Raw genomic sequence first — 68,373 nt, 5'->3', positions numbered from 1 at the left:
CAGAGGATGGTAACCAGGGACTGTCTTTTGGAATTTGCAGGAGAGCATTAAATTAAAGAGCAGTAGAGAGTGATTGCTCTCGCTCTCCTCAAAAGGCAGTCCCTGGGAAACCACAGAGAGGGCCAACATCATGCAAAAATAAAGAAAAACTGAAATTTGTGTTCAAGTGTCTTATTTTGTTTTGTCATTGAAAAACTCACGGTTTCTATACTACCCACCCGAGTACACCTTTTCACTGATACAAGGGGGGGGGGGGTAATTAATTATTATAAGCACTAGCTGATGCATTCACCCCCCCTCCCCCAGGAAAATGTTTTTGAGCAGGCACCCTTTGGAGCACTGGCTGGTGCATGCTCCCTATTCCGAAGACCATTGCGGAAACTCAAGGGGCAGTTCACTTGATCATCAGAATGGGGTCACTCCTGCTCAAGTATGAACCCCGCCCCCTTCCCCCAGCTTAAGTTTTGTCTTTGAGCAGGCACCCTTTGGAGCACTGGCTGGCGCATGCTCCCTATTCCGAAGACCATTGCGGAAACTCAAGGGGCAGTTCACTTGATCATCAGAATGGGGTCACTCCTGCTCAAGTATGAACCCCATTGCCCCCTTCCCCCAGCTTAAGTTTTGTCTTTGAGCAGGCACCCTTTGGAGCACTGGCTGGCGCATGCTCCCTATTCCGAAAACAATAGCGGAAACTCAAGGGGCAGTTCACTTGATCATCAGAATGGGGTCACTCCTGCTCAAGTATGAACCCCATTGCCCCCTTCCCCCAGCTTAAGTTTTGTCTTTGAGCAGGCACCCTTTGGAGCACTGGCTGGCGCATGCTCCCTATTCCGAAGACCATTGCGGAAACTCGAGGGCCAGTTCACTTGATCATCAGAATGGGGTCACTCCTGCTCAAGTATGAACCCCATTGCCCCCTTCCCCCAGCTTAAGTTTTGTCTTTGAGCAGGCACCCTTTGGAGCACTGGCTGGCGCATGCTCCCTATTCCGAAGACCATTGCGGAAACTCGAGGGCCAGTTCACTTGATCATCAGAATGGGGTCACTCCTGCTCAAGTATGAACCCCCCCGCCCCTTCCCCCAGCTTAAGTTTTGTCTTTGAGCAGGCACCCTTTGGAGCACTGGCTGGCGCATGCTCCCTATTCCGAAGATCATTGCGGAAACTCGAGGGCCAGTTCACTTGATCATCAGAATGGGGTCACTCCTGCTCAAGTTACCCCCCCCCCCCATGACGTAGCGTCATAGGACTACGTCCCCCCATCAATTTGAACATTTAGAAAATCAAATAGGAAAATGGCCAAAAAACGGCCTGTGTCCCCCCCCCCCCCGGCCATCATACCCGATGTGCCCCGTGCCCACCCCAGTCATTCAGCATCTATCATAGCAAAAATCTGCTAGCGCTATGCATGATGGGATAGGAATAGGAAAGGTCCAAATTTGCTTCTTCCCCCGACTCATAGTCGGCACAGAATGAGAATCTATCCCAGCATTCACAGCATGAGCCCATTCAATTAGTATACGCAAACCATGCCGGGTTAAACATGTTCACTCACTGGCAAAAGTCGCCGAATTCGTACTACACAAAGTCCCCAGTTCACTCACTTTTTGCGCAAGGCATCAATCAAATCTCATCAAACCAAACATTTTTATGTACAAAAACATACCTTTATTCACCGCGTGCTCCATTTAACTTACCGCTCAATTCCGTTATTGAAGCAGCGCCCGCAGGCGATGCTTCCCTATTTAATTTCACTGAAATGGCTTGCATACGATTAGGTGATATTCCTCAACTTTCGTTGATACACCATTCAAAATACATTACGATAATCGAGCTCAAATGAGCCTAGAATATTACAGGTTAGGCGCATGCACATGCTGTATTTTGTTATGAGTTTGATTTGCATGGCAGTACATGACTGAGAAAGAGAATAAGCATAGTTTGTCTTTTTAACAGTCTGTGCAAGGGTTGGACGGTTTGTAGTATGTATTGACAGTGTAAGTAGAGGTTAACTAAGGTGAGACCACCTGTATGATGATTTTCCAACTGTAGGATAGTCATGGTAGCCGCTACGCTACGATACGATGCGCACTACGCCAATGCGCGCATAAACGGCGCAGAGCCACGCGACTTGCGAGCCAGAGACCTGTGGACATGATAATACGGAAAGAAAGAAAAATAAATGACAAAAAGGTAGGCCTACATGGACGGGTCACGGGATTATGATAACGCTTGCACGTCCGCAGACACGCTAAGAGAGGACGTAATAAATACGGGGAAAAGATATATAAACAACATGAAGCGGTACTATAATGAAAAATACAATTAAAATGAGGACAAAAAAGGTACCAGTAATTATAGGCCAACGGGTTAAAGTGAAACGGGAACAAAACAACAACAAAAAAGAAGGAAAGAAACTAATCAGGAAATATAAGAAAAAAAGAAGCTAAAATAATGAGAACAGGTGGGAACGGGGTTAAATAAATAAATAACATGGAAACGGAAAATCACAAGCAGAAGAAACTAATAAAGAAAATGTAAGAAGAGACAGATTTATATAAACTAGCGGGATACCCGCGCTTCGCGCGGGTCCCCGCTAGATGAGTAAACGGGAGCGTTCACTATAACAGGAAGAATTACAGAACAGGTAGAATCATTGAAAAGGTACATTTTATTTAGCTAAATCTGTCTCTTCTTACATTTTCTTTATTAGTTTCTTCTGCTTAGCTTGTGATTTCCCGTTTCCATGTTATTTATTTATTTAACCCCGTTCCCATTATTTTCTAAATCTGTTCTTTCTTACATTTCCCTTTTAGCTTTTTTTTTATTTCCCGTTTTCATGTTTTTTATTTAATTCTGTTCTTATTATTTTAGCTTATTTTTTTCTTACATTTCCTGATTAGTTCCTTTCCTTCTTTGTTTCGTTCCCGTTTCATTTAGTTACTTTAACCCGTTGGCCTATTACCCGCTACATGAAGTTAACACATAAACACAAAGAATAATCATATGACAGTATTAAGATTCTAAACATCGGACATGTTGAGTTCCAAAATTGTTTAAAAAGTAATAAAATACAACAGTAAAACATCTACCCCCCCCCTCTTACAAAAAAATTCATCACAGATTCCAAAATTTAAAAGATTTCCTTTGACGCTGCTTAACCCATTTAAAGGGTTTTTTTATTTAGATATTTGGAGAGTAATTTCCGAAAAAAATTAGATCGAAATCGTCACTTTCAAACCCACTAGAAAGTCGCCAAAATTTGCCGCGACCACGTGCGAATCATCTGACCTCTTCCGGGTTATGATCAAGTTTAACCTTTTGACTTGGCCTTGTAAGCTTTGGAACTGTTTCTAACTCGATCTAATTCCCCAAAAATATTTTCAAAAACATCGCCGTAAAATTTACTACCGGTAATGAATTTCCAAAATGGCGCCGGGTGCGCGATTTCCCCTATGCTGAGAGAGGCTGAATATTGCGCATGCTCAGGTAAGGAATGCTCACATACCTAGCTTAGCCCCCACGGCGGTAAATCATACATACACTATTTAAGCTTACCTCACGTGTGTTAATGGGTGTTAGGTTTTTGTCAAATATACTGATTTATATACCTCATATATAGATTCCTGTCATCTGATTGGTTGAAAGTGCAGTCATTGAATTAACTGCATGTGCACACAGATGAATTTTGCATTGTGGTGTTGAGTTGTGAAGCATCACAGTGATTGAGTGGAATGTTGCCTCGGAGCTGAGGGGGCTTGCTGAATTATGTGAGGTTTTGTTTTTACTTAATTAAAGTCTTGCATGATTTAGTGAGTGCTACATGGTTCTGGGATTGGGTGTTTTTGCTTGATTATTGTGGATTTTCTATACTTACATGGCATTGTATAGGTGTTCATCTGTGCGTACATGTACTAGCTTTACTGGTGGAACCAGTTTCATTTACATTTCTATGTATTTATTTAAATAGCATTAATTCGCATTTTGGTTTTAAGTAAGATTTTGATGGTAATTTTGATGGTTAGTTATCTTGTTGAATTTAGTAGACTTAGTTTGATTCACTGTGAAAGTCAATGGTAGCACTCTACGACTACGTTTTGAGTCGGTCATGTGCGGCGCCTCCTGTGTCTTTGTGCAATTGTGGGATGTCCGATGGCTTTCGCAGTGAGTCACACACAGGTTTATTTTGTAATGGTAACATTTGGATTTTGCTGTACCAAGTTTTTGTAATGTAATAAATATATTTTTATCATTGTACTCTTGCAATCTATTTATATGTAAATGCAATTTTATCAATTTTTTTGTATCTACATTTTATGCTTATTTGATTTGAATTTGTGAACATGTATTTTAATGAGCAGTATGCAGACTCCCGAGTGTTGGACATACGGTATTGTATGTGGCATGTCTGTGTTGCTCGGTCTGTTGCCCCTCTATTCCCGGTGATGTTTGGGGTCTAGCGGGTGTTTGGTGGCGTAAGGTCGATGATATGTTACGTATAATATCTGGTAGAAATATATTGTCGATTTTACGTTATCCGGCGTTCGTTGGAGCTTGAACGTTGCTGGAGGTGGAGTGGCGATGGATTGAGTGACATGGATGTGTTGCGTACGGTATTGTGCGTCTAATAAAAAGTCTGCATGCTGCTATATGCAAGCAATTTACACAAGTGCAATTTATATAGATTTTCTTGGTATTTTAAGTGCTTTGTAATTTAAGATTAAGGCAATTTTATATTTTTCAATATTTGTATATTTTTATAACTTTGTAACTCTGTTGTATTTTAACATGTAAAGAGGGCCCCAGTGGAAAGCAGTGCTTTGTTCACTGATCTGGGCTACCCTCTATAAAGATGCCGTTAATAAAAAAATTAATAATAAAATAAAAATGCCCGCAAAATGCACTATGGACCGGTCCATGGAAATGAACTATGGACCGGTCACGTGCGTTACGATCAAACTGCGCGTTTTTCCCAGCGTAAAATGATATTACGCACGCGTTAATGTTTTCACGCGTTATAATTACGCAGAAATCGCAGATTGTAATCTGTGTGCCGTTCACATTGAAACTATTAATTTCTCTTCCCAAAATCGATGCTTTTAACCAAACAGATGACAAGAATCTTAAGATGTGGTATATAAAACAAATATTGACTGCTTTTTATTAGGGGCATGGTTAAAATTATAGGCCCAAGGTGATCTCAAAACCATGACTATAGTCATGGTTTTGAGATCACCTTGGGCCTATAATTTTAACCATGCCCCTCATAGCAGTCAATATTTGTATAATATTTAAGGAAGAGTCACAATATCACTAAAATAAATTCATCAGGTTTGTTGATAACATAAACATTATAATTAATATAACAGATTTCATTGGAACAAAACCAAAAATTGAACTCACTATAGGTTTCGCCTATCACGGTAGGCATCATCAGAATGATCGTTGTCGATCCTTTTAATTGTACGGAAAGCATATGGCTCAGTGAAGTTGTTGGTTTACAGGAAGCTAGGTCACCCACTGACCAACTTCGAGTCTAGGTCACCACCCCATTCACCATAAACTTGGTGTAGTCCGTACTCTACTCGATAGAATGAATAGTATTGTTACTGAAGAGGAGGATAGGAAGCAGGAAGAAGAAAGGATCAAACAAGCGCTGGGCGCTGTGGTTACCCGGTTGGACGTTCAAACAAGTCAAAGAAAAATGGTAAAAAACAGAGCAAGCCTAAAAAAAAAAAAAACAGCGCAGTGATTTATACATGTAGTGCGCTACGCACAGGCACAACGCCTAGGCGTTGATCCACAAGCCTCAGCACACTTTACAGGTTGTCGCTGACCACTACGGCCCCACATCATTCCACAAACCATTAAGGGTAGACGAGGTATTGTTGGTCGAAGCAACCTAAAAATCGATTTTCATTATCTATATCAATATATTATTGAAAATTAACGCCTTGATGTTTTGCAGTAGTTCATTCTACAAATCATATACTTTGCAAACTTGCTTAATTTATTGTTGTTAATGAGTTATGTACGTTTTACAAAAGTGTTGTTGTTTCAGCCCTCTTTACAACGTAACTCAAGAACCGCAGCACCTATAAAAGTGTATCTGTGTTATTTTAATTCTTCTACACGCTCGCTATGAATTGAGCAATGCAGGTTCTGCCAAAGCTCACTACCATTCGTAAGATGCTGTGAACTACCAAATCACAACAGTTTAAAATAATTAATAACCTTAAACAACAAATCAGGGACGTTGCTGCTTCAAGAGCGCTTCTAGACATTCCACAAATATCCATCGCAACCAGGATCAGCTCCCGAGTTTCGTACGGGTTACAACGAGACAAATTAGCAGTGAGTTCCTTGTCCAGGCGCATTTCAAGCTAACTCAATTTTTCCACGTGAGCGTACTAGGCACCGCCAGGGTTCGAACCCGCAACCTCTCGCATATCAATCAAACGCCTTATCGATTGAGCTAACTTGACTGCTAACACCAAGAAAGACAGTAAAAATCAGACCAAGGGACTTGTTGTGATCCTGTACGTGAGGGACTCGCAGAGAAAGCCAACAGAATCTTCCGGAATAGCTACGGCTATGAAACCAAACACCACCCTCCGCAAAATGCTTGTCCATCCTAAAGATAAAATCGATCCTCTCAGCACCACCGATTGTGTAGGCCTATACGAGATACCATGCGTGAACTGTAAACATTCCTATGTCGGTGAAACGGGCCGCAAATTTGAAACATGACTTAATGAACACCAAAAAGAAACTGCCAGGGTGTCCAAGACCAAAACAAACTACACTCATCAAACCCGCAAACAATCAGTGAGTGAACAGATAGGTTTTTGTACAAAATTGCACTATGCTCAGTGAGGGTTGGAATTTTTTATGTTTTTATGATTTTTGTTTATTTATATGTATTTTATTACCAGTATGTGTTTATAATTCAGTCAACCATGTGCAATGTCCTTCAGTTACTTTAATAGCTAATCCACAAAAGGCATTGTGTATTTGTATTTTCAAAACACATAATTTCAAATGAAAAGTGGTATACTATAGCTAACAGTCAAAGAATTGTATTGAAAACAATGTTGCCTTAGGGAACAACCCAAACGTTTGATGAAGTCATAAACGGAAGTTCTTTCATTAGGGAGGGAGGGTCAAAAAGTCCAATTACGTTTGTAAAAAAAGTAGTTAAACCATCGGTCAAAGTTGATCTTTTTTTAAGGATTTAATGTATAATTTCTTCAGTATTATTTTCTGAAGAACGATATTGACATTTTACAGTGGTTGCTTTAAAATGATTTAGTGCAGTACTCGCAGCCTGCAAGTTGTAAGTTCATCTTTTAAGGGGTACTACACCCCTGGCCAATTTGTGCCTATTTTTGGATTTTCTCAAAATTATAGCACATTAGTGACAAGTTAGATATGTATAGGGGCAAGGACTACAACTACTGTACTGAAAATTCAGCAACTCAAAGCAAGTAGTTATTGATTTATTGATCAAATATTGGTTTTCCCTCATTTTTGACTGTAACTCCACAACTGTTGTCTATGCTGAAATAAAATTTCCAGTGCAGTAGTTGTAGTCCTTGCCCCTATAATATACATATCTTACTTGTCCCCAATGCACTATAATTTTTGAGAAAAATGCAAAAATAGGCACAAAATTTCGTCGCTCCTCTCCTGAACTGACTGACGGTGCATTATTGATGCTGGTGCATCTGCTGAAAAAGGAAACCGAGACGATGTCAGCGCCCTGAACCAAAAAGAAAACATTAACTTGCGATTGCAATTTGCAACGGTTAAAGAAAAGATCATGTCAGATTCTCTCAACATTTTTAGAGAAGAGGTAAACAACCATTTGAAAGTAAGTATTTTGTATGTTAAACGTGTCACATCGAATTTGATATTTTGATTGAAACCGAGAGCAACTTAACCCCCACGGTGGTAAATCATGCATAAACTATTTAAGCTTACCTCACGTGTGTTAATGGGTGTTAGGTTTTTGTCAAATATACTGATATATTTAGGGAAGAGTCACAATATCACTAAAATAAATTCATCAGGTTTGTTGATAACATAAACATTATAATTATGTGATTATAACAGATTTCATTGGAACAAAACCAAAAATTGAACTCACTATAGGTTTTCGCCTATCACGGTAGGCATCATCAGAATGATCGTTGTCGATCCTTACTTTAATTGTACGGAAAGCATATGGCTCAGTGAAGTTGTTGGTTTACAGGAAGCTAGGTCACCCACTGACCAACTTCGAGTCTCGGTCACCACCCCATTCACCATAAACTTGGTGTAGTCCGTACTCTACTAGATAGAATGAATAGTATTGTTACTGAAGAGGAGGATAGGAAGCAGGAAGAAGAAAGGATCAAACAAGCGCCTGGGCGCTGTGGTTACCCGGGTTGGACGTTCAAACAAGTCAAAGAAAAAATGGTAAAAAAACAGAGCAAGCCTAAAAAAAAAAAAAAAAAAAAAAAAAAAGCGCAGTGATTTATAGTGCGCTACGCACAGGCACAACGCCTAGGCGTTGATCCACAAGCCTCAGCACACTTTACAGGTTGTCGCTGACCACTACGGCCCCACATCATTCCACAAACCATTAAACAACAAATCAGGGACTTTGCTGCTTCAAGAGCGCTTCTAGACATTCCACAAATATCCATCGCAAACCAGGATCAGCTCCCGAGTTTAAATGCGGGTTACAACGAGACAAATTAGCAGTGAGTTCCTTGTCCAGGGGAATTTCAAGCTAACTCAATTTTTCCACGTGAGCGTACTAGGCACCGCCAGGGTTCGAACCCGCAACCTCTCGCATATCAATCGAACGCCTTATCGATTGAGCTAACTTGACTGCTAACACCAAGAAAGACAGTAAAAATCAGACCAAGGGACTTGTTGTGATCCTGTACGTAGAGGGACTCGCAGAGAAAGCCAACAGAATCTTCCGGAACAGCTACGGCTATGAAACCAAACACCACCCTCCGCAAAATGCTTGTCCATCCTAAAGATAAAATCGATCCTCTCAGCACAACCGATTGTGTAGGCCTATACGAGATACCATGCGTGAACTGTAAACATTCCTATGTCGGTGAAACGGGCCGCAAATTTGAAACATGACTTAATGAACACCAAAAAGAAACTGCCAGGGTGTCCAAGACCAAAACAAACTACACTCATCAAACCCGCAAACAATCAGTGAGTGAACAGATAGGTTTTTTGTACAAAATTGCACTATGCTCAGTGAGGGTTGGAATTTTTTATGTTTTTTATGATTTTTGTTTATTTATATGTATTTTATTACCAGTATGTGTTTATAATTCAGTCAACCATGTGCAATGTCCTTCAGTTACTTTAATAGCTAATCCACAAAAGGCATTGTGTATTTGTATTTTCAAAACACATAATTTCAAATGAAAAGTGGTATACTATAGCTAACAGTCAAAGAATTGTATTGAAAACAATGTTGCCATAGGGAACAACCAAAACGTATGATGAAGTAATAAACGGAAGTTCTTTCATTAGGGAGGGAGGGTCAAAAAGTCCAATTACGTTTGTAAAAAAGTAGTTAAACCATCGGTCAAAGTTGATCTTTTTTTAAGGATTTAATAATATAATTTCTTCAGTATTATTTTCTGAAGAACGATATTGACATTTTACAGTGGTTGCTTTAAAATGATTTAGTGCAGTACTCGCAGCCTGCAAGTTGTAAGTTCATCTTTTAAGGGGGTACTACACCCCTGGCCAATTTTGTGCCTATTTTTGGATTTTTCTCAAAAATTATAGCACATTGGTGACAAGTTAGATATGTATAGGGGCAAGGACTACAACTACTGTACTGAAAATTCAGCAACTCAAAGCAAGTAGTTATTGATTTATTGATCAAATATTGGTTTTCCCTCATTTTTGACTGTAAAGCGCTCCACAGACTCCAGTATTATGCGTACAATATTGTATGCAACATATCTCGTTATTTAATCTATTGCCATTCTATTTCCAGTAATGTTTAAGTTCTAACGAATGTTTGATGACGAAAAATCGATAATATGTTACATGTAATATCTAGTAGAAATATATTATCGATTTTACGTCATCAAACATTCGTTAGAACTTAAACATTACTGGAAATAGAATGGCAATAGATTAAACAACGTAGATATGTTGCATACAATATTGTACGTACAATAAAAAGTCTGAATACTGCTTTTCTCCACAACTGTTGTCTATGCTGAAATAAAATTTCCAGTGCAGTAGTTGTAGTCCTTGCCCCTATAATATACATATCTTACTTGTCCCCAATGCACTATAATTTTTGAGAAAAATGCAAAAATAGGCACAAAATTTGGCAGGGGTGTAGTACCCCCTTATAGCAACTGTACCACACTTTGGTTCTTTTTTATTTGAAAATCCAGCAAGTCCTATTTTTGTTCTGTGCCAAAAAAGTATGAAGAAAAATATTTAAAATAAAATAGAATATTTGTTTCTTCCATCACTGTGATCGGTATCCTAGCATTGTCGCACCCCTCCACAACCCCATCCATCACAGCGACAGCTCTGTATTGAATACGGGTTGGAATTTTCAATATTTGACACTTTAGAGGGGAGGGGATTAGCCTTGTAACAAAAGGACTTTCGTTTATCGGACTTCGTCATACTTTTGGGTTGTTCCCTTGTAAAATTTCGCAGAATTTATATAAAATAATTATAAATGTGCAATAATAATAATAATGCAGCACTGAATTTGTTTTTATCTTTCTTTTTTCCTCTAAAGAAATGTCATCTTTCAACTTCAAAATCTTCCTCCAAATCATTGGAAGAATTGCTGACAATCCTGAGTCGTCCACCAGCCTATACAGTGCTAAGAGTGAATACTCTTTACTATGACAGACAAGAGGTGAAGCAACAACTACAGCAAGTTCTTTCAAAGGTATGAATGTATACATGCTGAAATGGTTGGTATCATAAACTGGCAATTTGTCTTGCAAAACTTGACACATTTTAAATTAACAATAGAAAACCTAAAAATTAGCAGACTGTGCAGTACTATCGAAGCTTTGATCATTAAAGCAGTATGCAGACTCCGAGTATTAGACGTACAATATTGTATGTAACATATCTACGTTATTTAATCTATTGCCATTCTATTTCCAGTAATGTTTAAGTTCTAACGAATGTTTGATGGCGTAAAATCGATAATATGTTACATATACGGTAATATCTGGTAGAAATATATTATCGATTTTACGTCATCAAACATTTGTTAGAACTTAAACATTACTGGAAATAGAATGGCAATAAATTAAATAACGTAGATATGTTACATACAATATTGTATGTCCAATAAAAAGTCTGCATACTGCTTTAAGGTGCTTCAACTCATTGATTGGCTTGGCAAAGTGGTCCATGTTTTGTGACATTCTTGATTGATGAATTATTTGATTGGTTGATTGATTGAGTTCGATCAATCAATATTTATGACTTTATTTGTTATCAATTTGTTTTACTCTTAAAAAAATTTTCTACATGAATTATGATTCTTCTAATCAAGTGAAAGCAACCTTTTTTTTAATTTAAATTTACAGCAATATGAAAACAGGAAACATTCAGTACCAACTGTAGAGGAACATAATGAATTATCTGACACACTCATTATACCAAGCCAGAATGTAGATAGTAATGATGTGATCCCTGTATCTAGTGAGGTGATAGTTGATTCACTGTGTGCAGTAGCAGTCCTTAGGGGAGCTGATATATTTGCACCAGGAGTTATGGGTGCACCAGCAGGTGAGTGCCTTTGTTTCTTTCAGTCATTAAGATATTTATTTGATTCATATTTTGGATCATCATCAGCAGCAGCAGCAGCATTTAGCAATATGAAATTTCAAAGGTGATGACAAAAGGAGTAATGGGGTGGGTATTCATAGATACCTGTTTCTGCCATTTGTAACAAAAAGTGAAAATTTGAATTGTTTTGTGATATATTAGAAAACTGAGATAAAATTTTAGTGCTAATAGGTCTAATACACAATACAGTCAATAGCATGCCAAACACCACAGTATATTCCTGCAAGAGCAACAAGTTCAATGATGTAATTCAACCAATCCGCCAACCACTATCTGGGCAACTTTGTTGACTCCGAAAAAATCAGTTCAGCTTGTTGAAGCATAGAGGCCATGTATTGCATGGATAAAAAAATTAACCATATCCCCATACAAACAGCGTTCGAAATAGGGCCGGTCAGCCGGCCATTGGCCTGTAACTTTTTGGCCTGGCCGGTAACTTTTCTGCCTGGCATCTAGTTGCCGGCACGGCTGGCCGGTAACTTTTTAAGAGTAAGCCCGGCTGCGGCTGGCCTGTAAATTTTTGAGGCATATTTCGAACACTGCATACAAGCAATAGTTTGGGTTGAACAAGTAATACTTTATTTGTGTGTACATCCAGAAGGGGACTGACTCACCTTGTCTCTATGACTGACAGATCCTCTATCCTATCATGAAAGATGACAAGCAAATTAAGATCCCTAACCTCCATTTAAAACGGTCACCATTTCTTCTCACTCAGTCATGCAGGTTGGTGACACTGTAGCCGTGTATGGGGACTTATGTGGTCAGTGTAGAAGAGGATATACACAAGCATTTACAGGAGAGAAGATGTTTCTTGGCAATGGGAAGGCACTCATGAGCAGGTCACAGCTGTTTGTAGAGACAGAAAAACCAAGGTTAGTGAGTAGCTTAAATCAAGTCTCAATTCCTTTGTGTGTATAATGATTCTCAAATGCGCATCTGGCGAGATTCAGGTAAGTATCCGGGGGTTCTCAGTACAAATGACCATACGGGGACGTGCCGCAAATATGGGTAGCATTTTCAGCCTTTTGGTATATCAATGACCCCTTTTTCAAAGCCTATTTTGGTATATTAATGGGTTCTTTTTTTCAAAATTTTCTCAATTTTTGCGGAGAATAGCCCAATTTTTCCTTAATCTAGCCAAAATTTTCAAAATTTTCCCAAAATTTTCCCAAAATTTGTAAAAACTAAGACAATTTGGGTTAAATTTGGCCGAAAATTTTGACTTTTGGTATATAAATGGGTCAAAATTTCTTGAAAAATTGGTATATTTATGGATCCACTTTCAAATTCTCAGCGGCCCGGCCCGACCAAAACCAAACTTGAGGTCCCCCCCCCCCCCGGGGTAAGTATACACTGAACAATTATCATAATTCATGCCTGCAGATGCAGAATGGGCATGATTTTAGAAGAATCATTTTAAGAGTTGGTGGTGTAGTGAGGAAAATTGTAAAGGTGTCACACTAATCCACTTGCAGATAGAGCCACTTGGATAGATGGGCACAAAGCACATTTAAATGCCTTAAAAACGTTTCTTTTCTTTTGGTCTGAAACTGCCCCAAAAGGAGGAGGCACATCACAAATTGTGGTCAATTTTGCCCTGGTATTTCAGGCCCAGCAAGTAGGCAACAAGACACAGATATACTCTGTGAAAGACTGGGTAAGCATGGTATGAAAGAAGTATGACACAAGTGGAATACAAAATACAAGCCGTGGCCTGTGTAAAAATAGGCCCCTCTACCTGTACCTATTACTCTCAGCCAGCCTTCCAAATCTTGCTGTTTCATAGATCTCTTATTTTCTTTGAATTTAACAGTACTGTAGGCAAGCAAATTACCAACCTCATACATTTTTTTTTAAATTGTTGTCAATGCTAATTCTAATCCTACCCCAACTAATCTGTATGTATCTATCCATGTGATTTCTTTCAGTGGTGTAGCTATCAAGATGACAGAGCCCATATTTGATTGCCCGTCTCTTAACTCAGTACTGACAGACAGAATCTTTCTGCAGAATCTACCTTCAATAGTTGCTGGTCATGTGGTCAGCCCTCAGCCTGGTGATATGGTGCTTGATATGTGTGCTGCTCCAGGTATGCGACTTTCTTTGCTAATAGTTCTCAACAAGGTCCTTCACACTTGATGATGTGTGCACCATGTTAATCACATGAAAAGAACTCGGTCATGCCAGGGTCAGGTGATGCTACTTGGCTGAATATATCATGATGTGGATAAATCATCAATCAGGATCCCACTCCTGTATACACATATGCAACATCGTCAAAAAGTGTGGAGGAACTTTCCAAAGGATGTAGTTATGTATTTTTTATCAGTCTTTTTCGGTTTGTGCGCTTATTACTTGTTTGTGATATTTACATACATTTGCTGTTTCATCCGTTTTCGAGTTTCATTTGGTTTCACTTCTTTGCTTTTTGTTTTGTTTTTTGCATTGTAGTTTTGTGTCTTGATGGAACATGCTCATACATGGGTTTGAAAAGCTTACTGTAGCATCCTGACCATGAGATAGTAAAAGAACAGGATAAAAAATTAAGAACATAATTTTGTACCCCAAAGTTAAGAACCCCAATCTGCTAATCCAATCCTAGGCTTTATAACGACTTCATTGGGTTTGTCCTTTGCTTACTTATTTCACTGCTGACTTTTACTGGTAATTCAGTATTATAGTGTTGTTAATGTCAGCAGTTCCTCCACCAAAAGGACACTTTTTTTTTTTATATTTTATGATTATGAAGGCACAGAGGACGTACTTCTTGGATTCAAAAGTACATAAATAGGATTTTTGATTTATAAACCAATGGTGTATTTTGGAAGTAAAAACCTTCAGAATAAAAAATCTTTAAATTTTGTAAATTTTGTAAGGCATCATCTTTTTTCCATAATTTTGCCTCAAAGTAGGTGTGTTTAGACGGTAGCCTACTTTTGAAAGTACTTACTTTCGACCCAGCAATTAAATAACTCTACTTGCAAGTATGTCCACACAGGACGTACTTGTAAGCCATCTCACAAATAAGCATGTGATCTTCATTGGTAAATTATGCACAATCAAAATAGGATTGGATCATCCAGTCCACATAAAGGTCATGCTTACTTGCATGGTTACATGGCCCTAGAATTTTGAAAGTAGCAAGTTACATGTGTTAGACATCTTGCATGTAAAATCGTCGAAAGTAACTTGCAAGTGCTTTTAGACGGACACTTCTGTTAAGTTTACTTTCGAATGTAGTTACTGTTGACAGTAAATTGACTTTCTTTGCGACCGTCTGAACAAGCCTACTATGAAGCATTTGCCACACCCATTTGTTACCAAAGATTTCTTTATATTTACAGGTGGTAAGACTACCCATCTAGCTACCTTAATGCAGAACACTGGTGTCCTTGTAGCATTAGACAAATCAGCTGGCAAAATTAAAAGAATACAAGAGAATGCAGCTAAACTCAAACTAGATATGGTGAAAAGTTATGCCTATGATTCAACAAAATCATGTAAGCCTCATGCACAACTTGTAGAAGGTAGGTAGGCCTATATTGTGTGTATGACTTCTCTATAGTCTATCTACCTCCAGTCACCGGCACTAGCTTTGACATTCAGCGTGTGCTGTGTTGGCTTAGCATGGTTTCTTATGCAGCATGTTGATCAGGGGCAATTAGTGGGTTTTTAGCGGGTTCGTAAAATATGTACACGCACCAAGTAACGCTAAGCTAACTCAGAACACGCTGAACTATAAAGCTATGCTACTGGGTATAAATAGCATGTGATGATATTATCAACTGTGGCTAATATATCGGTTATTGAATTTGAAGTTATAGGCAAAAACAATGAGCAATAAACAAAAGACATTTTGTACAAAAAGTGAAAAGTGGGGACAAAATAGTGCCCATGAAATGTTTGGTTTCTAACTAAAAACAAAAGCAAACAGGTAATTGAGACCTGTGATCACAAAAAAAACCAAAGTTGCCAGGGAAGAAAAGGATATTATATAGTCCATTGAACTTGTCATAAAGCAATAGAAAACACACAAATTCTTCTATAAAATATTGACTTTTGAACACCAAGTGAAGGGAGGTAGCAATTCTGGCAAGTAATATCATAAAAAAGCTTATGATCCAGAGATTATCTATAGTTTGGACGTAACACATAACTAAAGATTGGTATCTTTCCTCTCATTTTGTGGAAACAGGTCTCAAACGTTAAATTAAATGTTTAATTTGCATTGCAGGAACATGGAACCCACCTTACCCACCAGGTACATTTGATAGGATTTTATTAGATGCACCATGTAGTGGATTAGGTCAAAGACCACAGATCAAGAATAACATCACACTCAAAGATTTACAGTCTTATCCACCGTATCAACGCAAACTCTTTGCGACAGTAAGTGCCGACTACTTCCCAAGATTAAGGAACATTTCTTTATATTCAGAATAAAGAACAAAGAGATTAAGTTAGGAGAGTTTGAACTCCATTATTGGTGCTCATGCTATGTGGGTTTTTTTTAGCAAAGGCCCAAAATTATTTATAACATTAATTGACAGATACCACTAACAATTACACACTTAAAATTGCAGTTTGGTTCAAAAACTAATTTTTCTCACCATATGAGGCATTTTGTGGTGGAATGCAACCTCTCCTTGAATAACCTCTTTGGTAAAGACAAAAATGCTCTTTGCATTATACATTACTCACTCACTCAGGTACCATCCTCATCCTGGGGTGAGCTGCAGCCATTTGCATCAGTGTTGTAATGAGCCTCCATTTGCATCTGTGTTGTGCAGACAGATGAGTTGCAGTGTAAGTGGCCATTCCCGTCCAGTATCTCGTGTTTGATTCCCATGATGTTCATGGACATCCTCTACCTTGGGTGCCTTGTGTTTTTCCCAGCAACAGGGTTCTAAAGTTTGTTTGGCTTATCATAGGGAAACATTATTTGGTTTTTGTTACTGCGCGCATCAATAAAGTCCCTACTCACGCTCGCGTAAATTCACATAAGCGTGCATCAGTCATGTATTATGCAACATGCAACTAGTGTAAGTGATGCGCCTTACTGCGTGCACGCCATTCTATATCAATATGTGGATGTTATGAATCTTCTTCTTTTTTTTTTGGCTTTTATAATCCGAATAAACTTTAGCAAGATTTCCTGCACTGCCTCTTGCAGTACTGCCGCTTGTGTTTTTCTTTTGGATAAATCTGTGCAAGGACCTGTTCATTAGTGTGTTTGTATTGCCAAGTTTTTTTTGTACAGCTTATGAAAAAGGGTCAGGGAAATTAGTGGTAAGAATTAAAGAAATTTTTTGTCCAGCAACATACAGACACAGTCTGGGGAGAATGAGACACATTATCAAACTACCCATATTCCCAATTTGCAGATCTTTAGTTTCTTATGACTTAAACAGTAAAACACAGTGCTCCTTATTTTTAATAATTGATCAAACTCATACAGAACTCACTATTATTTATTTTTCAGCCACTAATCATCAATTTAAGTAAAAAAGGAGGAAAACCAATGAAAGAAATGTAAAAATTTATTAGCTGTAAGAAGGACACAGATTAGTGCAAATTTCTGCCCAAGTCAAAGTTTAGCGTGTCTCATTCAGATTATGTCCATTCAACTTTGAGTTATTTTCTTGTTATTCCTTACAGGCTGTTGAATTGTTAAAACCAGGTGGAGTTCTTGTATACAGCACATGTACCATTACAACAGAGGAGAATGAAGGACTAGTGCAATGGGCCTTGAACACATTTCCAGACATGCAACTTGCACCTCAGGTTGGTATACAACAGGTTATAGTTGTGTAGACTATAATTGAATACCGAATTAAAAAGACTAGTTTGTGTCTGAAGTTAGGGCAAAGGCGCAGCATGATTGGTTGCTGACCTGTGCAGTACAGCATTTGTGGTCTGGTTACCAGGACGTCATACGCAAACTAGTCTTTTTAATTCGGTCTTCAATTATATTAAAGACATTTTCACAGCAGAAAATTCCTTCATTCAGTTAGTTCCGTGTGCATTCACATTACCTTTAATGATGATTAAATGAAGATTCAGTTCCGTTCACTAATACATAAGCCTGCTAGCACTCAGTCAGTGGTTGGGTAGTGACAAAGTACTCCAACTGGAAACTGTTAGGCAACTTGTTCAGCAGTAATGAGCTTGAATGAAGCTTTTGTTCATATTTCAAAATTGCTTTATTTGATTAAGCAAATCAAGTGAAACTCTAGTTTCATCAAATGAACATTACTGTAAAGCATGATATTATCACGGTATTAAATTATTGGCGATTTGAACTGTTCAGAGCAAGTTTGCGATTAGTGCACTGCAAATGGAATGAATGAAGGACTTGGGAATCAACTCTGTGAACATAATTATTTCAGGCTTTGACTTTTGATATGAGCGAGATCACAGAATTAGAGAAGAAGATCCGAGACTCCCTATAACGCCATGTACAATTGCGCCTTCAACTATAGGGAGAAAATTTGGGGTATTCGGGTCCTTGCCGACGGTGCGCGGAGATGAATGCAAACAATTCTGCATCTCATCTGAAGCGTATTGGTACTCGCATGAAGGTCGCATCAAGTGCGTCTCTCAAATGCATCCATCATCCATGTCGTGCTTGCATGGCAACAAATGCCACAAGCACATTCCAAGGGAAACCGAATACCCCAATTTTTGCTCCATGGCTGTATCAAGATGGCGGTTGAGTCCCGGTTCTCCTTCTCTAATTTTGTGGTGAGATCAAATCTCTCCTAAAAGTTCTCCCTCCTTTTTCCAGATAGGGATATTTGTCTCACCTGCCAGTTCAAAAAATCTCACAAATATCCAAATTTAATTATGAGATTGGGAGTAGTCACTATTATGTGATCCATTTCATAATGGTCTGTGAACTTTTATTTTGTTTTTCAGATTCCGCATTTGGGAGGTTCAGGTATGTCATCACCAGATCTCTCCCTGACTGACACCCAGCTAAAACTCCTTCAGCGATTTGACCCATCAATCATCATGACAACATCCAGTGTACCTAAGTATAACATGGACACTATTGGCTTCTTTGTCGCCAAGTTTGTGAAACAAAATAACAGGTGATACATCATACTTAGTAAAATTTAATAACATTCAGAGCCACATGCCAAACCAAAGAAAATAGCAGCAGAGTATATGCATGGCTTGTAGCTATAGTCCGTCAACTCAGAAGTACAAAGTAAATAAACCTCGGAAACTGGAGGTATGAGAATAATTATTTCAGTGCAACGCGTGTGTAAATGCTTCTTTGGCGCGTCAACTGCTGCACGATTTGTACTTGCCGAGCGCACCACGCTCTTTATGCGTTGCGTTTTTTAACACACAGTGTGTGTGGTGCAAAGCATCGACCCCCGATGCCACAGATTTGGATTGTACTTCTAGGTTGAAACAGTATAGGTTTAATAGACTTTTTCAAATTGAAGTATACCGAAGACAACCGTTTGTTTCTGATGACCCAGTTTATAATTTTGGGTCAACAGGCAGCTGATGGGTGCAGCACTTACGCTAGTTGCCATGGTTGCGTTTTGAGAAATTATGTCACTGTTGAGCACTTTCACACAAGAGTATTATGATGCATACGTACCTGGTGTGGGTGGCATGGTTTTCTGAACGTTTCCGATGTTGATTTAAGGAGTATTTCGTGATCCTAGCATCCTCTTTTTATGACATTTTTCAGTAGATATCCACGAAAAAACTTTATAGTAAATTATACCCAAAATTTCAGTTTATTCCAATTTTGCCTTTGCGAGTTATGCATGATTATTTGTATTACACTGCTCCATAGACCAAATTTGGCGACATTTTTGCTAAGCGAATTAATCTGCAAGAAATGTTTGGTACATAAACATTTTGTAGCCAGAGGTATCCAGGGATATAAAAATCTCAACTTTTTTTGAGAAAAGTGGGGAGATGAGGCTGTGGATCTCGAAAGGCCCTATAGTAGAGAGCATGCTAACAGAACAATAAATTGGCTGGTAGAGTATAACAAAGAAGATTTATATATATAATGAGGTGCATTGGGTTTCGGCCATGACAATATTGACAAACATAGAATCATGACAGCAAATCCAACAATTATATATATTTGATCATTATTAACTGAAGATTAACATGTGTATATTTTCTGTTAGCTTTAGTTCGCTTCTTTCTTGTTCCTTCCGTTTCTTTTTCTTTTTTTCATTCTTTCTCTCCTTTTATAAATGCGCTTTATAAATATCTATATGTATGTATATATTTTCAAAAAAAGAAACTAGCAATAAATACAAACTGCAATCTACCGCTTTTTGTTTTTGTTTGTAAATTATTTTGCATAGTCACTTTAGTAGATAACATGCATGTTTAGCTCATTGAATGTTTCCATATACTTTCTTTTACGTAACGTTTGACAGGTGCTTGTTTCACTGGGTGCAATATTGAATCCTGTGAGATAACCTATACTATGATCAGCTAGTAATAGGCGAATATTATTTAGTTTTTGTTACTGCAGGAGTCAATAAAGTCCAACTTACGGCTGTGTAAAATCACCAAAAGCGAGCATCGGTCACAGAATATGCAGTTTGTGTAGGTTCTGCTCCCAGCTGTATGTACGCCATTCTATATTAATTCACGATGTTATAACGATGTCCTGCCTATTACAAGCTGATCAGAGTATAATTCTGTAGATCATATACACATGCTTAAGGTGGTTTGTTTGTACATATGTGGGGCAACTGTGTAAAAGCACTCACATCGCTTCGTAATTCAAAACGGAAAGTATAAAAGGGGGAGAGATCTGGGGTCTGTTATGAGTCCAATATGTGTTCTGAAAAAGGATTTTTAAAACCAAATGATTAATATCCTACTGGTCCAGATGCTGAACAAGCTTTGATGAGTAACAGTATATAAGTAGAAGAAGTTCGTCAAAAATATTAGGATTTTGAGGAAAAAATAAAGTATGATTGCGTTTTTGCCCCAGAATTTTGCAGATAACACATTTGTTTGTAATTGTCATTAGCTTGAGGCTTTTTATAAAAAGATTTTCAAAATAATAAAAAATGCCAAGCAAAAAAAAATAAGGAACATTAATCATCACATCTTTGCTTGTCATTTCGTCGACGTGTCCTTAAAGAACTTTAGCAAAATTACCCTCGATTAGCGAGGGTAATTAATTTTGTTTCACTGGTTTCATTTTCTGATATTGGATTTCATAATTTGATCTTATATACCTCGACACCTGCTGATGTTTGACCTTTTGCATGTCAACACATTCCTGGTGCTCTGGAGGTCAGCTGGGCAGGGAGTGAGTTTCAGGGCTGGAATTGCCAGAGGGCATATAGTATGGTGACCCAAGTGAAGTCCAGCTGGTTAGGATGACAGATTGACCACTGTGTTTTTAAGACTAACTTTCATGCTCATGGCAATTGCCATGGCAACTGGCTGTCAAAGCTGAAAACATTTGAAGAAAGCATGGATTCAAAAGTTTTAAGGATATGTACATGAAATGTGTATTTTTTAGTTGCCTTGGCCAACAAAATGTTTGAAGTTACCAAAAGTGGGTGTATCCTTCGTGTAAGAGAATACCAAACAAATCCTAACCCTAGTCCTACCCTAACCCTAAATCCTAACCCTAACTCTAATCCTATTAATATTCCGTGCTCTCTTATACTAAGGATAAACCCAAAAGTGAGCAACTGAATAATGTTTCAGGCATGATTGTATTAAGATTAGTACAAACATCCTTGTGTTTGAAAAGCGCAAGGCTTTCACTCTGGAAAGCTGCATCTATTTCGTGATCTTTATCAATATCATTTATCCCAATTACTAGTCACCAGAAAGCACTGTATGACACCGGAAAGACCACCTGTTTTAGGTGCTCAGTCTACATATATGAATTTCTCCAAGTCTTGGATTAACAGCCAATAATATAATATGTCCATTCAGTGTAAGACTGTAGTGGAAGCAGTGACTGTGTGTTCAAAAATAGTTTTAAAATGAATAAAGTGCTACAATTTGCTTATATTCTATTGTCAAACAATTTATGTTTCAAACATATATGTATAGATCAAAATGATGCAAGAACTGTTAATACCACAACATTCAAATAAAAAGAGTTTCTGATCCACAGCTTTTATATTTGAGAATATTGCCTTTTTTTCTTAGAGCTAATTAAATTATTACACTGAGGCACTTCTTCAACTACAGTCTTTTAATAATTTAAAAATTGGTTTTCTTAACATCCTGTAATATTTTTAGCCCCAACTTACTGGAGGCTTTTTGTGCAAGACAAATGAACAGTGATAGTGCACCACGGGGGAGTACCTTGGTCCGTTGGCTGGCCAATCTTTCTGTGTGCACATTTATGTGCTTCTGCATGATGATGCAATCGCATCATGTGAGATACTTGTTCTCGCAATTGTTTGGTGCTGTAGCTTTTGCGGCTTTTGGTCCTGTTGGGGCTAAAGTGGGTTTCAAAATTATTCAAATTCAAGACAAGCCGAAATAATGCTTTAACAAAGTGCAATATTTAAATTCAAAACATGTTTATTCACTACTACTTGTACATGATTTGAGGAGTGGTAAGAGGCCTCATCCCATCCCATGAAAACTGGCTCTGTTCAAGTCAATTTCACACTTCAAACGAAGTTTATACAAAATAGGCCTGTGCAATTTCACTCTTCTTGGAAATGAATCCGAACGTTGACACCCCCAATGATACCAGTATGATATATCTGAATAACAGTGATTGATTATTTTCATTAACAACATTTTTGTAAGAAATATAATAAGTAGGCCAAATTACTCTGCAAGTGATAGAATGAAAAGCAATCCAATAAAGATACAATTTGAAATTTTTATAGTCAATGTTGGAGCTTCGTTATACTGCGCCAAAAAAGTATCCTTAAACTTGGAAAAAATTATACCATACTTGGGTAAATTTATTTGATTAAATAGATGCACTATCTACAGACCTGAAACTTTTCCTCTTTTCATCTGATTTCCCCTTTTTATTCCTGAAATTTATGTGTTTTCTTTTATTTTCAGCCCATTTTACCCTATATTTACGCTGTTTTTCAGCGTTTTTGGGCACTTTCAGTTTATTCCCTCTTTTTTATAAAGACCCTGTTTCAGGTCTGTCTGTATCTCCAATCCTGCACATTATGACACCACATTAAATCCAATGTGACCTCAAGAAGTGAATTTACACAAGCATTTGATTAGACGAAGGTCCAGTTTTAAAAGTGACAAACTGTCCTATACTGTACGAGGGTACAAGGCAAAAACATTCCAACAAGCGCAACAAAAAGAGATAACAGTTTCTTCAGTCAAAGTTTAGCAATAAGTTGTTATTTCATTTTTCTTCTCTGTTCTTTTTACAACTTTTATTTTATTTCCAGTTCTTTTGTTTCAGTTTTCTTTTGTTCCTTTTGTTTTAGATTTTAAAATCTAAAAACAGGCGCGCATAAACTAGCCATCCACCACTCTCAAACCAGAAGTCTAGTCCGTGGGTTTTTGAATAGGCTAGTTTGTCAATTTTAAAACGGGACCTTGGTCTAATCAAATGCTTGTAACTTTACTTCATGAGGTCATGCTGGATTCAATGGGGTGTCATAATGTGCAGGATTAGATAGTGCATCTTTTTATAAAATAAATTTACCTAAATATGGACTAGTTTTAAAATTAGTATTTTTTTCAAGTGTAAGGATACTTTTTTTTGCCCACTACACTGCTATTTTCTTACTTTTGTCGATTTTTCTTATTAAAGGCTATATAATTAATCGGAATATTACAGACTTAGGCCTATTCTTCGGCTTTCACTTTCAGATATTCGTATTCTTTAATGCAGATCAGCATTAAGTAGCATAGCTGACTGTATGGGTATTTCTGTAACAAGTTGAACTTATTGATACGTCATATGAATATAAAAGTGTAATGTTGAGTCATAATTTTCAAATTTCTTCGTCAATTCTTTTGAAAGTCACATACGTTACCAACGTTCATATTAAATCTAATCATCATTTTACAAACAAAAAGGGGTAATCCAACGGATGAAGACACAAAACACATTGATCAATAAAGGATACCTTGAACAACTGGAAAGAAACAAAAGACTAGATCGTGCGTAGAGGGGAGGGAGCTCAAAACAGCAGATATAGGCATTAGAAGTAGGTAAAGGTTGATAGCCAAAAATTATCAGTTCCAATGCTCACAAAAGTGCTAAACTTGCAAAAACAAATCAGTTACTGGAATCAACTAAAACATGAACTTTATATCTTACAGTATATAACATGATTGGTAATAATGTTTGTGACAAGCCATAGGAATGGCCTCGTGAGTGTGAATATTGATGCACCCCCTATGCGACAGCCAGTGTGTGCTCCAAATTGGATCAAGTTGAAATATAACATTGTGCATGTATCGACATTTTGCATCAATCTACTTCATATACCATAGGTATCCAAGCGTTGCTATTGCTTCACTACTCTCAAAATCATCGTCTATCTGTTCATCTTCATTCTCCAAAATTTCTTTTCCATCTTCCCGTTCGTGATCAATGTCATCTAATGCCTGTTTGGATTCTGAATGAAAATCCGATTGTCCGTTATCAACCTTTTTTCTTTCCTCCGGATGATGATCATCATCAACGTCGGACTCTTTCTGTTTCTTATGTGTATGTTTGATAGCTGTGATCCCCGTCCCGAGCGTCTTGGGATTCTTTTCATCATTGCTATGCTTATTGTTTCTATGTACCAGCTTTCCTTTGATCTCGACTTGTTCTTTATCGGTATCATGTTCTTTTCTATTCTCCAAGCGCTTTAAGTTCTGCCGACTATGTTTAGGAGATTTCTTCTTAGCAGGTTTTTTCATTTGCTTTAAAATGTCATCATCTTCTGTGTCCTGGTCTTCCGCCGAGTCCTCATCATCTGCGTACTTGTCTTCCATGTCATCGTTGTCTTCTGTGTCTTCATCTTCCATGTCATCTTTCATGTTCTCATTCTCTTCAACAATATTATCTTCGTCATCGTCCATGTCCTGATCTCCTTTAGTGCCCTCTTTTATATCCTTATGTTCTTTGGGATCCACGTCATCGCTCTTAGTGCCCTTTTTCTCTCTCCTCTCTCGCTCTTGAATTTCATAATCGTTATCCTCTTTATAATCATCCGCTTCATAACTATCATACCATTCGGAAGCTCCATCATCCACTGCATCTTTTTGTTGTTGTTCATTTTGGTACTTTGTATGTTCATAGACAGTAACGAGTTCTCTACTGTCTATGCTATGTTGTTCGTCTCCTTCCACCTGCCCCACGTTGTTTCCATAGCTCTCAATTTCTTCAGGAACGGTGCTTAAATAGTTTTTATTTCTAAAGTTTCGCGATTTCCCTTCCCTTCTATCCTTTTTTCCACTTTTACCACATGGTGTCCTTTGATCTGCTTCTTCGTAAGTATCATCATCATCATCATAGTCCTCCCTCTTTTCTTGCTCCATTGTGTAATAGCTATCCTCTTCATAATCGTCATCATAATCTTGATAATTCCACTGATCATTTACTGGAATGTCGTCCTCACTCCTGCTTAAAATATTTCTCTCTCGCCTACTTTTCCCGCTGGTGTATGTGTTAGTAGCTTCAACACTAGCTTGGTCACGTGCATCTTCAATATTTTTCCTTTTTGCTTTATTGTTCACTTTATTCCTGACCAGATTTCCCCATTTGTGTTTGTTAGTAACTTGGTTACTTTTACCGTCAACATCCTCCTCAGATTCGGCATCATGCATACGGTCAGCAAGATTATCTGAATATATTTTCTTTCCTTGAACACCGCGGACTCGCTTTTGTGACCTGTCTTTTCTCTGTCTGTTGTTGAATTTCTTTCGCGCATCCCGTCTTTTTCTCCATTTCGTTTCCCTCCTTCTTAGCTCTTTCTCATCATTTGAAACATGATGGGGCTCTTCTATACCATATTCAAATTTGTTTCTTCTCTTCATCATTTTGTTACTTTTAGCAGTTGGGTCGTATGTGTAGTCGTCATCAAAATAGCCCGCTTCGAGATGTTTCTTAGTGTTGACTCTCATGCCTTCTCTGTCTCTGTTTATTGCATTATCTTCCCTCTTTCTCCTGCCGTAAATTGCGTAATCAGTTAACTCATCTATGTAATTGTCGTAATCACCATTTTCATACTCTTCGTCACCATGGTCACTGAGTAGCACTCCTTGCTGCTCTTGTTGAGTTTCTTTTATCAACTGGTCCTCAATACCATGAATTTCTTTTCGGTGCTCTTGTTGGGGATGTCCTGTATGTACGTCAATGGCATGACTTGTATGTTTAGTTTTGTTCACTTTATGGTGACCTAGTTTCTTATTTGGTGTGCACACACACTGACAGGCATCATTGCTCTCCTCATATATTTTATCATCGGCAGCTTTGCGAGCTACTCTCCCATCAAGTTCTTGTGGCGTGTTTCCTATTTTTCTAGTTTTCGTGCAAACACATTTGCACGTGTCATACGTTTCCTCATAGAATTGAACATCGACAGGTAAATTAGGAAATTCTAGATGATTATTTTGTTTCAATTTTCGCCCATTTTTCGTACGTCCTTGCTTGGGTTGTTTCACCCTCTCTGGCTTGCTTGTCGTTTTCTTGCTGCTTTGTCTTTCAGGAGATGGTGATGCTGGATGGTGGTGGTGGTTAGCTTCCTGACCACCACCCGCCACCTGCATTGAGGTATCGGGGCGGCTCTGCCTTTTAGGTGCTGGTTGTTTCTTTCTGGGACGTGACGATTGCTTCTTCTTTTTAGAACGTCGCGGTGGTTTCCTCTTTCTAGGACTTCTAACATTTCTGAACTTCATTTGGCTTTCATATGTCCTATTCTTTCCTTCGATTTCACCCTGAAGTAGTTCCTCTGGTGGATTTCCGGGGTTCTTGTCTCCATCGATGATCCAATCAGTAGGTCTATGATAGTGAAGTGGCACGGCTTCGCGAATTTCACCAAAAGGCTCACTTGTTTTTGCAGAAACATCTTGAAGTAGTTCCTCTGGTGGATTTCTGGGGTTCTTGTCTCCATCTATAATCCAATCAGTAGGCCTATAGTGAAGTGGCACGGCTTCGCGAAGTTCACCAAAAGGCTCACTTGTTTTTGCAGAAACATCTTGCATAGCATCTCCGGTAGCTGTTGGAGTGTCGAAGTCGTGGATTAAAGCTTTGTGGAAAGAAAAAAAATCCATGATTGAAAATTACATATGCAAATGTCAAATTTGCCATAATAATGATAAAATAATAATAATAAAAATACTCAATTTGACATGTCTGAGAATTCCGCTAAACTTTGAGGCTACCCGAGTGTAGACTCTTCCTATACGGATGCGCACCCCAGGAGATTACATTGAAACGTTAATGCGCATCCTGCTCTTGTATGGAGGTAATCGCCCATTTTAAACTGGACAGCATAAACAAGCGGCAGCTGTCTTTGGAAAACTTTTCTTACCACAATAATCCACAAGGTCAATGAGATGATAACCATGTTCCTGACAGTCAATTTGTAGACTGATGATGTCGCCAAGCTTGGGTTTGCTGAAGTCATTCGGGTCAAAACTACCACAGTTGCATCTGAAAATAGATCGTGGTTTATTTTCAATATTATTATTGCTGCTATGTAGGCTCATACGTTCCGGTAGTTAAAATAACCAAGACAATTTTAAAACTTTCAACGGAAACTGAAGGCAAATAAATAAAATATTTACCTGCTAATATTTTCGGTAACTAACTGTTACTATCCTCAGGCAGTGATGACTGGCCGACTGTCTTCTTCACACTTGGATGATTTTGGTGTTTCTAGAAGACAGTCGTAAATTCTCTTAGACCTATTGTGTCCGGGATTGTGTCTAGCATCGGCTCGGTGACCCATGACATTGCTCGGTTTGTAGCGGACATTATTTCACCACTTGTCGGCAAGTCGGAACACCACGTTCAGAACACTCAAGATTTTGTTGATCTATAGTCAAGGACTTGCATGTTGATGAGGATGGGTCGCTGGTTTCCTACGATATTTCAGCTCTGTTTACCAGCATCCCGATTGATAGCGCCATAGTTGCCATCAAACGCGCACTCGAGGAGGACGACACTTGGGAAAACCGGACTTATTTGAACATTGATCAAGTTCTCAGACTGCTTGAATTCTGCCTCTCCGCAACTTACTTCGTGTTTGACGACCAATTTTACAAGCAATGTCATGGCGCGGCACTGATGGGTTCAGGCTTGCTCGCCCTTGGTTGCGAACCTATTCATGGAACGTTTTGAGAAGGAAGCTTTAAAATCCGCTCCTTGCCCACCGAAAATTTGGCTTCGTTACGTCGACGATACTAACGTGGTGTTAAAGACTGATACAATTCAGGAGTTTACTGATCATATCAACAACGTAGACACTGACATCAAATTCACCATCGAACCTGAGAACAATAAACAACTTCCGTTCTTAGATACTCTTATCACACGAAAGGAAGACGGTAACTTAAACTACAAGTATACCGCAAACCCACGCATACGGACCAGTATTTGTACTTTGAAAGCCACCATCCACTTCAACACAAACTTAGCGTGGTCAAAACACTATTCCATAGAACGGACAATATGATCGTCACCGAGAAGGAGGATCGCGATCAGGAACTTTCGCATATAAAGGGTGCGCTTTCCAGATGTGGATACGAGAACTGGACTTTTTCTAAAGCTAGTCAGAAAAAGAAACCAAAAACCAACAGCACTGCAGTCACATCTGGCTCTGGCTTTCAAAGAAAGCCGCCTCTCACGCTTCTCCCGTATGTGAAAGGAGTTTCAGAGAAACTCAAGCGCATTTTTGGCACCTACAACGTTCAGACCGATTTTAAACCGCTCAGTAGGCCCCTACTCTCCGTCAACAGCTTGTTGCTCCGAAGGACAAGTCCAAGATTGTAGATCAATCAGGTGTGGTGTACCGTATTCCGTGTTCGTACTGTGAGAGTGTGTACATCGGCGAGACTGCACGGGCTTTGGGTGATCGTCTGAAAGAACACACGTCACAAAGCAACAGTGCAGTCAAGAGTTAATTCTGCTGTCGCAGAAAATCTTAAGAACACAGGTCACAAATTGGACTCCCCCAATATCAAGATTGTTAAGAAAGAAAGCAAGTTCCTAAATCGCAAGATAAAGGAATCCATAGCCATCAGACAGGAAAAACACGTCAAGCTCAACAGAGACGGGGGCCAGGATCTTCCGAGAATTTACGACTGTCTTCTAGAAACACCAAAATCATCCAAGTGTGAAGAAGACAGTCAGCCAGTCATCACTGCCTGAGGATGGTAACAGTTAGTTACCGAAAATATTAGCAGGTAAATATTTATTTATTTGCCTTCAGTTTCCGTTGAAAGTTTTAAAATTTTCTTGGTTAATATTATTATTGTTTATTTAATTGTAATAATTGTAACAATTGTAAATTTAAAAAACATGCTGTATTAATATTATCATGATTATAGCCTAGGATGTTAAGCAATATGCCTATGCGTGGGGCCATTTCTTTTTAGGCCATTATGATGTTTTGCCTGTTTGGAAAACGCTGCTACGTTGGCTTTTTTTCCGCTGCGGATAGACCTACAGTCAACTGACAGAGATGTGCAAGACATCCTGCACATCCAACAACCCATCTTTTACTTACCGAATCAGAACTGGTGCAGAGGGGAGAAACAATTGGTTTGCAACAACGCCGAACGTGTCCTTACAGATGAGTTCAAGACTTGGCAGGGAACAATCGCAGCCTTCCAATGTGCAAGGAACATTTTCCTCCATATCAGTCAGGAATACGGTCCTCCCATGTCCCGTATCACACAAAGCCAACGTTAACAGAATTATTGGCAATGTGAGCAAATGCTGGCTTCGTGCTCGCAGGCCAAGTTTGACAACCATTTTAACCGCTTATTCTTCTTTGGAACAAGAAAAGTGAAAAAGAAGTGGAATACAAAATAAAGGATTAGGAACGGATACAGAATATGAGATGGGTGCAGTGCAGGCATAGAGCTCGTCTCAGATAAATATCCCATGCAGTTGCACTTTGTAAGATTTTCAAAAATATTGGTTAAGGAACGCGTCCATATTTGTAAATTCCGCTAAGTTGAATGAACGAGGGTCATTTCTTCTGATCACAAGGATTTCAAAAATGTGTAGTTTGTGCTATCTACGACTTCTCGACTTAAGTTATTCTACCAAAAACCTCATTTTGGGTCAAAACAGCACATGGTTGTCCAGGGGTACAAATTTCAACTTGATCCGATTTTCAAGAAACAGTATAGTAGACCTACTGTTAAAACATCTAAATGTGACGTGTCATGTCAAAAGGAGACACTTTTGGGCAGGTTATCAATTTTAAAGTTAAATATTTAATCTTAAATATATTTTGCTCCACAGCGCCGTTTTCTCCAATGAAATCGGACATTCCTAACCGAAGATATTGAGTTCATATAAGTTTATGGTATTATAAAATTGGCAATTGAGATATCGGCCTTTAAAAATATTATTGACAATGTGAGTAGGAATTACCTTGAAAAATGTCTCAAAAATACAAGATGCCAGCTATATTCCGGTCTGAAACTATCAGACAATATTTTTAACATTAATAACATCACAAATTCGCAACAAACCCAAATTGTGAAAAAAAATCACCCGGGCAGATTTTTGGCTATTTCTTCATTTACGATCCTACCTAAAAGTATCTCGCTTTGACATGACAAATGTACTCTTTACTTATTGCAAAAGTCAACGATCAACAGGGCCCTATGGCCAGCCAATGGCATTTGACATTTTCAACCTCTATCTCAGTAGGTTAAAACTATTCTTTTATGATTCCTGTCAGCTAGAGCTGCCACCATTTTTGTCAAAATCGGGCCCAGTTGAAACCCAGTTTTACCCCTGTACAACCAAAATGTGCCGTTTCAACCCAAAAATGAGGTTTTTGTAGAATAACTCTGAGTGTAAGGATATGCCGTAGGCGTAGATAGCACAAACTATGCATTTTTGAAAGCCTTGTGATTAGACGAATAATTTGGCGTGTCTGTCGACAAGGAGCTACAAGGTTGGGGCATCTTCAGTATTACTTCACATTTTTACCCCTGTGTGACTTTTCCTGATCAAATCTGAAACACCTCCACATGCACATAATATGCCTTCACATCTTGAAATAAACTTTGGACCATGTAAGTTCATGTTGCCTACTTCATGTGTGTAGGCCTACAAGGCCTTTTATCACAAAGTGCACAATGATTCAGCTTATCAGATGTACTAGTCTAGGCCTATGACCTCTCCCTCACTCCCTCTCAACGTATGTTTGCAATTTGAAATGTTGAAAATTCCAACCCGAAAGCGCCAAGTCCCAAGATCACAAACGTAATCAGGATTTTTGACTCCCCCTCCCTAACATGCATGCTAACGAAATTTGTACTTTAGTTTATCATCATGTTTAGGGAGATCTTTTCTTTTCTGCCCTCCTTCCAACATTAAACCTTGTCTTCAAAGTGTTTAGCAACTGTTTAACCTTGATGCAAAAGTAAACCTTGATGCAAAAGTAATAATTTTAAAAAAGATCGCCATAAAGATTTTAGAATTTTCTGGTTCGCCAAGACACATCAGGAACAAATAATTATGAGGATTTTGTATACTCACCAAATTGATGTTTTAGTCGCTGTATCTTTAAAAAACACCTGAAGTCGCAAAAAGTAACAGAAATCTCAAGTTCAGTTTGCAAGAATGGCACAAATCAACTTGGAAAAGGAACAGTAACTTGCTCGAGTTAAACGCGCGATTCCGCGTGAATGTATGAGCGCAACTGCAGCGAGTGCTAAATTGGCGCGTCGTAACGCTTGTCCGCACACAGCAGGCCTACTTACGCGCATAAGGCGTAAGCAGATTAGCCTACTAATGTCAAACTGGCCTCTCACTGGCTGCACCACTGAACTGGTATGGCCATTTTATTTATTTATTTATTTATTTATTTATTTATTTATTTATTTATTTATTTATTTATTTATTTATTTATTTATTTATTTATTTATTTATTTATTTATTCATTCATTCACTCATTCATTCATTTATTTATTTATTTATTTATTTATTTATTTATTTATTTATTTATTTATTTATTTATTTATTTATTTATTTATTTATTTACTTATTTATTTATTTATTTATTTATTTATTTATTTATTTATTTATTTATTTATTTATTTATTTATTTATTTATTTTTACTTATTTACCAACAAAAAAGCACCGCGACGTTGCGGTTGTATAATCAATTATGACGATTTTGGTGCTGGTGGTAGGAAACTTGTGTTTTTAGTGTAATTGACTTTCTTATTATCTTTAGGCAAAATAGGCCCTAATGAAAGGCCATTGACAAATTACACCAGTGAGTAATATTTTCTTTTTTATTCTGATGGCTGAGAGGATTGATAGACCTAAAAATCCTTGACAATTAGGCCTATTCTATTAGCAAATTAACATTGGTGTATTATCGGACTCGTCTATTATTATAAGCCTACATCATTTCTAAATTTAGTAAAATTGTACACTCGCGGGATTTTCCGTTATATATCATGATATAAAGGACATCTATATTAGAGGTCGAACGGAAACCTACGCTTCCTCTTGTAGGCCTAATACCCGCAGTATAGTGTGTCATATGCCAACATACATTGAATACCTTAATATATCAGAATTTCGGATAGAATATCTGATGGTAAACCGGGTTTTGTTTTTACTATTCTCTTTTTCTTTTTTTGGCTTAAATTTAAACTCATGTTTATAATTATGACCCGAATTATGAATTCTTCCAGGAAGAAAAGCGATTTTGAAAATTGTCCATTAAAAATTGTGTTCCCAAACATGTACATGCAGACCTACTGTGTACAAGTGGTTATTGGTAGACGGAGACGGGCAAGTATTTTTTGGCAACCCTACCATTTCGGGCATTAAAAGGTCCATACATGGATTAGGCATATTGCTCTGATCTTTTAGACAGTAAAATCTCAAAGATACATGTATAACATCATCGTATCGCGAGCACCACGATGACCTCATGAATCGCAGATTAAGATATCGAAGAAATAAAATTATAGACTGGTTATAGTTATTTGGAAAAATCGCAATCCATTCGGCAAGTTTTTGTAAACCGGGCAACCACAGCTTATTATTTTGTGTTAAATCAAGTACACTGAATTCGAATCTGTTGTCTGCCAAGCAGTATTTTGAGACCGGGGCTCTTGAGAAAAGACCCCCAAATTGTGAGGAAATTTATTTTATTCCAATAACACTTTCTTTCAATCATGTCAAATTATTCGTCTGGTCCCATGGATCCCAGAAACGTAAAGTTTGTGCGCGTACAACCTATGTTATGGGTCCCGGAACAAGCGGTCTGTGGTGGATTTGCTTGTTGTACGTGTTGCACAGGGGTAAAAAGTCATACAATTTAGGAAATTGTTCATCTAGCTTAGATCTTTCAAAAACGTTGTACACTATCTGCGATGTCTGGGTATATTGTTTCACAACTATGAGTTATATATATATATCTTCTGAACTTCATATCGCAGATAGTGCAAACTATTCCGTTATCCTGAATCTCTTGAAATTGAGGAACAGTTTGCCTCCATTTACGAAAATCGGAGAAACTTAAATGTTTAACCCATGTGGCCGTGTGTCCTGAACTCGCCACCCTTAGCGTTACATGACAAATATTGTGAATTTTTACACCAACCGGGTTTCTAATTAGATTATCTCGACAATCATCAACCCTAAACTAGCAAAAGTATACATTTTTGGAAAGCTGATGGCATAATCAATGCTAATATACATTTCAACTCATTATACAGGGTGACCTGCAAGTTATACAGGGTGGAATCAAAAAGATTTTGATAAAAAATGGGTCACTCAATGCATTGCTTATTACCAACTTCAAGTAATAAACTGGAAGTAAACAACATTCATTTGGTTAGAAGATATGGAGAGCCAAGTGACTTAGGAAGAAAACGAAATCACAGCTGTTTGGTAATCTCAGAATATAGGGTGTCCCAAAGTATGTTAGATTTTTTTTACAATTCAACATATTTTGAACCAAAAATTTTTCCCCCTAACCCATACAGAAAAAAATATGTCCATATTTAGATTCCTCGTCAAATTTCCCTTGAGAAAATCTATACTTTGACTATGATAGGATAAGTAATTAAAATTTTACAGTAACTTTTAGATTTTGAAGACATCTGCATTACTTACTACAGTGTTTAATATGACAACGGGTAGTTTTGTATGGAAAAGTTTGTATTTTTTAGACTAAACCAATCATAAATGATTAAAAACAATTAGTAGAATTGTTTAGCTGTAAGGCCATGAGTCTTTTAGATGCTAAGTAGAGTCCAAATCCAATTTACAGCCTTTACAGAAGCAGATTACGCACTAAAAATACCAATCCCATAGAGTTTGTGTGTACCACATCCCCCACCACCGCCACCCTGCCCATTCTGAATTCTATGAAGCACAGTGTCAGTATTAAAAAAGTTCAAGTATTTCTTTTTACAGGGTTGAAAGTGCATTTTATTTAGCAATAAAATGATACCACAAGCATGACAATAACTTCTTGCTTGACAGAGATATCATCATTTGTTTTGAGTCGACTTTGGCAAAATGTAACGTCGCCACCATTTTTGGTGGCGAGATCAAGACACACGACCATGTATAAAATGCAAATGTATGATCCTATTGGGTCTTTTTATTTAGGGACTGACGCGGTTCAAATACAGTTTGGCAAACAAATTGAACCAACACGTTATGACCACAACGGCTTGCCATATCGTCATCGAACTCACCCGACAAGATCCTGGGCGAGCCAATGGGTGCTTTGTTTGTTAGTATGTTTACTTGCTTACAAGTATGTTGTTGTTTTGTGTGGGTTTCTTTGCCCTAGCAAATATCAACACGTACACCAGGACTTGTGCACTTATATTTCATGTGGGCATATGAGTAAAAATATAATAGGAATTTCCCAACCGCGATATATTTACCAATGTATGACACATCTTTCATGATTGCACGTAGGCTAAGTTGACCAAAGTCCATTTTGGTGCTCTGAAGGTTAGTTGTATTTCTTTTAAATGTATAGCATGTTGTAGCCGTAAGGAAGTAGTGGTTGTAATTTCATATTAGAACCTAATGATATATATTTCAAACTCTTGGATATTTGAAAGGTGAGTAGTGGTGAGTTATTTGATTCACTTCAAAGATATTTCTAAAAATATTGTTTCTTTGTAGTTTGCCCAAGACATAGTCAGAGGTGGGTTTTATACATTATCCATTCATATTTTACTTATCTGTTTGCCTTTTTGCCTGTTACTTATCTGTAGCAGGCAAAACTTAAGTAGGCTGTAGGCCAAGGTAATTTTTCACAACTACAGTACCTAAAGCATTATGTTAGTACAAGATAATTTAATGTAAAAAAACATACTTTACATGTTATTTTCGTACAGGAGGCTAAACGTAAGCACAATGATGATGCCCTGCAGTCAGATGATCCACGGGAACCTCCAGTCGGAAACCACGCAACACTACGACGAACTCAAACCCACTGGTAAAACCAATCTCGCCAGTGACCATCACCATCTTACCGGACAAATGGTCATCGTTAACGAAGCAGTATCCAGGATTCGTGCCGGTAGAAATATCATCCAACTCACCGGTCTTCCACTCGTAGGTAAATCCTATATAGCGCAGAAAGTGGCAGAAGAGCTGTCCCAAAACGCTTTGTACTGGTTTAGTGAGCACCTGGAGAAACATGTCATTAGTCTTCGAGGAATGAAGGCAATACAGAATATTCGACAGGCAGTAATGGATGTCTTTGGATGCACGGATCCAGGTATAGCCGAGAATCCTCGCAAATTCTGGAAGGCTCTTGAGTCCACACCTGGAATGCACCTATTTGTATTTGAAAACGCTGAAATAGTCGACAAATACGATGATTTTCGAGATGACTTTCTCTTCTTCTGCACTTCTTTGTGTTACACTTCAAAGCGACTGCACTTGGTGATAACCTCGCGAATACAATTCAAAATGGAACGGGAAGTGGATACTTTTCATAGCATCGAGGTCCAACCTCTATCCACAGAAGAATCTCGGCAGCTATTTAGATCCGTAGCCGGAGATGTTGGTCTTTGGGAACATCAATTGGTTCCACTTTGCGCCGGGATTCCACATGTTCTTATCATCACAGCACGCACTATTCGTGATGATATATACACTCCGGACGAAATATTCTCTCTTCTGAAATCATCGAAGTTAGGTGCCTTTGCTATTGATGCTACTGAACACACCAAGATGCACGAAGAGTTAGAGAAATGCGTTAAGAAACTAACGAATATGTATCTGAAGAAGAGATGTGTTGATCTTGCGTACATACCAGGGACATTCAATCCTGAAGCTGCAGCTTACATAACCGGTGTTTCCGTAGCTGTTGCCAAACACGACGTGATCAGCCCGCTCCACTCCTTAAGCCTCATCTTGCAAGGTGACTCCCAATGTGAACGCTTTCAGATCCATACCTTCGTCAAGGCTCTTCTTGAAGATCGTTTCGGTTTCTTCAGAGACGAATCGCTCATACGGAATCGCTACTGCAAGTTTTTTGCGCAGCTTCTACAACGCTTGGCACCTCTTGCTGATCGCAGTCGTGGGCAGAAGTTCCACCTGATAACCCAAGAGTTGACCAACCTGGAGAAACTTCTTCAACAAGCGGTTCATCTGATTGACGAACACTACGAGTTGTTCTTTGACATCGCCTACAATGCAGAGTATCATATAATCAATCTGATGCCAAAGAAAGAATCTGTGGACTTTTATGAAGCCATCATGCATTCCGCCAAACTAAGGGACCCCAGACAGTGTGGGATACTGCTTTCATCGTTTGGGCAGGTTAGTTTGCAACACATTAATTTGTCAGTTTTCTCTTTCAGGTTTTCGAGACCCTCATTTTGCAATGTGTACACCAAGTAGTTTTATGTTGTAGTATGATTAAAAGTGTTGTCCCTATCTCTTTATGATACATAATAATCAATGACGTTGTCTTGTCAATAACTACATGCTGCATTTTTACGTTCCGCTAACTTAAAAATGGATCATTCTGTCATACCTCTCCAACAGGTGCTCAATTTCGCCCAGACAAGATACAGCAAGGCGTATGACCAATATAGAAAGGCGTTGGAATACTTGCGACCATTAGGTGATAGCCATGACTTGGCGTGGCTGTACAGTCATATAGGATATTATTGGTTTGATATGGGACACACTAAGAAGGCTGAGAGGTGAGAACTCATTCTTAAACAGAATTGTTTCGCACTTTTTGGCGAAGTACATGTATATAGCGCGTGGGTAGTGCGTAACGATGGAAGTGGGTTCCCGGTGGCTAATATTCGCTGTGACCCTAGCATGACCATATAGATGCGCAAAAGACTTATCCGAGAACATCTTTAATACATGTTATTTTAACTGCCACCGCTTCAGTCTTTCTTATACCATGTATACGAAACAGCCAGATCAAGGTGCATTAGGCACTGATATCTTCATTACGAAGGTACATCCGTCAGTTTTTGATCCCTACACCGCGCTCCTCCCCCAATGGTTGCCGTCTTCAGTCCACGAGTTTCAATCCATGCGAGCAAGTGAGTCCAACTGCGTTGTCGTCAATATGTTATGACCCAGTGTTTTGATGAACAATTGGACGGTTGCTCGGCAATTACTAGACGTGTCAGGCTATACCAGAATATCATTGAAGTACGTCCGATAAGTATCAGATCATATTTCTTGAATATGCATTTTTAATTATTACAGATACATGCGCATCGCGTACAACATGATCAAGCGAGTGAGGAAGCAGGTTGACAAAGACCAGGCGTCGTATCAAGAGAGGGGAATGGTGGTATCACAAGGCATGACTCAGATGTCATTCATGACTGACAGGTTCATGGGATGCATACAATCAAGCCTAGGAATATTATACACTGATATAGGTGAGAAAGGTTTGCTTTCTTTCATTCATTCTATGGACGGTTACTCCGTGCATGCTCAGACACTAGGGAACCAGGTTAAAAGGAAGCCAATGTGTCGGAGACATGACCACGGACTGACAACATGACGAGAGAAGAAGAGAGGTTCAAATAAATAACTAACATTCTTTGGCATGACTGTCAGTAAAGTCGTTGTATATACAGCTGTATATACCATTTTAATTTATGCACGGCTAAGTTTGGTCACCTTTATATATCTCCATTGTGTTCCAGAGCTACTTAAATTATCCTCTGATTGTGTTCGTAACCTGTAATTCTCTTAAAACCAACAGGTCGCGCTGAAGAAGCTGTCCAATACCATACGGAGTGTCTGGAGTTACGGCAAATAATTTACGGGTTCCACCCAACGTTAGGTAGCTGTTACAACAATCTTAGTGAAGCCTATGAGAAGAGCGGGGACTTGGGCAGAGCATTAGAAACCGCGCGAATTGGGATGAGAATCAAGAAGTATTTCATCAAAGATCCGTCCAATGCTGTCATTGAGTCATTGATAACCGTTGCCAGGTTGACGACTAAAACAGGTAAACATTCTGCAAGAAGGCTATCTTACTATCTAACCTCTACTTTTTGTGGTTATTTCAAAATGGACCAAAAAATCAAGCCAAAAAATTTGTATAGAATTTTTTGTTATTATTTCAACTTTTATTTTGTAAATTTTGCGTAGAGGCCAGAAAACGCAACGTCCCAATATAAGAGATGTACTTCTCATGTTTAGATAATTGAATATATGAATATAAAAACCACCTAAGTCCATACTTTGGCCAAATTGAGTTAAGCATGGGAAATTGTTGCTATACATAGGCCTGTCATATGTATGAAAGAAGAACTCAAATTTATTCTCTGTGTCTATTAAGCATGTAAAAATAGCATGTATGAAAGAATCACCCAATTCCATGATTTGAGTCTTGTAACACATTGATTGAAATCCAGTATGTATAAAAAGTCCACTTGTAACACATTCATTGCTAGAGAGTGACTTTTGAACAAAAAATGGGTTTAATAAAGGAAAGTTGGTGGTTTATATTACATGGCAGAATGCTTATCAACATTATACATACCTGTGTGCTTTATTTTGTATTATCTTACTAGTGGTAATCTCATTCAACCATTGTTGTCTTTGTATATGATTCAAACAACCACCTAAGTCCAAAATTTAAAATGAACCCCACGAAGTCCCTGAAATGCTAATCGTCATACCTAATACAGGTTAATCCACTCATTTGCACGTAAAACTTACCATATTGACCAGGTAAATCTAACTGAAGGAATTAAAATGATACACAGGTTTTTCTCTCAAAATCACTTCCTATGGACTTAGGTGGCTTTTGTATTCATGTATTCAATTATATCACTTCTTGTTGACGTTGATCCTCCAAACCGTTCGGACGCAATCATCTCGTCTACTGAAGTTTTGTTTAGGCATTTGCTTTATGACGGCGAGTTTACTCTTTGTCATAACGAGCGGCGCGTGTATCAAATTCAATTATAGTGCTGCAATGTAACTCTGGTAAGGGAATAATATAGACATTTATTATTTTTATCTGTGTGTTAATGGATGTAAAATCACAATAAATTTAATATACGTATTTCTGTTTCATTTCGTGTTAGTCATTTCCTTTCCCGTTCAATATTCCTCCTCCTTTGGGACTCCAAATCCGGTATCTCTCTCTGCCTTCCCCCTTGAGTAATTCCCTAGATTAGCATTATAGCATGTAAGCTATTACTATTAGGATAATAGCGAACGCGTTGGAAATGAAGTGGCGAAATCATTTTTCCAAATCAGTACAGTTTGTCCACTCTGAAGTACAAAGTGACAACGCGCGCGTATTCAGCGCGTAAACAGTGCGCAGTGCTGCGTATCTGCTGCTGATATGCGTGCATTCAAAGTCGGCACAATGTGTGCGTCCGCGTCGGTATTAATACAAGCTGTATCAAAATGATTGGTACCCACCAGTTTTCATCATTAATGGATGGGCCTGACACATCAAAATTCAACACAAGATCCAGATAATTTGTAGGTTAATTGTAAAACAAGTCATAAACTATACATTCTGGACATTTCAAGCGTATCCAATATTGTATTAGGAAGATACAGGCTTTTCAAAAAACATTAACATTGATGGGTACCAATCATTTTGATACACCCTGTAGACTGACTGTAGCAGTACATAATATTTTCAATTTTAAGTTAAATTGTTTAAATGGTTTCCGTCTACTCTCCTTTCCCTAATCATATTTGTCTTTTATCCAGGTGGTGATAGTAGTTACGCCTTAGGATTGCTTCGTGAGGCTTATGAAATGCGCAGAGAGCTGGGACTTCCACATATGCAAGCTGCTGAGATTCTTCATGATATTGGAATGATTTGGTATCGAAGAGGAATATATCAGAAATCTGTGGAGGTATAATTGGTTAAGGTGTCAAATAAAAGCATAGCCGTTGATTAACCCGAATTCGTTCAAGTTGCACATTGCTTTTCCGTTTGGGTACACCTTACCTCAGTTTGATCGACTGACTTATACACATCTATTGATTCATCCTATGTTGAACTCACCTGCAACCTATGACAATCTTGCAGCTTCACCCACGAATTAGCATCATTGCTCTAATTCTGAAGTAGATATGAAAACCGATCTACCAAGCAATACCACCCGGAATACCGATTGCTACACGAAAGTCGATTGCATATTAATTGGAATACAGAGTTTTGCCCTGACTTCAACACTGTTATTATTTTTTTGTTTTTTTAATCTATTGAAATTAACACTCTTACCATGCTTACTAGTAATTTGAATATATACGATGAGTTGCATTTGAAACACTATAACACCTAGTGACAACTCTTTCCGGCAATGTCATCCACAAAACACTTATAAATGTCCTTGATTATTGTTTTTTGATCCTTAATTACCCACTTGATTCGTTTGCCTCTGAAAGTACATCTGAAGTTAATTAGAAATGTACATAGCAGCATGTATACGAATACTAATGCACTTTTATCTGTTATCCAGGCATTTCAAGGTGCGATCGTCATGTTGGGCCAAATAGAATGCACAAGCCGTCAGAGAGGAGATAACCTACGAATGCTGGGTTTATCATTACAAGCCAATGGGCAAATAACTGACGCCGCGGAGAAGTTGACCAATAGCATCCAGGAGCAGGAGAGAATACCAGATGGCGAAAGGACAGAGGAGGATGCAGTGTAGTTGGCTACTACTTGTAATGAATTGAAAGTGGTAGAAAGGCAGCTGCAGTATGCAGGGGTCAAAATAAGCAGACGATAGGACCGGGCGAAAGTTTATTATTGATCACACAGGTGTATGTGGATCGAGTAGTCAAGTTTAAAAGTCCAGGGTAAAAGTGTGCATGGGTGTTTTATTTTTTTAAATTTATTTATTTGGTCACTTTGATATTAAATTTCAAAGCGCTGTTCTAGAATTAATCCTCTAATATCCATCATTTAAAAAAAAAGCAACATTGGTTGAATGGACCGACCCAGGGGGACTGACCTCGTCGGCTTGTAGTTCAAGCTTGATAGAATCTCGTAGTCTCGTTAATCCAAATTATTTTAACGAATGCACAACGCTGATGTAAATCAGTTTTGATATTCTAAAAGAGTTATTTTGGATTGGCATATTTTAGTTGTCTAGACTTGGAATTGAGACCAAAATTCTGCTGATAAGCGCCTCTGGTTTTAAATGTTCTTGCAGCATGTCGCTAAATATGTCAGGCAACATTCACCATGTTCAGCTATATCCGTCTGGAGCTACGTGCTGTGATTTTAGAAATTTTTTGCTACCAAAAGGAAAGCCGAATTAATACATCTCCCAAAACTTAAAGCTATATATAATGGCAACTTCATATGATCGATGCCTTTTACTGATAATAAAAAGAAGATGACAGGATAGTAATCTTTCGTCAATCTTGGTTCTTATGATCACACCTTGAACCTCCGGGCTTGAATCTCCTTGCAGAAAACGCCATGGAAAACGATTTCATACTAAAGCTATTGTTTTAATAGTGTTAATTTTGGCAGATATAGAACAAGCATGCACACGCGGATTAAATAAGACCTTAATTTGGTAAGGCCGGTGTTTTCCTAGTTTCGGACGACCCACCAGATAATTGTATTATCTTGCTTCGCCCGGTTTAAATATTGGCGGATATAGGACACCCGTGACACTTAAGTTGCTATGTTGCCTTGAAGGACTATTCAGTGATTTGCTCATCCAGACGATCGTACAAATCATCCAAATTCAGATTTTGGTACCTTTGTCATTGGCATAGATGTGCTAACATAGCCTGCTAGTAGTTCAGTCGAAATCCGTGTATGTAAAACAAAATAAGACATTTGACATGAATCTGTAATTTAGCTACATGTATTTCAATGGGGATTCAACTTTGTCAATAATGCTGTTTCATTGTTTTTTGCCCAAATTGTTCATTTCAAAAACACCAAATGACCATTTTAACGACGTATCCTTCATTTTTAAGGGATTTATAAAAACAACTTGTATTCTTTCGCTGAGATCACTGAATGGGACTTAAAGACCGCGTGCATGTAGGAAGTAGATAACCGATAAAAACTACAATTTGAACTCACATTGGATACGTTGTGCAGTGATTTGAATCCATTAACTAACCAGGTGTTAAACAACTCTTATTTGTAAGCGCTTCAAAATACAATACTAAAGGGAATGTGAATGCTTTTGTAATACGAGCGTATGTGCGGTGCCAGTTTCACAAAAGGCGGCAATGACAGAATATAGCCAAAATAAAACCGACATTTGTAATTATATTATATCTACTTGCCAATGTGTCTGGTGACTTGCTCCTGACGGAGTATTTAGTTCAATGGATCTAATTGTATTCTGAATTAGAAAACTATGTGACTCAAAGCTACAGTACCATTTCCCAAAAAACCCTCGCAGAATTGAATGCATCATTTTCTCTAAGCTATCATCTTTAAAACTGCACGAGTTCGTTTCCTATTGGGCCACTTAACATCTTTGATCTGATAATGCAGTGAGGTAGTAAGAATAGGACACGACAACAGCCCCATAAGGCCCCATCACTTGAAAGAAGAGTCTTCTACTTGTTACTTAACGTTTCAGGAGGTAATCTGACATCTACAATAGTAGATACTTAATATAGATTGCAGACTTGAAGTCGGTTCGACTTAGTTGATCCGACTTCAGTGTTTGCTCTCACGGCGTAGGGCCTTATAATTCTACAAATTCTCTTATGTGTGAACATTAATCCATTACACGCCCCTTAAGACAAGATCACGGCACAAGAGATACATGTTTTGCTCACATTTGTTAAAATTCATCACATGAGTGAAGTATATCTAACAATTGTCTGGCGCCATTCTTTTAAATCTGAAGCAAATTTAGCTTAAATATGGTTGAGGTAAGTTTCGTAAAGGATGTTACTGTAACATTTTTGATAAATTCAGTAAGCAAAAAAATGAGCGTCTGATTTTATAACAAAACGGATGCACAACGCCTCATTATTTCCTCAAACAAGTGAATTCGTCTTTTAGAATTAAAATTAAATCGCAACAATTAATCGCAAGCATATTGGGCTATTCCAGAAAATAATTGCACACCCCCTATAGAGGAGTACATTTTCAATCAAAGAAATGTACGGATTTCCAAGTCTGCTTACTGAAAACGACTGGAATTCCAGTTGCCAATATCACTTGAAAAAGTCTGGAAATCCAATTAAATGAAGGAAAAATGACGGAAATGTCCAAAATAAACCCTTGAATTGAGGACTTCTGATGTTGAACTATTTTTCTGCCGGATATTTTTACTTTTGGACACTTTAAAAGTCTGGATTTCCAACAGTCTCGATTGGACAAATAGTCCGGATATCCGCACACCTCTGTAGGGGGTGTACATCTATTTTCTGGAATAGCCCATTATTAAAGAACAGCACTCGGCTACTTTGAAGGTAATCTAATACAGTTGCTACTTCCAAACGTAGCTTGAGAACACATCTTTTAAACCATTGTAGATGTTGTTGCTTTTTGTGCAACAATCATTTTTGAAATTGCGATACATAAAAGCCGTTGTATGTCTTATATTATGTATCTCACGCGAATGTTTTTTTTTCATAAAACATCAGACAATAAACACGTTCTGCGGACCTTGTGCTTATTCGATTTTTTTGTTACCGCAGATCGTAATTATTTTTTTGTGCAATAAAGGTATTAAAATAAAACAAAAATTAAAATATTTTTAGCGTTAGGAATAGTCGAGAGGCGGGTGTGGAGGGGTTAATGTCAACCGTTTGTGATCAGTGCAACAAATACAATCGCGCGTTAAGACGAAGATGTAAAAGCAATTCAAAGAACATTGAATATTTAAATTCCTATCTCCCACGTTAAATCTCTCAATGCTTTTTGGGCATAGGTGCAAGCTATGTTCCCCAAAGGATATAAATTAAGATTCAATGATACCAACATAACAAGGTATTGTAGATTGCTTACAAGGATAATCGTGTTGATTTGCAAGCAATTCTTGTTTTCATCCCATTAAAAACGGATTCTTTCAAAACTAGACAAAATGCATTCAAATGAGTACAAACATAAGAGGTTACTATTTTAATTGTGATATTTGAAGTTTATGTCCAGTGTTGTTTAAATTTAGATTTGGTTTTAAAAGGAAAAAAATGAAAACTATGTGACTCAAAGCCGCAGTAAAATTTCCCAATGTGTTGTGTAAATCGTGACTACCCTCGCAGATTTGAATGCATCATTTCCTCTAAGCTATCATCTTTAAGACTGCAGGAGTTCGTTTCCTATTAGGCCACTTAACATCTTTGATCTGATAATGCAGTGAGGTAGTAAGAATAGGACACGACAACAGCCCCATAAGGCCCCATCACTTGAAAGAAGAGTCTTCTACTTGTTACTTAACGTTTCAGGAGGTAATCTGACATCTACAATAGTAGATACTTAATATAGAGTGCAGACTTGAAGTCGGTTCGACTTAGTTGATCCGACTTCTGTGTATGCTCGCACGGCGTAGGGCCTTATAATTCTACAGATTCTCTTATGTGTGAACATTAATCCATTACACGCCCCTTAAGACAAGATCACGGCACAAGAGATATACGTATTGCTCACATTTGTTAAAATTCATCACATGAGTGAAGTATATCTAACAATGGTGAGGCGCCATTCTTTTAAATGTGAAGCAAATTTAGGTTTAATATTAAACAAATGCACCGCACATTTTATGTGCAATAAAGGTATTAAAATAAAACAAAATTAACATTTATTTTGAGTTAGGAATAGTCGAGAGGCGGGTGTAGAGGAGTTAACGTAGTCATCAGTTTGTGATCAGTGTAACAAATACAATCGCGCAATAAGACGAAGATGTAAAAGCAATTCAAAGAACATTATGAAATATTTAAGTCTTATCTCCCACAAAGAATATGAATTAATATCCAGGGGTACCAACATAACAAGCTATTGGCTATAATTGTAGATTGCTTACAAGGAGAATCGTGTTGATTTGCAAGCAATTCTTGTTTTCATCCCATTCTTTTGTTGTGTGCTCTATAAATTATTTTCAAATGTTAAATCATTTATAGTAAGAACCCAAAAGTTCAACTTTCATTTAAATGACTTTGGTTTTTTCTTTAGCAATGAGTCAATTTCAAGAAAAGAGAACAGCGCTCAATCTGTCTATTTCAGTTTTCGTGATATTTACGTAGTCTGAATGCATATTTCTTAAAAGGTCGATTTTGAGAGACTTCCGATAGAAACCGATTTCACAATATTTCATTTCAATTATTTCTTTAAAAAGTTGGCTCCATACAGAATTACGCTTGAAGCATTATAGTGCCTGTAACTGACTGATATAGGACAAAACTCTTGAGGACTTCCTTTGTCATAGTGGAGTGTGGCATTGCGTTGATATAATAGGTCTGTCACACTACGACGGACTGGATTAACGTACATCACCGAATACAAAATATTTTATTCGGTGGAAAAATCACCAGTCCGGCAGAAGATTCGGTGGGATTTTGGGTCCGATTCCCGTTCGTCTCTCTATGCGTTGTGGCCGCTAATAACCCTGCAGGCGTCTTATATCCGATCGTTCAACGTCCGACAAATGACCGGATTTGGGGGTCCGATTCCCGTTCGTTTCTCTATGCGTTGTGGCCGCTAATAATCAAGTGAATCATGCTTCTGTCACACTACACCGAATAGGTCTTCCGTACAAGAAACGGATGGTATTTTAGTAAATCCGTTGTTGTTCGTCAATGATCGTTTTATGTTCTTTTTATGTCCTGCTATCATCCGCCAAATGCGTTTCGTGTTAGGTGATGTTCGTTAAGTCCATCGGCATGCACAAAACTTGAAACGGAGTGTACCGAATACACATGTTCGGTATTTATCCGATGTGTGTTCGTATGGTGCTGAATATTGCCGGAGTTTGTTCGCTCTCCTTTCGTTCATGTTCGTTCTTTGTTCGTTGCACTCGGCCCGTGTTCGTTGCAAATACGTTCCTATGAGGCCTTCACCACCGGATAGCATATTTATGCATTCGGTGATGTACGTTGACCCAGACCGTGTTAGTGTCACACTACACCGGATCGGTCTTCCGTATAAGAAACGGATGGTATTTTAGCAAATCCGTTAGTGTTCGTCAATGTTCGTTTTATGTTCTTCATATGTCCTGCTATTATCCGCCAAATGCGTTTCGTGTTAGGTGATGATTGTTTAGTCCGTCGACAATACGTTTCAAGTTTTGTGCATGCACAAAACTTGAAACAAATGTGCTCGAATACACATGTTCGGAAGTTGTCCGATGTGTGTTCGTACAGTTCTGTATATATACCCTGGGTTTGTTCGTTATTCTTTCGTTTATATACCGCAGGTGTTTGCAAGGTTTCGCAGGCGCTTGTGCCGGATGTAGGCCTATGGCGAACATGTGCATCAATCATGGGGGGTCTGAAGGGTGTGTGACGCAATATCATATTTCCCCAGTACTTTAGTGACTGACAAGTAGAAAAAGGGGAAAGGAGAGAAAAAAGAAAAGAAAGTGAGAAAAATTGAAGAGAGAAGAGAAAAAGTTAAATTGCACGTAATTTAGTAGGCCTATGCATGTAAGTAGTATTGAGCATGTTGAGGAGGGGCACTTTCTGAAGGGTAGAGGACGCAATATCACATTCCTACCAGTTTTAGTGATTGACAAGAAAGAAAAAAGAAGAGAAACATGGAAAAGGTTAAATTGTATGTTATTGAGTAGGCCCAGGATAGTATATAGTAAGCCTAAGTATAGGCCTGTGATTATTATAGGCAGTGCTTTAAATGTCGTTCCTTGGCCCAAAAGCCTGTGAAAATTACTGCCGGCCCGTCGATATGTAGGGCCCGTGACATTTTGTGCTCCCATTTTGTCACCAAAATCAGTATTTAAGACGGACTTAGGTCTATTACTGACTTTAACATATCAATCCATGCATGCTTTACCTGAAATTACGAGTCTGAAGTCTTATATCTTAAAGTGTCAGTGGATCAGTGTAACATTTTAAATTTTGCAAATTCAGTTCGGGCCTTCTTTGTTTTTTGTTTAAGGCAATAATAGTGTAAAAATGATGCACCAAAAACAAGTGTCCAAATTTTCCATTTTTAATACTATATTTTTTTACACAATAGGCCCAGGCCTAATAGGCCCTACAGTCCCCATGCAAATGGCTTCAATTGGACCTTCATTTTGAAAAATGGACAAGTCTTCCTTTTTGCTTCTGCTATGGACATCCACGTGTTATTTTTAAAACAATTGTTTATATTATACAATAATTGTGAAAACTTTTCAATGGCTTTAATTAGGCTTTCGTTTCACCAATTTGCGGCTGTTTCAAACTAAAATAGTACCCAATAATAGTGCTAAAATTGATCTAAAAAATGACAAATGGCTTCAATTGGGCCTTCATTGTCCAAAGATTTCTCACCTCTATTGCCCCCGGACTCTGGTTGCCCTGATATATCAGATTTGTAGCCCTTTTGTACTTATTAGCCAATATTTGACCATTTTCGTCAAAGTTTTCCCCCTTAAAAGTTGTCTTTCCCCACTTTGTTCACCCTCTGAAAAAGTGCTTGCTACGTCGCTGCCTCTAAGGGGTCAAAAACCCTCTCAAACACCCTCTCCTCCCCCACTTTTCTGATAGTGTGGACGTCCCTGTTGGTGCCACATGCCACGGATTCGCCGGTTATTTGTCGGACGTTGAACGATTGAATATAAAACGCCTGCAGGATTATTAGCGGCCACAACGCATAGAGAGACGAACGGGAATCGGATCCCAAAATCCGTACATTTGTCGGACGTTGACCCCCAAATCCGGTCATTTGTCGGACGTTGAACGAGCGAATATAAGACGCCTGCAGGATTATTAGCGGCCACAACGCATAGAGAAACGAACGGGAATCGGACCCCCAAATCCGGTCATTTGTCGGACGTTGAACGATCGGATATAAGACGCCTGCAGGATTATTAGCGGCCACAACGCATAGAGAGACGAACGGGAATCGGACCCAAAATCCCACCGAATCTTCTGCCGGACTGGTGATTTTTCCACCGAATAAAATATTTTTGTATTCGGTGATGTACGTTAATCCAGTCCGTCGTAGTGTGACAGACCTATCACATTATCTAATTGTATGATTGTATCCAACCAATTTCTTGCCCTTGTGGATATAAAAGAAGAAACCTGTGGATATAAAAGAAGAAACCTGATACTCTCTATGTATATATATAAATATATATGGGTATTTCTCTGAAAAGGTGTACTATTTGAAGATAGGCAAATATGAATTTGAAAATGATTATAAAAATGTTTCCTTTACATATCTGTAAGGATGTAAGTCTCTAGTGCATGAAAACAATATTTGGCGCAATCTTTAGGGCGCCCTCTATAATATAGAGGGCGTAATCTGCAGGTTGTGCCAGGTGAGCATCATCTCCGTCACATTTAGGCCAAAAAAGAAATAAGGACAAAAAATTTGTTAAAACTCTTAATTATGAGTTTTATGGATAACTTGTAAGTTGCTTGATTCATGTTTGGTTTTTTCATTTAAAAAAAATATGATTTTGTACTTTCGTCATTTAGTTGGGACAATGCGAGGCAGGCTGTACGGAAAATGTCATGTCTGTTAGTATTTTTTTATACAAACTTAAGTATATTCATAATTTTGCTTGAAATAACTAAATAAATTTCTATTGACATAGTAAACACATACAATATCAATTACATTTCCAAATAGTAAATTCCACGTTGTCTGGGTCAAAGGTCAAATAAAGGTCAACAACAATTGTGATGGAGATGACAATGCTGTGATGGAGATGATAGTGATGTGACGGAGATGATATTTCTACACAAATTCCTATAGAGAATCATCTCCGTCACAGACATTTGATTTCAGTAATGTTTTCACACTACTTGAAAATTAAATTCATACAGATGAGAAGGTCTAGAATTGGTAAGCATTTTCTGATAAACTAAACTGGACTTCGCTGTATCTCAAGATCCGGTGATGTGATGGAGATGATGGTGATGTGACGGAAATGATATTTCTACACGAATTCCTATAGAGAATCATCTCCGCCACGGCAAATTGTGACGCCAACTGATGTAGCGGAGATGATGGTTCAGACATTGCTTACGATTAATAGCAGGGTTAATCTTACCCACGGGTTACATATCACCACAACAGCTTGTGGGACATATTCAACCATCATTATTTTCCGGAAAATTTCAACAATAAGACTTATATCAAATTGATCAGAAACGTTTGGAGATGATGTTGAATAAAGGTACGCGCGTGTATACTTGAAGATACCCTCAAAATTGGCAGGAAAAGAGTGCCAATGTGCACCTATTCCGGGTTGATGTTTTTCGTCGTCTGTAAAAGGCAGCGTACAGGGTCAAATTATTGACCTCTGATATTTGGTCTTCACCTCCAGTCGTTTTGATGCCAATGTGACGGCAATGATGCAAAACCAAGGGACAGCAATTTTTGACACAAATTTTGAATTATTCCATAATATTGACTTTAGAAGTGGTTTTAAGCATTTAAACCTTCTTAGACATGATATTTACCCCAGTCAGTGGTAATTTTCACTTCCCACACTTGCTCACAAAAATACTACAAAATCACTAAAATTCGGTGCGTGACATCGGGACATGGGGTTTTCAGGGGGTCGTCAGATATTGAAGAATTTTTTGACTCCAAGAAATTAATTTTTCCCCACTTGGATGTTCTTAACTATTTTTATACATACAAAAGTCCATGACTAAGCCAAAAAAGAAAAAAAAAATCCGCTTTTAAAACTTTTATGAGCGCCGGAAGTCGCGGGACTTAAAAGTTACTCTTTTCAGAGAATCACCCATATATACATAGAAAATGAAACGTCAAAATTAGACAATTATTAGATGGAAGTCATTAGTCAATGTTAGCACAGGAACTACACCTTCATATACTTGCTGCACTCATGTTGCACTAAGCCACGACCTACAGTATTTTAATTCTATAGGAGAATCGTTAGTTCCGTTTCTGCGTGGAGCCTCGGGTGTCGAGTTAAAGGAGCGAAATGTTACAAGCAATAATACGAATGTTACGAGTTTTTGGTCTTCACCCGCTTTTAAAATTTATATATACATACATAAAATTAAATTCAAGTAAGCCTAGCATTACTTCAATGGTACTCAAAGTTGGTCCCATACAGCTTCAAAGTACAGTATGGTCAAATGGATTATTTGTAATTAATCTAATTATTCAACTTTGTTTACATTTAAAGGTATTTCATGAGAGATGGGAATCCTCTCTCATGTAATCACAACAATTTATGGATTGGGAAATCTCAATACATAAATGGAAATTTAAAATCGTAATGCGGAAGTTCCTAGATTGCATCATATGTGAATGTGAGGGAATGAGCTAATAATAGAATGGGGACTTTCCGGTTTATTTACTATATATCAAATGCGAAAGGTGATTCAGGGAACATTTTTGTGGACTATCTTTAATGTGATATAGTCTATGTGCCTCCAAGGAAAGGTACTTGTGAGCCAGACATAATCTCATGTATAGTCAATGTTCTACTCTCCAGCTTCAACGAAGATGATCTAGAGTATACGCCAAAGTGCCATCCTTCCAAAAAAGGGACTTTTTATTTTTGTCGACTTGCTGAAGTCTGATTTATAAAACAACACTTCTGCTAAGTAGAACTGTGTGGATCAATGCCTATTCCTGAAATGGTGAAAGCAGCACCGTTTTGGAAATTATCATCTGTTCAAGGATTTGTACGCAAAGGATATACGAGATATATGTTTAAATCAACATTGGACTTTGCTGGACAAGTTTGAAACAGGATATACATCAGTCGTCCGGAACATTGAGTACAACAGAAGCTTTAAAATCATCAACAAGAAGACTGTCGGATTAGAAAACATTGTAACTCATTGTAATTCTTTCATTGTATGCATTCAAGTTTGTATGCATAAACATGAATGTCCAATCATACTATACGTACGTTTCATCAAAGATTCAACTTCTGTTACTTAAACAATCAGTGTGCTTTGTTGTGTATTCTGAAGTGAACGAGGCTAAAAGGTGCCTTTGGCCTTGGATCTTTGCGATTCGTACGAATATTTGTATTTCAACTCATCTTGTTCATGGTACAAATAAAGTATTAAAATATGCAATATCTGCACATCCGAAGTAAGACCCCACAAAAAGTAATGCAGCCTTTATAAATACGACTATGCCTTCAAACTTGTTAAATATATTCACAGTATTTTAACATTGATGTAAAAATGGCTTATTTACACGCATAGCTTTTATTTTATTTATAGCTCAATTCGCCAAATTTTGTTCAACAGTATCAGCAATAACATTTTATTGAAAAAAGAACGAATTTAAAATGTGCATTTACAGATATTAATGGTTATGAAACGCAAGCATTGCGGCATAAAAAAACCCGCCATTACATCCGTGCTGATTTCAAATTAATAGAATTCACTGCAAAAATGAAAATTGACACTTGTCACCTTTAAACTTAGCACTGATATCATATCAATATCAAGTACTGTATTAATTGTAACAGATGAGGTGTCATAATTACCGTAATTAAATTTTCTTTCTCGTGATATTTTCAAATACCAAATAAGAGTAATAGTTCTAGAGATATGCATATTTATAACGGTTGGGTTACATTTCATGAGGGCTTGGTTACTGTCGTTTCTTACTAATGCCGAGCATCCAACATCCAATGTGCCCGATTAAAGGTTTATTATTGTTGCATTGCACAGGAAATTGTGTTAATAACCTCAGATATCTCTTTACTATAAATGTATATATCATCACTCAAGCAATTTCAATGTGCAAAATCTTTTAATCGTACGTACAGTGCTCAGGAATGTGTTTCCAGTTTAGTTAATGAAATGATCTGTTTTGTTTGAAAAGTAATCGATGTATATCTATATATTTAAAATAACAAAAACTTTGCTAATTGTAATAAGTATCATTACAGGTAAAGTGTAATAGGACTTTTCAAAAGCTCAAATCTTCGGACATTTTTCCAAAACTCAAAAAGTTATGCACACATGACAGAGTCACGACGTCGTATAATAAACATCTACCAAAAAGTAATTACACCTCTTTGGCCATTATTCCTAAAGGGTTGATTGTATGCCAAATTTGGAATAATGCAGTCAAATCAGAATTTATTTCTGCACATTATGACACCTCATTTGTTGCAATGTTCCCAATATTGATGTCGCAGCGTACATTTAAATGAAAGTAACTCAAGATTTGAAAGTTGCAGCAAAGTCCTATTGTATTCAGTGTCCATGGAAGAATATGTTTTCTGGGCTCATTGGATTTTAACTTCTTATTTCGTGAATATGGAGGAGGTCATAACATGTAATAATCAATAACAAATGTCATTATTCACATCAGCCCATTATTCACATCATCACATGAAGACCAAAAACTCATTCGTATTATTGCGTGTAACATTTCGCTCCTTTAAGGGTAGACGAGGTATTGTTGGTCGAAGCAACGATTTTCATTATCTAGATCAAAATATTATTGAAACTTAACACCTTGATGTTTTGCAAAAGTTCAATTGTAGGGCTTTGAGTCACAAGCTTTTATTTTACCAGTTCTTTGCATGTTTTGAAACCAAATCACACTTTAAGGGCCATTTAAACTGAACAATTAGAAATACTGACCTCTAATTTGGACTAATTTGAATACATTTTTATTTACTTTTATATATGGATTTTTCTCTGACTCAAAATTTGAAATAATTGGGGTCCACTCGAAGTAGAACTAATACATGTTTATGTAAAGATAATTGTCGTTGGTAAAACAAAACATCACAAACCAATTCGCAGGAATTTATTGAACTTGTTATACGATGAAGATGAAGAGCTACATCTATAATGAAAGACAAAGATAAAGACAATTTATCGCGTCTGACGTCACCTGTCAATCAAACTCGAGCACGGTTTGTTTACAAAGTGTCGTGATGATGACTTGCTGAACGCGGATTTATAACCGGGCGCCGTATTGTTAATTTTGCACCTTTCGACATGCAAACCATCTCAAAAGTTAGGTCTTTATAGTAGGAAACTTTCTTTGGTGAAGGCACCATGTCCACAATGCCTAGAAAAGCTGCTTTTTGCCTTGTAAAAGTACGAAATGTTTCGCCATTTGCTGCTATTCCTTTTCTCTGATCAGCACCAGATAGATCGGTCTTCCTTTTACGCGCTGATTAACCTGTGTAAACCAATCAAGGATCGTAATTGACAGTGACATCAGACGCGATAAATTGTTTTTATCTCTGTCTTTAATTATACCTCGGTAGACAAAGCATTGAACATTGTGCGCTCTCGCTTAGAGGAGAATAACATTCTCAGTGATAGATTATGATCAGATTGTTAGACTTTATGAAGTTTTCCTCATACCTAATATAGATTGCAGACTTGAAGTAGGCTCGATTTAGTTGAGTCGACTTTAGTATGCTCTCACGACGTAGGGTCTTAATATACAGATTCTCTGTGAACATAGTGAAATTAATCCATTACACGACCCTTAAGACAAGATCACGGCACAAGAGATAATACGTTTTGCTCACGTTTTTTTTAAAAATTTACGTGACTGAAGTATATCTAGCAAAAGTGAGGCGCCATTCGTTTAAATGTGAAGCAAATTTAGCTGTAATGAATGGTTGAGGTAAGTTTCTTAAAGGATACTGCATCATCATTTAAAAGTGGTTGAAGATCAAAAACATTCGTAATATTGCTTGTAAAAATGAATCATAAATTCAGCAAACAAAAAGACAATTTAATAAACAAATCAGCGTCTGATTTTATAACCAAACGGATGCACAACGCCTCATTATTTCCTCACCCAAGTGAAATTCATTGTTTACAATTCAAATTAAATTGCAACAATTAATCGCAAGCATAATATTAAAGAACAGGACATTCAACTCGGCTACTTTGAAGGTCATATACTACAGTTGCTACTTCCAAACTTGAAACCCCATCTTTTTAACCATTGTTGATGTTATTGCTTTTGTATCATAAATTGTATGTTTTTAGGTTTTGTTTGTAGTTTGTAGTAGTAACGTAAGTTATCTGCTTTGTAAAATGCAATAATCATTTTTGAAATTGCGCTACATAAAAGCCGTTGTATGTCGCATGTTTGTATCTCAAGCGAATGTGGTTTTTTTTTTCATCTTCCTAAAACATCAAACAATAAACACATTCTGTAGACCTTGTACTTGTTCGATGTTTACTTTTGCACCACACATTTATTTTTGGTGCAATAAAGGTATTAAAATAAAACAAAATTAAAATTTGTTTTGAGTTAGGAATAGTTGAGAGGCGGATGTGGAGGAGTTGATGTAGTCATCCGTTTGTGATCAGTGCAACAAATACAATCGCGCAATAAGACAACATACAATTTATGATACAAAAGCAATAACATCAACAAGTAAAATAAAAGCTTGTGACTGTAAATAAAATGCATTAAAATTAGTCCAAATTGTAGGTCAGTGTTTGTGATTTGGTTTAAAAACATGCAAAGAACTGGTAAAATAAAAGCTTGTGACTCAAAGCCCTACGCAGTAACATTAACCATTCTGTTGTGCAATTCGTGACTACCCTCATATATTTGAATGCACCATTTCATCTATAAGCTATCATCTTCATGACTGCACGAGTTCGTTTCCCATAGGGCCACTTTACATCTTTGATCTGATATAAAAGCAATTAATCCCGTTTTTCTGGGTCACAAATGTCAGTGATGTAAAATGGGCAATACGCCGACCCCACAATGCCCCATTACTTTATAGAAAGGGTTTTTCTACTTGTTACATCACGTTTTAGGAGGTACTTTGACATCTCCAATAACAGATACGGTGAGATACCTAATATAGATTGCAGACTTTAAGTCGGTTCGATGCTCTCACGTAGGGGCTTTTAATTTGTTATACCTCTAACGGATTCTCTTCTTTGTGAAAAGGGTCTATTACACGCAGCTTAAGGGTGGTCTTAACCCTGGAATTATGGAAACGTTCGGGCTTCATAACTGCTAAATTATTAGTCTAAAGAATATAAAAGTATACATTTTTAGACTGGAAATGACTTGCTGAATTCATCTGTGAGGTCCAATTTGGGCCAAAATGCTCTTTTTGGAGAAAATCCCAATTTTTTTTTCGTGCAACGTAACAAAAAAAATTATTTGGCCAAAAATTTTTTATTAATTTTAAAAACTAGATAAAAATATCTAGGGACCGTTTTTTATTTTTTGAATTTTGACCAACTTTGAGAATTTGCACCAAAAGTGGTCAAAAAATGCAAAATTTTCAAAAAAATCATAAAAAAGCCTGATTTTCGCCCAAATTTCAAATATTTTTGGTGAAGTTGGTCAAAATTTTAAAAAATGAGAAAACGGTCCCTAGATATTTTTATCTAGTTTTTAAAAATTAATAAAAAAAATTTTTTGGTCAAACAATTTTTAGGCCAAAAAACCGTTATTTGTGATTTTCTCCAAAAATGAGCATTTTGGCCCAAATTGGACAGATCCAAAATCACAGATGAATTCAGCAAGTCATTTCCAGTCTAAAAATGTATACTTTTATATTCTTTAGACTAATAATGTAGCAGTTATGAGGCCCGAAAGTTTTCATAATTCCAGGGTTCAGACCAACCTTAAGACAAGATCACGAAAGAAGTGATCAAATTATATTATTTGATATTATATTATATTATCATATACAAGGTGGTGATGCGCCATTCTTTTAAATGTGGAGCAAATTTAGCTAAATAACAAATGATTGAGGTAAGTTCCGTTTTATGGATATTTCATCATCAATCATTTTTGGGACATTATAGTACATTAAACAAAAGACACAATTGAATAAACAAATGAGTGTCCGATTTAATGTATAACATTCATGCATTGTGTTTTTTTGCTATCATTATTTTTACTTGATTGGACTTGCATAGCGACTCATGGTGGTGGAGTGGTCTGCGTTTTTGCCGGTCCCTTCTTTTTTGCTCTGTGTTCTTTTCTCCTGGCTTGGTTACCCATTTATGAGTTGCTGTGTGATTCAAAGCTTGTACAATGTACCCGGCCAATTTCTTGCAATATTGTGTATGTGTATCAGTATGTTTAAGTCAGGCTAAGTATTGTTTTTAGATTTTAAATGATTGTACACTAGGTTATTATGGTTTGTAATGCGCCTAGAGGCTATTTGCGTTGGGCGCTATATTAAATCTCACTTTATTATTATTATTATTATAACAAAACGGAATTCAAAAGCCTCTTGTTGTCTCCAAACAAATTTTGTAGTTGAGAATTCAAATTAAATCGCAGGAATGTATGGCGAGAACCATTTACAGGAAGTTCAACTCGGCTAACTCGAGATTCATCTATACGAGAAGGTGGCACGCATTCTTTTCCTACTTGTATGCGTAGATTAGAATAGATGTTGCTGTCTATTGTCGATTTAAACTTGATCGAAGGAGAGGTGTGTTCGTTTTGAGGCGTTTACATCTTTCCAAGATATGGTTGACGTGGTTCATATTGTGCGAGGTATGATAATACAATAATAAGCTCCAATACAAAATGCATTCCAAACAAAGTAGTAAACAGCAGATGCCCATATTTCTGAACTGTAAAAAGGCAATGTGCCCGATTATGAACAGGAATTTTTTTTTTAAATACAGAGTCATTAAGGAGTATTTTTTAAGTAAGACAACATTTAATAAATGGATATTCTGAGCCCCTCAATAATTTTGGTCTGGGGGCTCAGCCCCCAATAATCATACTGCAGTTACTGTTCACTTTCCTCTACACAATACACAGTGCTCTCACCATTGACGTGTGACCTCTACAAACAGTGTATGTTAGAGGTATAAGGCATTGCCTAATTAATGTCACTGTGTGAAAATAACCGGCCAATATTTTTGTACTCTCTAAAATTCTAGAAAATATAATTTTGTAACATGTCCTAAAGTTTTAGCTAATTTAGATGTTTGGAAATACTCGCACTTTGGTGTTTTAGTAAGGAATGGCACGGCATGGCCTGCAAAATTCCATGTGTAAATCGAATGCAACTTTTAGTGACTATCACTCATTTGTGGACCGCTCTCTTCCGAAGGGCATTAAAGCTAAACCACTTGACGGATATTTTTTGTACCTGCTGACAATCAAGAATAATGTTTACATTACATGTAGGCTAAAAACTGATTAGGTGGGGCATCTGCAAATGCTCGTACCTCCCTGATATGTAAATGACAGATAACAGCAAAAACAACTCCCATATCTGTCCATAACTTTGGTCAGTGCAGCGAGTCAGGGGATTTCAAGTGGGTGATTATTGATTGGCAAATCTGGGCATAAGTGCAGTTCACCATTCAATGTGGAGGAGGGGCTATACTATCGATTGATTTTGCTGGAGTAATTTTCTGTTAACCAAGTTAAAGTACTGCAAAGGGTTTGCTGTGCAGCATAACTGCACTATGTTCTAGATGAAGTAAAAAAATATGACCAGATGCCGGTGAAAAAGTGGTGTTTTGACCTATATATTTTTCGCAAAATTTCCTGACAACTCAGTGGGGAAACCCCCTCGGGCACCCCCAATGGGTCAGCAAAATGTTTTATTGGTCAATCCATCCCCATGCTGAAAATCTTCCTAAGCCAATACAACTCCATCCAGAGTCTGCACTGGTATGGGCAAACACACCAGAAAAGGATATGCAATATTGTCCATGTATTTATTGGTTGGAAGATCTGTTTGAATTCCAATGATACTAAACATGCTAAATGAATGTTCTTCGTTAATTGAATATTTTAGAATATCGGCCATACAGTAGGTTACTAAATTTATTATTATCTCCCACCTTAAATATTTCAATATTCGTTTGCGCACTACATTATGGTTAACACCAGTAGATTGTTCAAAATATGAATATTTTATCGAAGACTATGCCAGGGTCTGCTTAAAATGTGATTATCATAAATTATTTATATATTAACGATCAGGGTTTTTTTGGGGTTTTTTTTGCTAGTTAATTTACGACTCCAGTGTACAAAGAAATCTATATATATATTTCATGAAAAAAGTTCATGAAAAGCAGAAAGCAGCACCGTTTTACCATCTGTGCAAGGATCTTGTGTGGATTCTCACAGATTTGTTGTGCTTAAATTGCCAAATGTTGGGCTGTAAAAGTGGTCCAGGAAGCTTCCACATGTCAGTGCATTTTGCTGATGTGTCAGTTGGACAACTGATTGGTTACTGATATGTGTTTTGCGTAGACTATTGAAGTAATCATGGGTGTAACTTTGGTTCATTTTGATGGACAGTATTTTAAGATATGACCTTGTGATTTAAAAGTTGCAAAAAATTATAAGTTTCTTTTTGAGCTCAGTTTAGTATTCTTGTTGTCACAATAAAGGTGCCGCTAGCACTGCGAGTATAAAAAATAATCGGTGCTGAAGTAATTTTATATTTTTGCTTTTGATTTCCTTCTATTGCATGAAATTAACGAACTCTTTCTAAAATGGACACCGAGTACATGAAAATAAGTATAATCTATTATTACAGGGTGTCCCGATAAAAACAGAACCCCCATTGCACCCTCTTTTTCTCCTATTTCTGAAAAGTTAAGCAAATATATTTTGATATGTAAAGAAACCTTCATTCGTTAGCTTTAATAAACCGAAAAAATGCGCCACACATCGTAATTTGGTGTTCGTTGTACAATAAAGGTTAATCAAATGTTGAATGTGGGTTTAGACAATAAATTGAGAGGTGGATGCGGAGCTAGCATGCCATTGTGATCAGTGTAATAATACAATCGCGCAAAAGGAAGATGTAAAAGCAATTCAAAGAACATGAAATATTCAAGTTCTTATCTCCCACCTTAAATATTTCAATATTCGTTTGCGCACTACATTATGGTTAACACCAGTAGATCGTTCAAACTATGAATATTTCATCGAAGACTATGCCAGGGTCTGCTTAAAATGTGATTATCTTAAATTATTTACATATTAAGGGATGAGGTATGAACGTTTGGACAGTATTTATTGTGGGACATTAGAGCACATCAGACATATCGACTTGCATTATGAATACGAAGAATGTCCTTCTGATATCAAATAATTAAGATTTTTTGAAATTCGCAATGTAATAAACATTTTATGGCAAATGATTAAAAATTGATATTTTTGATATTTAACGGTAGGCCTACTCGAAGTAAACTTTATAAATCTGATGATTTATACTTAAATGAATGAAAAGCCGACGATCAATTGAAAATTTGAAAATATGGATTTTTTCCCCCAAAACACCAAAAAAATTAGGTCTTTTTGGGAAAAAATCCATATCTTCAATATGAAAGGTCAAAATTTTCAATTGATCGTCGGCTTTTCCTCCCAACTACATACACTTTAAGAATATATCATTAAATTTATAAAATTTACTTCGAGGACTGTTATATATCAAAAATGTGAAAAATATCAAATTTTAATAATTTGTCATAAAATTTGTATTATATCGTGAATTTCAAAAATGTTAATTATTTGATATCAGAAAGACATTCTTCGTATTCAGAATGCAATTCGATATGTCTGATGTGCTCTCATGTCCCAAAAAAATACTGTCGAAACGCTCAAAACGCTCATTCCAGATCCCTTAACGATCGGGTTTTTTTGGGTTTTTTGTGTTTTTTAGTTGTTGTTGTTGTTTGGGTTTTTTTGCTAGTGTACAAAGAAATCTATATATATTTCTATTAAATATTTCATCAAATACTTGTATCAGAATAAACTTTATAATAAATAATTGAATATGTAATAAACAAAATATTTTTGTTCCTTAAATAAGTTCTTGTAAACAAATGAAAAGAAATATTGGGTCAAATAATGTTGAACATATCTCAATAACGTTTCGTACTACTACTACTAAGGGTTTTCTCCAATTGAATGATGAATCCCAACGCACAAAGAGCCAAATCGCATCTTCAATAAGTTTTCTATTTCTGCATTGCTCTCTGTATTTGCTGGTCGATTGTCCTCCGCTGCATGGTCTATAATGACGGATTTGTTAACCTCTGCTGTGACTGAAGCCTTCGCATGTGGTCTGTTAACATCTAGAGGTCGCACCTTTAGGATTTATCATAATTGCAGCACGGAATCTCATAAACGCACACAGCCTTTTGAAATGCATCTAATTTGTCCTTAAAATGCTTGAATGCCATGCTTAGTTTAAGTTGGAGTTTGAATGACGCTGAGGGTAAATGTTGGAGTGGGTAGTGAGATACTGATCTGTGTGTGTCTTTTTCCGGTACACTAATAACTTTATGGACCCATCCGGTTTCGTGACAGTTAGGATGCCAAGATAAATAAACTGAGCTCAAAAAGAAACTTATAATTTTTCACAAGGTCATATCTTAAAATCCTGTCCATCAAAATGAATCAAAATTACACACAGGTTTACTTCAATACTCTACTCTTAACACATTTCAGTAACCAAGCAGTTATCTAACTAACACAATAGCAAAATGCACCGATATGGAACAGCTTCCTGGATCACATTCACAGCCCAATAATTGGCACCCAGCACAAGAAATCTGTGAGAATGATTACAAGATCCTTGCAGACATGATAATTCCCAAAGTAATAATTCCCACCTTATAGGATTTATCATAATTGCAGCACGGAATCTCATAAACGCACTCAACCGTTTGAAATGCATCGAATTTGTCCTTAGGGTGGAACCCGGGATGTTTCTTATGTGTGGTATGGCCTAAAAATGCTTGAATGCCATGCTTATTAAGTATCCTCCTGGCACGCTGCGAAAACCCTTCTTTCTACATCTGATAATTGACTGTTACTGGTCCTTTTTGCTTACATCTTTTGAAAACCCATTCAGGGTTTACCCACACAATTTCAGGGCTTCCTTTATTTTGCTTTCTTTAATGCGCGTGTCTTGCTTCTTTGTGAAAACCTTTATCCTTTCTGTCCATTTGAGTTTGAATGTACGCTGAGGATAAATGTTGGAGTGGGTAGTGAGATTGAAAATGGAGATACTGATCTGTGTGTGTCTTCTTCCGGTACACTAATAACTTTATGGATGGACCCATCCGGTTTCGTGACAGTTTAGGGTGCCAAGATAAATAGTATTCTTGATGTCACAATAAAGGTACCGCAAGCACTGCGAGTATAAAAAAATAAACCAATTGGTGCTGAAGTAATTTTATAGTTTTGGTTTTGATTCCCTTCTATTGCATGAAATTAACGAATTCATGAGAATTAATTATAGTCTATTATTACATGTCCAATTTACAGGTTGCTAAAAACATAACATTACTGCAGCTCTTGGCAGTCTCATTCCCGAATCATCTCGCTTTCTGAATCATCATTCCCGAATCATCCATCAATGGAAAATTTGGTGCCACGCACTTGTGATTTAGACATTAGACATTAACACGATTATCAAATGATGTAGTATAGATAGATGTTAACATAAACTGGCCTCTAAAAGAAACTTATATTTTTTCTTAAAATCTTAAAATCCTGTCTATAAAAATGAACAAAAATTACACACAGGATTACTTCAATACTCTACTCTAAACACATGTCAGTAACCAAGCAGTTGTCCAACTGACACAACAGCAAAATGCACTGACATGGAACACCTTCCTGGACCACATTCACAGCTCAACAGATTTCTTTTGCTGGGTTCCAATTATTCGCCTGTGAATGTGGTCCCGGAAGCTGTTTTACTGTTGTGTCAGTTGGACAACTGCTTGGTTACTGACATGTGTTTAGAGTAGAGTATTGAAGTAATCCTGTTTGTAATTTTTGTTCATGTACAAGCGAATAATTTGAACCCAGCAAAGGAAATCTATTGGGCTGTGAAGGTGGTCCAGGAAGGTGTTCCATGTCAGTGCATTTTGCTGTGGTGTCAGTTGGACAACTGTTTGGTTACTGACCAGTGTTTAGAGTAGAGTATTGAAGTAATCCCGTGTGCAATTTTTTTTCATTTTTATGGAGAGGATTTTAAGATATGACCTTGTGAAAAATTACAACTTTCTTTTTGAGGCCAGTTTAGAAGAAACACATGAAGATGACAAAATACATGTGGGGTTCATTGATTTACTTAGTAATAGAAACTACGTGAGTGGCATAACAGTTTTGTCATTTGTCTCTGAATGTTTTAGAAAAGACAAAAAAGGAATGTTGGAATAAATAAGTCCATATGTGCGTAATGAATAAGGTTGCTATGAATGTGAAACACGTGTCTTTTTTATTCTCTCGAATGATTCGTATTTTGAGGAGGGAGCTGAATACCATAGATCAGAGATTTAAACAATTCTACCAGAGTACCAGATGTTTTTATCACCTGCTTCTGATACGTGGATATTCCTAAACCCACCAACAATCAGTTTTAAGTTACACTTTATAAACAAAACATGAACTACCTCAAAATATTGTAACTTATATGGGAAAGATGATATGCCTAAGTATCCCGTTAATTTATTAATACCAATATGTTCTTGACAATCTTTATAAAAGAATCTTATGTCAAAAGAAAATGGGTTATTATGAGAATCTGCTACTGTGTATACTTCACATTATTGTCGTGCCCCAAATGTTTGTTCCTTACGTACGTTTGTACGTATCAAGAGTTGTTCTGTTTACCATGTTTACCATGTTTGCAGCAGGTTTGGATATTGTTGGCTCCCGGTAATAACTGCATACTTTATCTCCAAGACAACAATTGAATATTTGACTTGCAATGTTTAGGTGAAGTGGTGGGGCAAGGGATATTAATCCGCAAATACCCACCTGAAACATCGGAGGCAAAATTGCTAATAACCGTTAAGCTTATAATACAAAAATGGCCCAATTATAATATTTTGTATGGAAATCCATTTGTAAAGATATTTTAGGTCTTCTATGTTTCGCCACCCAAATCACCATTTTTCACGATTAACGTACATGCACAATGCTTCCTCAGAGAACTATACGATCGTAGATTACATGATAGATTACAATAGATGTTAGAGAGAGAGAAAAGCAGTTACATTAAACGTAGAAAAAGTAAGGTACTATGTATCAGTTCCTTTACAAAGCTGTATGCAAAATAGACTGATTATGATATATCTAATGTCTAATTTCGCACTGTTTTCTATAATACCAAGCTTATATCAAGTAGGTTGCTTTCAAGGGGAATCGTGTGATTTCCATACAACTCTGGTATGTTTTCACCCCCATTGGAAACAGGTTATTTTATTATGCGCTTTACAAATTATTTTCAAATATTAATACATTCATAACAAGGACTCAGATTTCAAACTTTTATTTAGATGACTTTGGCTTTTCATTTGCACCTCATAACTTAATCAATTTCAGTCAGCAGAACCTTATGAAGATAAGAAAACAGCACTCAATCTAGTTTTCTCAGTTTTCGAGAAACTTCCGATTAAAACCGTTTTTGTCACATTCTATTGGGATTATTTCTTTAAAACGTTGGCTCCATGCAGAATGTTTGAATCATTATGTTGCCAGTCATTGATATAAGGTAAATCACTCAAGCAACGTTGGCTTTGAAATATCGTCATACTGTAATGTGCTATTTGCGTTGGTATGATCCAGTGAATAATATATCCAACCAACTCCTTTCCCATATGGGTAAAAAAGAAGAAACACGATCCTGTCTAAAAGAGAAATGAAAACCAAACGTCAAAATTAGACAATTATTAGATGGAAGCCATAAAACAGTGTTAGTAAATGATAATATAACCTTGTCGAGTTAAGGGATCTGGAATGAGCGTTTTGAGCGTTTCGACAGTATTTTTTGTGGGACATGAGAGCACATCAAACATATCGAATTGCATTCTGAATACGAAGAATGTCTTTCTGATATCAAATAATTCTCATTTTCTGAAATTCATGATACAATACAAATTTTATGACAAATTATTAAAATTTGATATTTTTCACATTTTTGATATATACCAGTCCTCGAAGTAAATTTTATAAATCTAATGATATATTCTTAAAATGTATGTAGCTGGGAGGAAAAGCCGACGATCAATTGAAAATTTTGACCTTTCATATTGAAGATATGGATTTTTTTTTTTTTTTTTTCCTAATTTTTTTTGTTTTGGGGAAAAAAATCCATATCTTCAATACGAAAGGTCAAAATTTTCAATTGATCGTCGGCTTTTCATTCCACCTACATACACTTTAAGTATAAATCATCAGATTTATAAAGTTTACTTCGAGTACTGTTAAATATCAAAAATATCAATTTTTAATCATTTGCCATCAAATGCGTATTACAGTGCGAATTTCAAAGAATCAAAATTATTTGATATCAGCAGGATATTCTTCGTATTCAGAATGCAATTCGATATGTCTGATGTGCTCTTATGTGCCACAATAAATACTGTCCAAACGTTCATACCCCATCCCTTAAAGGAGCAAAATGGTACAAGCAATATTATTGTTCGAGTTTTTGGTCTTATTACTGAAATACAAATAATCCTAGGATTACAAAGTTGGTTGATCCCATACATTTTAAAGTATCGTCAAACGCCTAAAATATTTGTACTTCAATTCATCGTAATCATGGCACAAGAACTTAAAGGAGGATTTCGTGATCCTAGCATCCTCTTTTTATGACATTTTTCAGTAGATATCCACGAAAAAAGCTTATTTCCAAAATTTCAGTTGATTCCGATTTCGCGTTTGTGAGTTATGCATGATTATGTGTATTACACTGCTCCATAGACAATGTGTTGTAATTTCGTTCTGGTGCACCAGAACGAAATTCAAATTTGGCGATATTTTTGCTAAACGAATTAATTTGCAAGAAATATTTGGTACATAAACATTATGTAGCCAGAGGTATTCAGTGGTGTAAAAATCTCAACTTTTTTTGGAAAAGTGGGGGGATGAGGCTGTGGATCACGAAATGCCCCTTTAAGAGCAGCGCTCACTTGCCAAATCGTATCACTCTTCATCCAATCGTATTTTACCACAATATCTGCACATCACATGCATGCAATCTCCGAAGTAGGTTACTGTCGTTTCTTATTAATGCCAAATAGAATGTGAGAATCCAGCAGACCCAATTAAAGATTTATTATTGTTACATTGCGCAGGAAATTGTATTTACCTCGGTAATCTGTTTATTATCAATTTATCAATTAACGCTTGTATTGTCATCACTCAAGTAATGTCAACGTGGTAAGTCTTTTAAATAAAAGTTCAGTGCTCTGGAATTTAAATGAGATGAATCTGCGCTTGTGTTTGCACGGCAATTGATGTGTATCTATACAAACTTAATAATTGTAATAAGAAGACCCCCTATCATTGCGGGTAAATTTCAATAGACCATTTCAACTGCCAAAATCTTTGGGAATTACTTCAGAGAGATGTCGCGTGCGGTAAACAAAAAATATTGGTTACGGCGTTGTCGAATATAGTGTTCAAATCGCCAGAAATTTATTGGTTGAAGATGCTCTGATAGTCGAGCACGATCGGTGTTCATCGTATAAGTCCTTCTGAAAATGTATATCGTTCGTGGGCAAACGTACCATCACAAGCTGGCCTATCTTTAGTTACAATAATGTGTATTTGATATCAACTTTTGAGTTTCGTTAGTATCGATACGCTACCGGTATGACGGAGCTTTTCTCCTCAACCATCTAAGTCTACCCGTGTTTTATCATAGAACATGACGTCATAAGTTTCTATGCGAGCGAATTATGGCACAAGCTCACAGTGAATCTACCAATCTACTTGTTGAAAGTCCATGTAATAACCTGTCTGCCTAATGATGAGTACTTTCCCATTGTGCTGGCTTGCTAACTTGGTACCCAAAAGCAATTCGTCAGTGCTTGTCAGAAACATCCACGTCGCATTAGACGTTAGATAGTACTCAGCTAACCATACAAAAGTAGGTCATTTAAATGGGAGTTACTTTATGTTGATTGGCAAGTCCTAATGTGGCAAGGGTCTTTATCGAAGCCGTTGTGTGCAGATATTTAGTATGCTTTGAACATGTTAAAGATGATGTTTTCATTATTAAAGCCTGATCCTCACTTTCACACCAAGATTGTGGTACCAATCATGCCAATAGAAACATCGCATTTCTCGGTTAGTACGCGAAATACTGGAGTCAAAATACTTCTCTATTTCCTGTTAAGTTAGAAAATATCACAAGGATTTAACACAATATCGCTTTTATATTCAGTTGTAGAGTTTTGGCGTGATCCTACTGAGAGTTCCTCACCCTTATATTGGTAGAATGTTAGCGAAAGGTTGCAGCGTAATGTATTCACACGAGCCAGGTACTATGTGGAAAAAAAGGGTATTTTGTTATAAACTATGTTGACCTATCCTACTAAAATAGATCGTTATTTACGTATATGAGTTAGTCCAAAGTCTATATGTATGGTAAGGTCTTACGTATCATTGGCCCAGGGTTCTTGAGTAAGACCCTTCATCATGGTTAAATTAATCTGAGTCTGAGTACATGGTTTATTCCTGTGGAAGACTCTGGCCGGACGAGTTCAGACAAAGTCCTGACCCCGTCAACAAGTTCAGAACTCGTATGTTTTGCCTTTGAATCCCCATCCTAACTCAGATCTAGCGTTGTCTTTTATTCAGGAAAAAAATAATACGGTTTGGAATTGATGAACCGCAACGCAATTCATTTCAATCTAAATTGTTCTGGGTTTTATCATCTTTGCATTCTATTGCACTTTTCATTCAAGATTCAGATGGGGTTGTAAAACCAACCGAATTTGTAAAGAATTTTTACAACTTTTTTGGAACATAACTAGTATAGAATGGTTAAAGATTTTGCATCTTATTTGCATGGTCGACACAAGTAATCAAAAACTGTCTGTTATCCGTCATTCCGAACTGCGAAAAGAATATTGAAGAAAGTCATTTTTGAATTCAAGGGAACATGGATTATGTTGAAAGAATTGACGATACATTTCAATTTTTATTCTCAGATTAAGGTTGCATGTATATTACATAAGGGATATAATGGAAGGTCGGTGCCTGCGTTGTCTGAATATACCTTTTTTAATGGTTGTTGTGGCCAATTGAATATTAGTTCCATGTTATAATACTTGTTGTAAGTTTCACTTGTTGAATTTAGATTGATTTCATCTGACTATTCGGTTATTATGCTTTGCCTTCTGGCCATAGGCTTCAACGTATCAAGAACCACTGAACCAATTCTGGGCTTGCTGTTTCTCATTTTAATGCATTTTTTAACGATAATTCCAATATGGTCATGAAACTATACAATTATGACATTTTTGAATTTTTAAAGAAAAATCTTGAGCTTGTCGTTTGCAGTGGACACCCGAGTGGAGAGGGTAAATGCATGAAGACAGTGAATAATGGATCAATGGATCTAGGTAACTATATTGGTGAATATACATGTATTTAAAATGGATCGATACAATATGTCATCTCAAATTGATCATTCCTCTGAAATAGGCAATATTCATTGATTTACATTCAATATTCAGATTGAGAATTTCAGTTCAGTCACTTGAGATATGCTATTGTTTCTATTGTCTATATCATACGCTTTGTTTGTCTTTTGCTATGCTATGTCTTTGTTTTAAGGCGAGTGAGATGACATGAGCCATATTCTTCCAGTTTGAGCCATTTCACTAAAACAGCTTTTTTTTTTCAAGTTAGGTTGTGTGCCGGTCGGGATTTGTGTTTATTTGTTTTCTTGTTTAATTGTAACACTTTGGGTTGGTAAACTGTTCTTGCTTTTTTTTTCTTCTTCTCCCCCCC

The 68,373-nt window shown here is 37.2% G+C and overlaps 1 protein-coding gene across 1 annotated transcript; it reads left to right on the top strand.

The window, feature by feature from the left end:
- The first annotated feature begins 7,707 nt into the window (after nt 1-7,707).
- On the top strand, nt 7,708-42,747 carry LOC140151191 (uncharacterized). The gene is made up of 15 exons (XM_072173442.1): nt 7,708-7,870; nt 10,793-10,948; nt 11,604-11,805; nt 12,584-12,740; nt 13,797-13,957; nt 15,213-15,395; nt 16,103-16,257; nt 17,527-17,652; nt 18,787-18,962; nt 35,408-36,842; nt 37,071-37,231; nt 37,758-37,936; nt 38,266-38,514; nt 40,245-40,393; nt 41,003-42,747. Exons 1-15 carry the CDS (start codon nt 7,820-7,822, stop codon nt 41,195-41,197), a joined length of 3,735 nt encoding a protein of 1,244 aa, XP_072029543.1. The 5' UTR covers nt 7,708-7,819; the 3' UTR covers nt 41,198-42,747.
- The last annotated feature ends 25,626 nt before the right edge of the window (nt 42,748-68,373 follow it).

The sequence above is a fragment of the Amphiura filiformis genome, chromosome 4 (assembly GCF_039555335.1).
Source record: "Amphiura filiformis chromosome 4, Afil_fr2py, whole genome shotgun sequence".
Taxonomy (NCBI): Eukaryota; Metazoa; Echinodermata; class Ophiuroidea; order Amphilepidida; family Amphiuridae; genus Amphiura; species Amphiura filiformis.
This window is presented reverse-complemented; position numbering and strand designations above follow the sequence as displayed.

Coding starts and splice junctions, on each gene's coding strand:
- LOC140151191 (XM_072173442.1), top strand. CDS start 7,820: ATGTCAGATTCTCTCAACATTTTTAGAGAAGAGGTAAACAACCATTTG. Junction 17,653..18,786: donor ACATGCAACTTGCACCTCAG/GTTGGTATACAA, acceptor TTTGTTTTTCAG/ATTCCGCATTTGGGAGGTTC. Junction 37,937..38,265: donor AATATTATACACTGATATAG/GTGAGAAAGGTT, acceptor TAAAACCAACAG/GTCGCGCTGAAGAAGCTGTC.